General features: G+C 37.7%; 3 protein-coding genes across 3 annotated transcripts; 1 reads left to right on the forward strand and 2 right to left on the reverse strand.

The window, feature by feature from the left end:
- Nucleotides 1-3,580: 3,580 nt before the first annotated feature.
- Nucleotides 3,581-3,988, reverse strand: LOC115961201 (uncharacterized mitochondrial protein AtMg00860-like). The gene has a single exon (XM_031080224.1). It carries the CDS (start codon nucleotides 3,986-3,988, stop codon nucleotides 3,581-3,583), a length of 408 nt encoding a protein of 135 aa, XP_030936084.1.
- Nucleotides 3,989-5,749: 1,761 nt separating this feature from the next.
- LOC115961211 lies at nucleotides 5,750-6,319 on the reverse strand. Its single transcript, XM_031080231.1, has one exon. The coding sequence runs from the start codon at nucleotides 6,317-6,319 to the stop codon at nucleotides 5,750-5,752; it is 570 nt and encodes a 189-aa protein (XP_030936091.1).
- Nucleotides 6,320-18,298: 11,979 nt separating this feature from the next.
- LOC115974967 (L-type lectin-domain containing receptor kinase IX.1-like) lies at nucleotides 18,299-39,135 on the forward strand. The gene is given in 5 exon segments (XM_031095564.1): nucleotides 18,299-19,021; nucleotides 19,109-19,220; nucleotides 36,838-37,560; nucleotides 37,872-38,005; nucleotides 38,007-39,135. Coding segments are annotated over 5 exon segments (2,193 nt in total). The 5' UTR covers nucleotides 18,299-18,811; the 3' UTR covers nucleotides 39,021-39,135.
- Nucleotides 39,136-54,812: the final 15,677 nt, after the last annotated feature.

Genomic DNA, 54,812 nt, shown 5'->3' on the forward strand with positions numbered 1-54,812 from the left:
TTGGACTTGTTCTGTAGTGATAGTTCCCCTTTCAAATACACGACTCCCAAGTACATGACTAACCAATTGCGCGGATCCCAGTACGCGACTTCAATCACCAATTAAGAAGGTTGTTGGTTGCAAAGTTCTTCAGTTCATCCACACGATGAAGATCAAGAAGATGCTTGGTCACAAAACCCTACGGTGCACATACATAGCAACTTCTTCAAGAGAAAGAGATGAACTAGGGCAAGAACTTCGTCTCCGGTCACAATTTGCTTGAACAGAGTTTGCCCAAAGCTTGTGCAACTTGTGAACTGTTTGACGGCCCTTAAACTGATCCTTTTATATGTCTAGGGTTAGGAGAAAAGAAAGCCCAAAGACAAATTCACGGATCCCAAGAAAATCATATTGAAATTCTGAGAATCCTAAACCTCGACAGATAGAAGGTGTCGAGCAGCTGTCGAGCAAGTGTCGAGCACATCGAATGTAGAACAGCTTCCTTAAGCTCGATAGATGCAGCTGTTAAACTTTAATGATTTTGTACTATGAACTTGTTTTCTTGGACCGACTTGAAGGCTTCAACACTTGATCTTGAAACATGGTTTCTTGAAGTATTTAAACACATCCTAAATCTACCCAAATACAAGTAAAGTGCATTTTGTCAAAGAATAAGCCAATTACATAAAAGAATGACATATGTTCCTAATAAGTGAAACACATATGTCCTAACATGACGATTGCTTGAAATAAGTTGGAGCCGTCTATCCTAATTTGGACTTGTCTCAGATCGTCATAGATGACACTATCCCACTGACCCCTGGGGGGAGATGATGCCGTTAGCAATGAGACTGTCAATTTTGTTCTTACGTTTGAGCAGGAGGTGAAGGACACTGACAGCATGGTCGTCGCTCAGCTTGCCCTTGAAGGCCATGACGTTGCTGTGGTCTTGTTAGCTGTGGACTTGACGACCGTGGATGGCCTGTCCATTGTGAATCCGACCATTCCTAATGCTCATTCGTCTTGATATCCATCCTTCTCTTTTTAAATTTAAATTTTTGTAGGATTATCTGTAAGACAATGATTAATGCCCCTTTCTTTTGGGCTTTTATGTAAAAATATTTACCCTTTTGTGTTACATCTACTGCTTTTATCTGTTGCATATACTTGTTTCATTTTTGTCTTTATTATAACTGTGTGTATGCCCCCATCGTATTGGTGCCGTTGCTATTCTATTTTATTCGTCCACCCCATAGGCAGGACTTAACAAAATTTTGGGACTGGGTACCTGTCGGTATCCTTGGTCATCCGTCCACCTCGTAGGTAGGACTTAACATAATTTGTGACCAAGTACCCGTCGGTATCCTTGGTCATCCGTCCATGCCGTAGATAGGACTTAATGTGTTTTAGATGGTTTGTTGAAGAGTAGAGAGCTAAACAACGTTTTTTATTATCCATCCAAGTCTCATTAATAATAGAAAAAGCTAAAAAGAAACTTAACATCCTTAGAGTCTTAACAAAAAATGAAAAAATAGAAAGAAAGGAATAAAATAGGCTGCATTTGACTACTATTGATAGTATTTCCTCAAGTGCTCAGTATTCTATGGGTGATGGAGCCTCTGTCTGTCGAGGATTTCCAGGTAGTAGGTCCATTTTCTATGGCAGTCGATGATCTTGTAAAGTCCCTCCTAATTGGGGCTCAACTTACCCTATAAGGGATCTCTGGTAACCATTTTTACTTTCCTTAGGACCAAGTCCTCGACTTGAAAGTGACAAGACTTGACCTTGGTGTTATAGTGTTTTGCTATCAGATCTTGATAACAAGCCATCCTCTATTCTGCCATTGCTCTGACTTCGTTAAGAAGATCTAACTGTAGGCGTACCCTTTCTTCATTCTTTTCTTCATTATGGTGGGATACTCAATAGCTAGTTAGTCCAACTTTTGCTCGGATATCGGCTTCGTACCTGTACGCGAGGTGGAAAGGTGCTTCCCATGTAGGTGTGCGAGCCATCGTCCTGTATGCCCATAGGATGCTGGGTAGCTCTTCTGGCCATATACCATTTTTTCCCTTGAGCTGAGTCTTAATCATCTTGAGTAGGGATCGGTTTGTGACTTCAACTTGTCCATTTGCCTATGGGTGAGTGGGAGAGTAGTAGTGGTTCTTGATTCCTAACTGTCAGCAAAAATCCTTGAATGCGTCATTGTCAAATTGCTTGTTGTTGTCAAAGACGAAGACCTTCGGGATCCCGAAGCGGCAAATGATGCTTTTCTAGATGAAGCTCTGGATATTTTTTTTCGTGATAGTGGCCAATGGTTCTGTTTCGACCCATTTGGTAAAGTAGTGGATCCCCACGATGAGGAACTTGAGCTGCCGTATGGCAATGGGGAAGGGTCCTACTATGTCCAATCCCCATTGGGCTAACGGCCAGGGGATGCTCATAGGAGTAAGCTCCTTTGATGGCTATCGCACGATGTTATTGAAGCATTGCACTTGTCACATGCCTTTACTTAGGACTAGGCATCCTTCTGCATAGTAGGCTAGTAGTATCTAGCCTGTATCAGCTTGTGAACTAGTGAGCGTGCCCTTGAGTAGTTCCTACATACCCTTTCGTGCACTTCTCTCATGACATAGTCTGCTTCGCCGGGGGTCAGACAACTTAGATACGGACAAGAGAAACCCCTTTTGTAAAAGACATCCCCAATCATTAGGAAATGCAACAACTGTACCTTCAGTCTATGGGAAGTGTTGCGGTCTTCTGGCAATGTCCCATTTCTAAGGTAGGATACGATTGGCGTTGTCCAGTCGATTCCCAAGGGGATAACCTATACTTCTATTTTGTCAATGGCAGGGGAATATTAGACAAAGGATAGCACCTGATTAGTGATGTTCATATACTTTGTGGATGCAGCTTTGGCCAAATGGTTCGCCTTCTCGTTTTCTTCCCTTGGGATCTGCACAAACTTAGCTGGGAATCCCTCGCTTATCTTGTTTTTGACCATGCTCAAGTATTCTTTCATTTGTACCCCTTTTTCCTCATAGTCACCATTGATGTGCCTGACAACAACTTGCAAATCACAGTGTATGATTGCCGACACGGCCCCTGTTGCTTTAGCTAAGTCGAGGCCTGAGAGGACCACTTCATATTATGCCTCATTGTTGGTTGTTTAAAATTGGAGGTGGACTGCACACTTTACTGTATCTCCTTCTGGTAATCATAGTAGGACCCTAACTTCTCCAGCCCGTTGATTAGACGAACCATCCATCCATATCATCCACACAGTTGGTTCCACTTCTTTGTCTTCTTTTGTTCTGAACTCGGCAATGAAGTCAGCTAAAGCTTGTGCCTTGATCGCAGTCCTAGGCCGATATTGGACGTTGAACTCAGCGAGTTCTATTGCCCATAGAACTAATCCTCCTGCAGCCTTTGGGTTGTTTATCGCCTTCCGTAGTGGTTTGTCTGTTTGGACCATTATGGTGTGTGCTTGAAAGTACAACCTAAGTTTTCGGCTAGTGGTGATTAATGCGAAGGTCAGCTTCTCCATTGGGGGATATCTTCCTTCAGTTCCCTGGAGTGCTCGATTGGTGTAGTAAACGGGTAACTACACCCGGTCTTCTTTTCGTATGAGAGTAGAGTTAATGGTCGTTGAAGACACAGCTAAGTAGAGGGAGAGCTCTTCACCAGGTTTGGATGGATTGAATAACGGTAGGGATACAAGGTAGGTCTTTAGTTCTTCAAATGCCCTCTGGCACTCGTCGGTCCACTCGAAAGCCGTCTTTAGCACCTTGAAGAAGGGCAGACACTTATCCGTTGCTCTAGAAACAAACTTGTTAAAGGCTGCAACCCTATCGTTCTGGCTTTGCATCTCCTTGGTGTTCTTTGGAGGAGCCATCTCCATTATAGCTTGAACCTCATCGGGATTAGCTTCCACCCCGAGTTGTGACACTATAAAGCCTAAAAACTTCCCTAACGTAATGCTAAACACACATTTACTGGGGTTGAGCTTCATATTGAAGAGGCAAAGGGTTTTAAGTGTTTCCTAAAGGTTGTCAAGGTGGCTAGCCTCCCTTGCGCCTTTTATGAGCATGTCGTTTACGTACACTTCTATGTTTCGCCTAATTTGCTGGGCAAACATCTTTGTTCACAAGCCTTTGGTATGTCGCCCCTGCGTTCTTTAGTCCAAATGGCATGACTTTGTAGCAGAAGAGTCCTTGGCTTGTGACAAACGAGGTCTTATCTTAGTCAGCTTCATCTAATCTGATCTGATTGTACCTGAAGAAGGTGTCCATGAAACTTAACAGCTGATGGCCAGCCGTAGAGTCCACGAGGAGGTCGATGTGTGGGAGTGGATAGCTATCCTTTGGGCATGCCTTGTTCAGGTCGGTGAAGTCTATGCATATTCTCCACTTGCTGTTTGCTTTTTTGACCATGACTACGTTGGCTAACCATTCGAGGTAGTAGACTTCCTTGATGAAATCTGCCTCCAGCAGCTTGCGTACCTCTTCAACTATGGCTTTGTCCCTTTCTTGGGCCAAGACCCTTTTCTTCTGTTGAATCGAGGGGAAGGACTAGCATACGTTGAGCTTATGTAACATGGTACTGGGATTAATCCCTGGCATGTCCTTATGGCTCCAAGCAAAGACGTCTTAGTTGTTCTTTAGGAAGAAGGCAAGCTCTTTGCGAACCGAAGGGTTGGCTCATGTACCGACACGAGTGGTTCAACCAAGGGTATCATCATCCAAGGGGACTTCTTCTGGATCCTCTGTTGGTTCTATAATAACCTTTCTTTCCTTGATGTTCAAGGCTTGTAAATGATCATCCATCTCTAGCATGGCTATGTGGCACTTGTGGGTGGCCATCTGGTCTCCTCATGCTTCTTCTATCCCGTACTCCGTTGGAAACTTTACTAGCAAGTGATATGTGGACGTGGCTACCCACTATGCGTTAAGCATGGGATGACCAATGATGGCGTTATAGGTAGAAGAGCAATCAACGACAAGGAAATTGACCTCCTTAGTGAGCTACTGGGGGTACATCCTGATGGTTACTAGCAAAGTAATAGTTCCACTGAGAAAGACTTTGGTGCCACCGAATCCTACCAATGGTGTGTTTGAGGGTAGGAGACGCTCTCGGTTAACCTTCATCTACTGGAATGCAGGGTAGTAGAGGATATCTGCTGAGCTTCCATTGTCTACTAGTACCCGTCAGGTATTAAAGCCTGCGATGGACAAGTTAATGACCAGGGCATCGTCATAAGGGTGGTGTAGTCATTTAGCATCTTCTTCTGTGAAGCTGATGGTAGGGTTATCAACCTTAGTAGCTTTAGGGGGTCGTTCGAAAATTTGTATGCTCTTCACCATACGTAAGTACGTCTTCCTAGCCTTCTTGGATGATCCTGCCATAGTGTTTCCTCCTACAATTACCCTTATTTCGTTGAGTGGGGCTCTAAGTCTTTCTTCACCGGTTGGTTGGGCTCGAGGTCCCTTGGCGAGTTTTCACTACCCCTGACGAACTGCTGTAACTTCTCCTACTTGATGAGGGCTTCAATTTGCTACTTGAGGTCGTAGCACTTAGAGGTGTCATGCCCGTGGTCTCGGTGGAAGTGACAGTATTTGTTCCGGGGCCTTTTGCTTGGATTGCCCTTCAGCTTGTTTGGCTAAGTCAGTGTCATGTCATCCCTTATCTACATGAGGACTTGATCCAGCGAGGTATTCAAGGGGGTGAAATTTATTGTCCTCCCCAATGGGGGTTTTGATCTCTTATCGTCCTTTCAGTCATTCGTTTGAGCTGACTTTCTTCCTCCGTTTGGGCGAGGGTCGTCCTGCCTTTCCCTTTTTCTCGGTGTGTCCCCCTGAGCGATCATCGCATGTTTAACATTCATGTATTTTGTGGCCTTGTATAGTGTTTCGGCCATCATCTTTAGGTCATTCTTATAGATGGAGAAGAAAAACTCCCCTTGCTTCAATCCACTGGTAAAGGCAGTGACGAGGACTTTGTCGTCGGCTTCATCAATCAAGAGAGTCTCTTTGTTGAAACGGGTTACGTATGACCTTAGACTTTCATCTTTCTGCTGCTTAATGTTTAGTATGGCCACAGAGGATTTCCTGTGTCTCTGCCCTCTAATGAAGTGTGTGACAAAGTGTCCACTCAACTCTTTGAAGGTGGAGACCGTGTTTGGGGTAAGCTTGCTAAACCATACCCTTGCTGGCCCCTTTAGTGTGGTAGGGAAGGCTCTGCACATGATTTCGTCTGGAACTCCTTGTAAGTGCATGAGGGTTTTGAATGACTCTAGATGGTCGAGCGGGTCCCTTGATTTGTCATACACTTCTACTTGTGGCATCTGAAACTTCGCTAGGAGAGGGAAGGAAGTCACCTCGGTAGTGAATGGGGAGTCAGTCCAATGGACCAACTAGTCCAAATTGGTAGATACCCGTCCCCTCATGGCATTCATCATCATGTTTATCTTCTCCTTCATCATCTAAATATCTTAGGCCATGCGCATCGCATTGACTTCCATTTTAGAGGGACGTCTAATATCCTCCAGACTGTCCCTTCTACTGGGGATGTTGCTTTCTTCCTAGTCTTCCCTCTCTTGTCTGCCCCCTGTGGGTAGGTGACTACCATTCTGCTCGTCGACATCCCGCTCGTCATGTGGACCTTCCTGGCGTCGCTCATTCCTCTGGTTTAGTTGTTGCTCCAACTCTTGGTTGCATTGGGTGAGTCGCTTTATTACTATAGCCAGAGTTTGCACCTATCTTTCCAAGGCGTTGGACGGATTCACTGTTTCCTAGGTGATGGTAGCCATTGAACGCGTTTGGACCATACAACTCTTTTGTCTTAGAAATGGTGATATGCTAATCATAACTTCCCATAGATGGCGCCAACTGATGATGTGCTGAAATCGTCAGTGAGTTGTGGGCCCTAAGTCACGCCAATGAGTACCTGTGGAATAAGAACACAAGGACTAAGCAAAAGACATCGGTATGGTATCAACTAAGAATCCTTCGGAGGTCAAGTTAGCGAATGAGAAATCTCTAAGAACTCTATAGTGAGAGAGTTAGAGATTTTTTGCGTACCTGAGAAATGAGGAGGTCTAGTGCTTATATAGTGGTGAGTAGTGAATCAAGATCCCTTAGGAGTAGGGATTTTCCCTTATGGGGAAAATATGCTATTAGGGTTTTCGAGATTGTAGGGCTTTCGTGCATGGTGCACAAGATGTTTCCTTGTATGAATACTCGTGGGGGCCAAGGAAGACCAAGCCGGCCCAGTTGACTTTTTCATTCACCCCATTGGCCTTTTACTCACCCTGTCTGCCTTCCATTGCGTCAGGCATTAACGTGGCCTCATTGCTTTTCATATCAATCTGCTCTTGTGGGATTAACGGACCCGTGGATGCCATTAGTTTCCTTGTGTTACTAAGATTTGTTGAACCTTTGTCAAAATTACCCCTATCACTTTAAAAGACCAGTTAAGAAGTCTTCTGAAATATGAAAGAAGTTTGAAGCAAGACCAATCTACTAGCATTAAATTGATTCTGTGGTAAATTTGGAAAAACAAAAAAAAAAAAAAAAGGAGAGGAGGAAAGACGTATGGGAGCGTGTGAAAAGTTGTTTTGGGTTTTTTTTTTTGATGAACAAATATTACATCGGGAATATAAAAGACAGACTCCTATTATATAAGTACTACTACATCCAAATAATTTCTAGTGAAAAAAAAAAAAAAAGAAAGCCCTACTTGCCCTTTGCCTTGGGGATAGGGGGAGGACCTTAGCAAGTTCAATGCTTGGGGTCAATAGCTAATATTAAATTGGGATTCGTATATGAATTTATGAATTTATGGACAATTGATTTGATGGATGAGCAAGTGGATTCTAAGTCTTTCAATTCTTAGTCAATAAGAGAGTATTAAATATAGATTGGGGTCCATATAATTGATGGCAAGTCAAAAATAATTGGATGCTAAAATTCCCTTGTGAGAGGTGACCTACCCACGTTTAGAAGAAATATTGGACTAGTTGAATACAACTTTACCACGAAGTCAAAATAATGCTACAATGTCTATATGACCCTCCCCCCACGTGAATGAAGTTATTAGTCTGAAAATTCAATGGATATTAGATTACTATTAGAGAATAAAGTGACGTAACAAATTACAGATTTTACACTTGCTACGAGACCTTGGGCTTCATGTAGAAGCTTAAAAGCTGAAATTTTAAATTATATTATTTATTGAATTATTGGAGTATTCAAGTCTTGTGCAAAATGGTATTGTCTATTTTAGTATAAAAATGTATTATTTTTATTTTATACAATTATCTTTTAAAATATCTTATATCAAATTATTTATTTAGATAAATTCTATTAATATATCCTAAAATTTGAGTTAATGTCAATCAAGTCTACTACTTTTCAAAACTAATCATTTTGGTTCCTAAAGTCAACTTAGTTCCTAAAATGGTTGGAAAAAATAACTACTTGTTGAGGGATTAAGTTGGCTTTAGGGTCCAAATTGGCTAGTTTTGAAAAGTCTTGAACCTGACTAGTATTGGCCCAAACCTCAAGGTATATTAGTGAAATTTACCTTATTTATTTTATATTACATCTCATTAAAATAATATTTCTTTATTAATTTTTCATTATTCTCCCAATTCATTTATCTTTTTCTCTTATTTATTATTATTTCTTTATCAATTTACATAGCAATAGTAACAATGTAGCTCTTTTATTTTTTATTTTTTATTTTTTTTTATTTTACACAAGTTTGACTAATCTGATGCAAGTGAATTTTGGGATTATATAAATGTAAAAAATAACCTTTTATTCTATTTTACATTATCCTTTGTGAGTGTTGATGATGCTTGGATCGTCAGCCAAAATGATCGTCCAGAGTAGAATCGTCCATAGCCAACCTGATCCTAAGGAAGTAAATGGTGAAAGGAAGAAATGTGGGTCGCCGGTGTGGTGCCTACCACAAAACCTCTGATGCTAAAGTTAGAATGGATAGAATGAGAGGAGTTTCAAAATATCGATGTGTATGAGATAGGTTTTTCTGTTCATACCTTTGCAGGTGTTTGGTATTTGTATATATACTTGCTCCTTTCTCCTAGCCGTTGGGGAGGGCTGTTAATGGAGGCTTGAATGGAACATTTGTAATGTTTTCCTGAGATGTATAATGAGAGGGTTGTTGGTGCTCCAACGGTAAAGAGATTTATGGCGACCTTGTAACGTAGGCCTGTTATGTATGAACTAGCAGGCCCTTTCTTCGTCCAGTGGGTTCAAATGATGACGTAGTGGAATGGTCTCCTTGCCTATTAGCCCTAAGTCTGGACGAGGAGGTTGCCTGAGGAGATTATGGTCGTCCATCAAGTGTTATTTTTATTTTTACCATTAATTTATTGTCTAATTGTCTCTTGAGTGGGGCATGTGCAGTAGTGGGGTAGTAATTATTAAAGACAAAAATTAGACTATTGAAGTAATTGGGGGTGAGGTAGTGTATTTACAACTTTTACGCATTAAATTGTTAATAGAGTAACACTATTTACACAAACCAATAATGATATGCATACAACAAAAATAATGCAATAACAAAAATTAAAGTTGAGTTGAATTTTCATCTTAATTGAGGAATGCTACAAACATAATAGTAGATAAATGATTGCTTAGTTAAGTATATTGAAGAGATGTAATTTATAACATTGGTAATGAAGCTATCATGTAACGAATTTAAAATATGAAAACACGTGGAATGAAATTATAAAATTTTATGTATTTACATGCATATTTTGTGATGTTGATATATTCAAGTTTTTTTCAATTAAATTTTGTATAATTTAAGTTCCTTAGGGATCACCTATAAAATATTTCCTGGAGCTGCAGCTGATTCTTGTTCCACTATCTTCTTTCTAGGAAATACAAGATAAATTTCCGAAAAATACCAAAAAAATTCCGAGTCATATGCCCCAAATGCAAGATGTTACTGTTCAAGCAATCTCTCTACCATGGCGCACAAACTTCTTTTATTCTTCAAAAGACCTGTTAACAAGTCTTCTAAAGTATGAAAGAAATTTGAAGCAAGAACAATCTATTGGCATTAGATTGACTTCGTGGTAAATTTGAAAAAAAAAGAGGAGGAAAGATGTGTGGGAGCGTGTGAAAAGTCGTTTTGGGCTTCTTTTTTTTTTTTTTTTTTGGTTGACTATGTAGAACAAAAATTACCATTTGATTGCATGTTCTAACCATTCTATGTGCCTGTTTGTTTCAGCTTTTACAATCTGAAACGCGCTTTTTTAAGCCAAAAAAATAAAAGTGCGTTTGGTAAGTTTTTAGAAGGCTACATTTTCATAAAAGTTGCATTTTTGGTTGTGATGGAAAAGCCCAAATTGCAAAAGCCGGACCTTGCTCCTTTGCAAAAAAGCGCTGAAGCGCATTTCAATATTACCGTTGGAAGTTGCACAAATTTCCCAAATTGCCCACTAGTTTTCTTAAAAACTCAATTTTATCCATTTGTTTATAACACAATTTTACAAAGGAACCCAATAATGAAATTAGAACCAAAAAAAAAAAAAAAAAAAGGGATCTGACCCATTTCTACCGCATGTCATTGGCAGTGGGGAAGAGATCAAGCAACGGTGGGGAAGAAGACAGGCGGCAGTGAAGGCAGAGCAAATCAGCAGATGATGGAGGCGAAACACGGAGAGGACAGAGGCGAAAGACAGAGACGACCGATCAGCAGACCCATCTCTCTATCTTCGTTTGATGAGAATCAAATGGTGTGATTGTGTGTGACCTTTAAGTTTGTGTGTTTTGATGGGATAGAGGGAAAGAAACTTGCAAACGAAGTGGCAAGAGAAAAGGGAGAAAGGAAGAAAGAAAATAGAAAAAGAAAGAGGAAGAAAGTGCTCAGTTCTGTGTGGAACGTTTTGGAGTGTGAAGTGGTAGGGAAAAAGACGAAAGAAGGAAATAAAGAAAAAAAAGGTAAGAGTACATGTGTGAAGGAGAAAAAAAGAGGGGGAAAAAAAGGAAGGAAAATGAAGAAGGAAATATGGATAAAAAAATAAAATAAAATAAGATAAGATAAGGGAAGCATAAAATAAAGAATAAGAAATTAAAACTGAGAAATACTGTCACAATATTTTCACAATAAATATTAAGTTGTAGGTTATTATTAGTTAATATTGGTGAGAAAAAAATAGTTTGTTTAGAAAGAGAAAAAAATAATTGTAATAGTACGTTCAAATTAAAATCAGTATAAATTATCACAATATTTTCACAATACTTTTACAATAAATCTTAAGTGGTAGGTTATTATTAGCTAATATTGGTGAGAAAAAAATAATTTCACAATATTGATTTAATATGAAATAAACTCCTTTATATATACATTGTTCTTTTTGGTAATTTACCACTCAAACCACCACTTTTATATGTGCTAGCCAAATATTCAACTTTTTCAAAGGTACTTTTTAATAGATTTTATCAAACACTCAGTTTTTACAAAAAACCCAATTTTATACTGCACTTTTTAAAAACCCCACTTTTTCAAAAAGTCCAGTTTCAAAAAGTTGAATCAAACTCACCCTATATAGAACAAAGATTAACTCGTGAATACAACTTTACCACAAAGTCAATGGCCAAAATGGTCAAATATGATTATTTGGCAAAATATTTACCAATTTATTACTGTTTTAGACTTTAAGCTAAATAGACCTATGAGTATTTCAATTCAATAACTCAATTTTATGTAAGCTAAAAGACCCATGAGTATTTCAATTCAAGGGCTGTTTGGTTTATGTATTTAAATACATATTTTTAGTTTTTAAACAACATTACACTTATTTTTACATATTTTTTCATTCACAAAAAATACAAACAACATTACTAAAATAGCATTATCAATCTGTCTCTCAATAACTCTACTTTATGTAAAGCTATGGAACCTACGAAAATTAATACTCAGCCAATTTGCACAGAACGGCAACTGTACGTACCCGCGTAGTACACTCTCCACTTCAATGTTCCTTCTCAGCTCCAAACTACCACTATCGATATCCTCTATATTATTCCAACTGATGCTAAAGAAAATAAAGACAAAACAAAATGAGAAAGCTTGGATGATGTTTCCAATTATAGATACAGCCCATATAGAGGTATGTACACAACAAGATATATACAAATCAAATAGAAATTAAAAACTATAAAATATACAAGATTCTGACGTATCATTTTGTTGTGCCTTTATTTACATATCAAATATATAAGATATATACAAATCAAATAGCTATCAAATGATAAGATAAATACAAATACAAACTACTGTTACGAAGGGATAAGCCCTGCTTTGGTACGTGCTCTATTAGATGCACCAACAATGTTCTCCAACAATAGAAATTAAAAATTATAACTAAGACGCGAGACTGAGAGGTTGAGGATGACCATGGCATGTGAGTAACTTGCAGTAGAGAGACCCACAGCTTCACAACAGAAACGAAAACCCAAGCGCTTTCACCGAAGAAAATGGGTAGCAAGGCCTGGATCTATAGAAGAAGAAGAGGGAGAGCAGCTTTCACTACACCGAATCATGGAGATTTCAGAGCATCAGCCCACCTTTTCGGAAACAGAGAACAATGGAGGCTGGATGTTAACGTATATTATGTTATGGGCTTTAGGCCCAACTAGGTTACTTGTATAGCACACTTGTACTTGTACTACACTTTACTTGTACCGCACACATAGGTCTCCTATATTAAGGCACTGATGTATATTCTTTAATTTATGAAATACAATACAATCATTCAGTATTTCTAACATGGTATCAGAGCCATTGCTCTAACCTTCTTGTGTCTTGCAGTCCTGTCTTTGTTGGTGTTTTCCGCTGCCTCGACTTCTTCGGTCAGTAAACCTTTTTTTTTTGTGCCCTCAGAGGTGCCAAGGTTGAATCTTCACCGTCAGAAGCTCGATCACCGCCACCAAGATCACTGCCTCCGTCAGGTCTTCCACATCAGACCTCCGATTAAGACATAAGAAATATCAACGTGTAGATTTTCAACCGATCTACACACAGCCGCCGGAATCATCATCATCTGACCTCTCACGCGTCGCCACACGCCGGTCAAAGATTCGGCCGCTTTTCCACGCGCCATCTGTGTTGCTCCGATCATCTCACTGCCGCATTAATCGGATTCGTCTTGCTCCGATCTACATCACCAGCGAAGAATCAGCATCATCAGGCGTGCCACGCGCCCTCACGCGCCGACAGAAGTTTCGACGAAGATTGGACCACGCGCTCACGCGCCTCACGCGCCGCTGGGTCATCTGCTGACGTCATCGCTGACGTCATCTCTGCCACGTCATCATCTACGTCAGCCCTAGCTGACGTCATCCGATAACGTCATCTTGCTGACGTCATCACTGGAGTTGACCTTTGACCGTTGACCATTGACTTGTCTGCAGAGTTGACTTTTTGCAGTCCAGGTGCTCCTTACCCAGTTTTTCGCGTAGATTTCGTTTTTGCAGTCTATTTTTGCATATTTTGCTTCAAAATGAAGAATAAGGACAAGTCTTCTTCCTTTTGCAACAATCGTCGCCGACAATCCAACAAACGTTTTTGCAATTTTTGCAAACGTTTTGGCCATAATATTGAGACGTGCTATCAACGCAACAAATCAGTTGTTTCCATTTCTGCTGCTACTATTGCTAACAGTGAGAGTGTCCAACCTATGGCTCCCGTCACTGCAAAGTCTCAGTCTTCTGGATCCATTTTCACCATTTCCAGAGATGACCTTATAAATATCATCGCCAATGTCATTCGTATGGTTGGTAATGCATCTTATTCCTCTTTTCTCTCAGCTTTATCTGGTATGTCTCCTACCTCTTGGCTTATGGATTCTGCTTGTTGCAATCACAGGACACCTCACTCGTCCTTATTTTCTGACCTTAAACCTACACCGCACCCTCTTAATATTCGCACAGCAAATGGTTCAACAATGTCTGGTCATAATATAGGTTCCGTTGCGACCTCCAATCTCTCGGTTCCTGGAGTCTTTAATGTTCCTGACCTTTCTTATAATTTGTTTTCTGTTGGACAATTAGCTGAGTTGGGTTATCGCATTATCTTTGATTATTCTGGGTGTATTGTGCAGGATCCGAGGACGGGACGGGAGCTTGGGACTGGTCCCAGAGTTGGGCGTATGTTTCCCGTGGACAACCTTCGTCTTCCACTTGTTGCTCCTGTTTCTGTTGCTGCAGCTGCTACAGCTTCTTCAATTCCTTCCCTTGCACTTTGGTATGCTCGACTTGGTCATGCATCTTCCTCTCGGGTACAACAATTAGCTTCTAGAGGTTTGTTAGGTTCAGTGTCTACAAAAAATTTTGATTGTGTTTCGTGCCAATTAGGAAAACAACCAGCTTTGCCTTTCAATACTAGTGAATCAATATCCACTGATATCTTTGACCTTATTCATTCTGATGTTTGGGGCCCTTCCTCTGTCTCTAGTATTGGTGAGTCTCGATATTTTGTTGTCTTTGTTGATGATTACTCTCGCTATAGCTGGATTTTTAATATGAAATATCGTTCTGAATTATTGCAAGTATATTCTAATTTTGCAAAAATGGTTGAAACTCAGTTTTCCAAACGCATCAAAATTTTTCGATCTGATAATGGTTTAGAATATACTCAATATGCTTTCCAAGCTGTTTTGCATTCCTAAGGCACTGTTCATCAACTAACTTGTCCAGGTACCTCTCAGCAAAATGGTAGAGCCGAACAGAAACTTCGTCATATTCTTGACACTGTTCGTGCTCTCCTTCTCTTTGCCAAAGTTCCTGCTCCTTTTTGGGGCGAAGCTGCTCTTCATGCTGTTCATGCTATTAATCGCATTCCGAGTCCGGTTATCCAAAATCAAACTCCATATGAGCGCCTTTTTGGGTCATCTCCAGACTATCACCACCTTCGCTCCTTTGGTTTTGCTTGTTTCGTTCTTCTTCAGCCACATTAGCATAACAAACTTGAGCCTCGGTTAAGGCTTTGTTGTTTTCTTGGCTATGGCGAAACTCAAAAGGGGTATCGGTGTTATGACCCTGTCTCTCATCGTCTTCGTGTTTCCCGCAATGTTGTCTTTTGGGAACATCGCCTCTTTGTCGAGCTCTCTCACTTTCGTGCCTCCCTATCTTCCTCCTCTGTTTTAGATTTTTTTCCAGATGAGGCACATATTCCTTCTGTAGCTGCTCCTGATCCTTCTGTAGTTGCTCCTGATTCTCTTGTAGACTTCTCTGTCCAACCACCAAATATCACTGATCCCTTTCCTAGTTCACCCTTTAATGAACAGGTGGAAGATGAATAGGTTGAAGACGAGCTACCCAACCCCAACCCTGAGCTTGGGTCCCCTGCTCCTGCTCCGCCTGAAGATCTTGCACAAGACATTCCACCTCGTCACTCAACTCGAGTAAGATCTATTCCTGCACATTTACTTGACTATCTTTGTTACACTGCTCTTGCTACACTACATGAGCCTCACGCCTATCGTGAGGCTTCCACTGACCCTTTATGGTAGATTGCAATGAAAGAGGAACTTGATGCATTATCTAAAAATCATACTTGGGATTTGGTGACATTCTCTCCCGGGAAATCTGTGGTTGGTTGTAAGTGGATCTACAAGATTAAGACTCGCTCTGATGGGTCCATTGAGCACTACAAAGCTCGTCTTGTTGCAAAAGGTTTTACACAGGAGTATGGGATTGATTATGAAGAGACCTTTGCTCCGGTTGCTCGTATCTCATCTGTCCATGCCCTCTTAGCTGTTGCTGCTGCCCGTAAATGGGATCTTTTTCAGATGGATGTCAAAAATGCATTCCTTAATGGGGATTTAAATGAAGAAGTTTATATGCAACCTCCTCCTGGTCTCTCTGTTGACTCAAACAAGGTTTGTTACCTTCGACGTGCACTTTATGGCCTTAAACAAGCTCCACGAGCTTGGTTTGCCAAATTCAGCTCTACCATCTCTCATTTGGGTTATATGGACAGTCATTATGATTCTGCCTTATTTCTTCGTCACACTGACAAAGGCACTATTTTACTTCTCCTGTATGTGGATGATATGATCATAACTGGTGATGACCTCAGTGGCATTCAAGAACTCAAGGGTTTTCTCAGTCAGCAATTTGAGATGAAAGATCTTGGACATCTCAACTACTTCTTGGGTCTTGAAATCACTCATTCTACAGATGGACTTTCTCTTACTCAAGCTAAGTATGCTTCTGAACTCTTGTCTCGAGCTGGACTCACTGATAGCAAGACTGTTGACACTCCAGTTGAGCTTAATGCGCATCTGACTCCCTCAGGGGGGAAACCATTGTCTAATCCCTCTCTTTACAGACGATTGGTTGGCAGCCTAGTTTATCTCACAGTTACTCGACCAGACATCTCCTATGCTGTTCATCAGGTGAGCCAGTATCTGTCTGCTCCACGATCAACTCACTATGTTGCTGTTCTGCGCATTCTTCGATACCTGAAGGGTACCCTCTTCCATGGCCTTTTCTACTCAGCTCAGTCTCCTCTTGTACTCCGTGCATTCTCTGATGCTGATTGGGCAGGAGATCCCACTGATCGCAGGTCCACTACAGGTTATTGCTTTCTCCTTGGTTCTTCTTTGATTTCTTGGCGAAGTAAGAAACAAACCTTTGTGGCCCGCTCTAGTACTGAAGCAGAATATCGTGCCTTTGCTGATACCACATCTGAGCTCCTTTGGCTACGATGGCTTCTTAAGGATTTAGGTGTGTCCACATCCTCTGCTACTCCCCTTTATTGTGACAACCAGAGTGCCATTCATATTACTCACAATGATGTCTTCCATGAACGGACTAAACACATCGAGATTGATTGTCATTTTATTCGTTATCATCTTGTCCATGGTGCTCTAAAGCTTTTCTCCGTCTCCTCCAAAGATCAACTTGCAGATATCTTCACCAAGTCACTTCCTAAGGGACGCACTCGTGATTTGGTTGACAACCTCAAGCTGGTCTCACATCCACCTTGAGTTTGAGGGGGTCTGTTAACGTATATTATGTTATGGGCTTTAGGCCTAACTAGGTTACTTGTATAGCACACTTATACTTGTACTACACTTTACTTGTACCGCACACATAGGTCTCTTATATTAAGGCACTGATGTATATTCTTTAATTTATGAAATACAATACAATCATTCAGTATTTCTAACACTGGAAAAATTGGTAAGGGAAAGTGAAAGTTAGGGAGAAATGAGGAAAAAAAAAAGAAAAAAGCTGGTAAGTGAACAGTATTATAGCTGTTGGTGAGCTGCCATCGATGGTGACTTTACATGTGGGTGGTGACTTTGCTGGTCTGTTTGAATTGAGTTTATTTTTGCTGAAATTGAAAACTGAAACTGAAAACACTGTAGTAAAATATTTTTAAAATGTGTGAATAGTACCGTGAGACCTATTTTTAATAAAAAAGTTGCTAAAAAGTGGAATTTGTGGGTCCGTAAACAGTGCACGGATCACTATTCACAGTAAAAAGTCAACATTTGTTGTTACTGTTTATGCACTGTTGCATGAACAGTAACCGCATCACTCTGAAATGCGTGAAAAAAAAAAAAGGAAGAAGGACATGTTTACTGTAGCATGGGTCCCATGCCCAAAACGTAAACTCTGAACGCAGGAAAACGTCCAAACCAAACGGGCACTACATGTAGGTAGAATCCACTAGTTGACCCAACGAAAATGTGTTCTCGGTTATCATTCCACAAAGTCAATTATTTGAATTTTGAGCGATAAGAACAACCAGTAAGGATAGAGCTAAGATTCCATGTTAAGGGTGTTCCCAGTTTTCATCCCTCAAAGTCAATTATTTGAATTTTGGGCGATAAGAACAAATTAAGTAAGGACAGAGCTAAGATTCCAAGTTAGGGGCTGTAGTCTAAAAAAATAAAAAATTATCTTGAAACTCTAATTCGTATTAACAAATCAAGGAAGATATATATATATATATATATATGTTAAGCTCATATATAGTAAAAAATATATTATACTAGAATTATATTATCCTTTTAGTAATTATGGACCAAATTACATTATTTGTTTTTCCACTTGTATCTCTGCCATAATTGTAATCCAAATTAGGTCATTGGCTTTAGTTTTCCCACCCACCTACATGCCACCATTTTTATTTTTGTTTTCTTCTGTTTTATTCTCCTCCACCTATTTCTTATCTTCTAGACCTTTTTTTTTCTTTTTTTTTTTTCTTCACCTTTTTTACATCCACACAATTAATCATTTTTATATTTCTCCCTTCTCCTTCGTCACTTGTTTTGTTTCATCTTCTTCCTTTTACTTTATTTCGTCCATCGTAAACTCTCTCTCTCTTTTCAATTCAGCATCTCTCACTCTATCTCAGTTGTGTTTTTTTTTTTTTTGGGGGGGGGGGGGATTTAAGGACTGGACTTTTTTTATTTTGGTAAAATTGGTAAATTGGACTAGTTTTTGTAACTTTCCTATTGGTGATTTTGTTATTAGGCTTTTTCTTTTTTTTTTGGGAGTATGTTATTTTTAATGGTGGCTAAGTGTAACTATTAAACCATATTGCTAAATTAGTACTTATATGTATATAGTAATAACTTTTTATTTTTATTTTAGGGGGACAAAGCCAAAGAGTGGCTCCGTATTTTGGATTATGGGTGATGAAATATAACTTGGTTTTCACCCAATCTAAACACCCTCTCATCTTTTAGGAATAATGAACTACATTCCAATCTAAACTCAGTTCTTATATGCTCATAAGAAACTGTCTTTGGTTTATGCTGTGTCCCTAATCTACAACCATGCTTTTGCTTTTGTTCTTCTCTACCTTTCTTATTCAACCTTCTTTGAGCTCCGTGATGGACCCTATCACCTTCTCTTTCCCCACATTCAATCCTGAAAGTTGCAGCAATGGAGAGCTTATTTGCATGGGTTCAGCGACTGCAGTCGATGGATATTTGAGCATTACACCGGAGCCACAACACGGCAATTTCACTCAGCTAAAAACCAAGGTTGGCCGGGTTCTGTATTCCCACCCTATGCTTGCATGGCCAGCCAATATCTCAACCATCTTCACTGTTAGAATTTCTCCCTTCCAGGATTCAACTGATTCAGGAGATGGAATGGCGTTTATTATTGCACCAAATCATGATCCGTCGCCACCAGATAGCCATGGCTTCTTTCTCGGAATCCTTGATCGGTCAACTGAAGGTAAGTATATATATATATATATATATATATATATATTCATTTATTTATATTAATATTTTAATGTTTCTGTTTGGATTTTAGACTTTCCTGGAAATATAAATTGCATTAATTTGGGATAGAAAAATACATCAAACACGCCTTGAATTGATAGAAAGACTCTATTACCACACACTATGATAATCACTTCACAATTATAATTTTTTGTGGGGTTGGTGGAGAGGGGGAGAAGATTGGGGTTCAAGTTTTTATAAGAGAGTTTTACACACTTAGGGTTTGTTTGGATACCACTTATTTCTAAAAATTAAAAACATTGTAGTAAAATAATTTTTAAATGTATGAAAAGTGCTGTGTGACTTAATTTTAAAGAAAAAATTGCTGAATAAAGGTACTTGTAGATCTTGTGAACAGTGCACGGATCCAGAAAAAAATGCTTTCACTGGAAAACGTGTGAAACACGTTTCCCAAATGGAGGCTTAGACTAAGTTAGAGTAGAACTCTATATCAAGGTAAAGCAAAAAATAAAAAGAAGAAGAAGATAGAAAGACTCTTTAAATTGACTAAAAGAACATGACGACTAAATAAATAGGCTATAGAAAAGGAAAAATTACTATTACACATTAATTCCATGTTTGGTTGGATTGATTTTGGGGAAGATGGAAAAAAAAAAGTGAGAAATATGGGAGAAAATGGGTGGGAAGGGTGTTTGGTTGGAAGAGAGAAGGGGGGGAGAGAATTGGTGAGACTTAGAACAACTTTGCACCCACCGAAACTTCATCTCCCCAAATAGAGAAAAAAAATGAGGGTGGAAATAAAGAGCAAAAGCTCATTGGCATTTTGGACAAAATTACCCCTCCATTTTGAAAAAATTGAACTAGCTACTCCACATTCACAAGCTCATGCGCTCTTCACCCAGCCATGTTCAAAAAATTGAACATTTTGTCTTTTTTCCCTTGGCTCTTCATCGAGTCCTGTTCACAAAGTTCTTTTTTGGTTTCTTTTCACGTTATTTATCTTTTTAATTTTTATTTTTAAAGAAAATAGTTTATATTCATGAACTTCTTATGATTTTTTTTAAAACATTTTTTTATTTTTTATGAAGTATTCATTGATACATAAATTTTTAATAAAAATATAATGAATTACTTTTCTTTTATCTAATAGAGACATAATAGTAATTTTTTATCAATTTTATTTTTTATTCTCTCATTTTTCTTCTCAACAAAACAAAAAAGTTTTCCATCTTTCCATCCTCTCAACCAAATACATACAAGAGAAAACTAAATCTCTTCATTTCTTTCACTTTTCTATCCCTCCAACATTTTCAATTCTCTCACTTTTCTACCCTTCCAGCCAAATGGACCCTAACTACACACTCGTGCACATAATGTTTATAATTTCACATGTGTTGTCTGCAGTTTTTAAACATATTCACATTTAACATACAAAATGAATGATGTGTACAAACGATATATACAAATAAATGTGCAATAATCAATACAACCTAACATTTGCATACTAATTAGTTGTGATATATATATATATATATATATTAGGTTTTTCATTAAATTCAAATACATAATTGTATTGAATTTTGATAATTCACGAAAATTAGTAGGCTAAATGCTCTGGACTTTACCACGGTTAGGTGACCCTAAAGAGGAAGAAAATAATTATCGGAGGTGATTGGGGTGAACTAGCCAAGGATCTTCTGACAGTTAAGTCAGTTCTCTCTCTAGATCATAAGAGTAGTGAGTGGATGAATAGTGAATACGTACCTTAGCTGGATGAGGCTTGGTCCTTTTATAGAGAGTTTGAAGTGGGTCTACTTGTTGGACGCCACTATCATCAAGGGGGATATGTGGACTTAGTGGGGAATGTGGAATGAATTTTGGGAATTCACCACATGTTTCGAGATGTGAGTTAGTGGGCTAACCATTTGAGATTGTAGAAAACACTCGAAAATTTACTAAGTGTTAATTAGTCGTCCATACTTGAATATTGTATGGACGACAATACTTTCCTTGGATGACTAGATCCTTGCTGGACGACCAGTGACCTGCTTGCAAGTCTTTATTTTACGTTTGTGATGTGTACTTCTTCTTTCTCCTTTTTGAAGGTTGTTTTGGACATTGCTGATCTTGGACACTATGGATGAAGAATACTTGTTGTTGATCACCATCAGTTACCCCTTTGTCCATAGGTTGTCTATGCCTTCATCGTGCTTGTTTCCTTTTTCTTTTTCTTTTTCTTTTTCTTTTCTTCTTTTCTTTTCTTCTCTTTTTTATTTTTACTTTTTATTTTTACATTGCACTTTCTGATTAGTTGATGGGTCATACACGTGGCGTCAAATGACTTGGTGAAATCAACCGATATAGATGCTGCCATGTGGCTTGATCAGAGTGGTTAGGAGGTCGCGTCACTTCCTTCCTTGAAAAAATGGCCACATGGCGTCTTCTGTTGGTTCGTGTTGTTTCAATGAGCCACCTGATCCCCTATAAATAGCTCAATCTCTCTCTTACCCTCTCATTTTCTCATATTTTCTTCTCTAATATCGTTCGTCCTTCGCGCCTCGTCTAGGAGTCCTCCTTCATCCTTAGTCCTCTTCATCTAGAATCAGGTATCATCTCCTTCCTTATCTAAGGTTTTCTTCTTTAGAGCTTTCTTTATGGTTGAAATCATAGTTTCCTTGTCTAGTGATAAGGATGACAGAGAGATAGATGAATATCATGATGAGAGTAATTATAGTAATAGTAGTAGTGATAGTAGTGGGGACAGTAGTGGTAAGAGTACTTCCTCGGACAAATGGTATTTGTTTGGTACTCTTGGAATTCCTTTAAAGGTTTTCTAGGAAGAAATGAGGAAGAAGGTATCATTTGAATTGTTTGCTGGTCCGTATAGTTCTCCTACGTCGTTCATCACACCTTCTTCTGATCAAGCGGACGATGTGTTGGAATGTTCTGCCATGAACATACTATCCAAAATTAAGGCAGATAGGCTTCATACACTTAGGAATATGTACCAGATTCCTAAGGACGTTCACACTCGTCTTCCTACTCCTAGTAAATGGTGTTGTACTCCAAATTCCCCTAGAGTTGGTATATACAAATCCTACCTTTTAGGTGGTTTGAGGTTGCCTTTAAACACTTTTGCTAGGGAACTCCTCCATTGTCTAGGTATTGGACTCAACCAACTTAACTCCAATGGTTGGAGGATAATTGTGGCAATGCAAGTTCTGTGGAGAGAAGCATTTGAAGGTAATCATCCTCTCATGGTGGACGGGTCCCTTTACTGTTACAAACCTGCTGAAATCTACAAATCTCTTGGATTTTACCAATTTTCAGCTAGAGACTCTGGCTATAGGATGATTGAGTCTCTTCCTACATCTGATTGACTTTGGAAGGCAAAGTTTCTTTATTCCTGGGTTTTGGGCTAGTGACCCAATTGAAGTAGGAAGGGGTGCCTTCCCTCCTTACACTGGTGCTATGGGTCGTCTACGTTCTGAGGGTATGTTATCTTTGATTTAGCTCGTCTTGAACTTTTATATTCTCGTCTAACACTTCTCCTCTTTTTTCAGCTGTAGCTCGTCCATCTTTAAGTAATTTTTACCTTGAGCACATTCAGAGAGCTCATTCTTTTGCTGACAAGAGCTTTCATTCGCTTGTAACTCTCCATCATCTAGCATCTTAAGGACTTGGACCCATCCTTTCTCCTAAAGCTTTAGCACACGAGGCCACTACTTGTCAAAGTAAGTTAAGTTTTTATTTTTTTTATTTTAAATTTTTGTTTATTTATTGATGTTATCTCCTCTAACCTTCGACGATCCTTTTCAAGACTAGCAACTATGAAGGAAAACAAGGAGAAAGAGCTTGCCAGCGACGATGAGGTCGTCCAAATTGAGGATGTTGCCCCCATCTAGACTCGTCCAAACATCTCAAAGACATTAAAGTTAGTGCCCCTTGGCTCTTCGAGAAAGAGGAAGGCCGTATGTAGGATGGTTGATGTAGGGAATCTCCCCAGTCATTGAGGCTCAAAAAGGCCTATGGTGGATTCGTCCAGCCATGGCAAAGCTCCTGTCATCGAGCTTGATCCTTCTCCAGTTGAAAATCTTGTTGTAGTCCTTCCTTCTGAAGTTCCTTTTTCCGAGGCTCTCTCTCGTCCTGATCTAGGGTTTTCCACAGTCCTTCCTGCCAAAAAGCCTACCATTACTTCTCACACTCTTCTAAGAAGTGAGGCCTTGGCCTGGAATAGGTTCAAGACGGTGTTGAAGGAAGACGATGCCATGGCTTTCTATGACATGTCTGTTAAAGAGTTTGAGCGCTCCACTGTCCATGATTTGTTTAAGGAATTTTTCGTCATCCATAACAACTTACCAATTTTATTGCCAAGTGTTTTAATGTTTTGTTTTGCAAGTCATGTCCAAATTTATGGTGGCCTCTAGGCAAGCCATAAACTTAGACAAAGAGAAGATAAGGCTGGACATGAAGGTTCTTGCTATTGAGAGGGAGTTAAGCAAGCGAGCTGGAGAGAGGTTGAAGCTGGAGGACCAAGTGAAACATTTGGAGTTCGAGGTGAAGGAGTTAAGAAACTTGGCTGAAGAACTCCGAATTAACATCGCCGACAAGGAGTCTCGTTTGGATCACCTTCAAAAGAAGAGTGACAAATTTTCCTCGTTTATGAAGAAGGCCAAGGACGAGGCAATCAAAGAGTTCAAAAGCTTCTGATGCCTATACAAAACTCCTAGATGAGAACTATGCTATTGGGTTTAAGAACTTCCGTTAGGACGCACGTGAAGCTTTTCCCAGGGTAGATTTTGATTCTATAAGGCTTTGCATGGCAGTTGAAAGTTCTTTACTTCCTAGTAGCTTCGAGGATGTTAATGTTGAGGATGATGCCACCACCTCTAATCTCCCCAAGAACGATGGTCATCCTAAGGATGATGCCCAAGTTTAAGGACGAAGCCCTGACCAGTTTATCAAAGTAGCTTTTCCTTTTTTTATTTTATTTTATTTATTTAATTGTTTTTGCAAACAATTTATTTGAATGAGGTCTGTTGTTTTGGACCATTTTAATTTTCTCTTAAGTACAATTACTCCATCTATGGTTTTGAATGTGAGTTTCATACATTCGCCTTTTTAGGCTTAACTATCAAGGGTTTTTGGATGTTGGTCGTCTACTCTTATCATGGACAAGTTAACTTATTCATATATCTATGCTCGTCCAAAGTTGGATGTTTATTTCCATTTTTTTGTTGTTGTTCTTATATGTTCGTCCATGATTTGGATTTCTCCTTTTCCTGTTCATACATATTTTTCCACGGTTTGGACATTGTATATTTAGGGATTTTGGACTTTGGTTGCCTATAATTGTTTATTTTATTGCATGCTTTTGCTCGTCTTTCATTTATTTAGCACCAACGACTATATGTGGGAGGTGTTCATTCCTTCCCTTATTTTTTTACCTTAAGGTTTTCATCCCACTTTAGCATCAACGAGCATGCTTTTGGTGTTTTGCCTTTCCCTCGTCTAAAGTAGGCTTAAGACGATACGTCCCCGCTTCCAGGGATTTTACTCATCCATGGCTTTTAGCTTTTCTAGTGGACTTTGATTTTGTAAAGGAATAAAAACACTTAAGTAGAAAATCTAAACTGCTTCATTTACAAACTAGGAACTTTGTACATAACATAAACTCGTCCACAAACATTGCACATGCCAGTAGCTATTACTTTTTAGGGAATTCAAATGGTAGAAAACATATAATGCTGCTAAAAAACATAAGTGCTAAAAAATAACATAGACAGACTACTAGTGGTAACCAATAGTCTATAGGGATTAAGTTCGTCCATGCTGACCTTTTTGATGAGTCTTCATTGATAGTACTTCCGCAGGTGCTCCACATTCCATGGATGCTCCAGCCTTTGTCCATTCAAGACTTCTAGGTAGTACGATCCTCATCTTTTAGAGTTGATGACTCTGTATGGTCCTTCCCAATTGGGTCCTAACTTTTCATGAGCAAGATCCTTAGTAGCCAAGGACACCCTTTTTAGGACGAGGTTTCCAATGTTGAATTGCTTGGGTTTGACCATCGCATCGTGGTGCTTGGTCATCAAGTTCTTGTAGCGTGCTACCTTCTGTTTTGCATCCATCCTCACCTCGTCTAAGAGATTAAGGCTCAAATGAAGCTACTTCTCATTCTCTTCGTCTTGGTAGTGGGCCACCTTAAAGCTTGTTAGTCCAACCTCTGCGGGTATCATTGCATCATTTTCATATGCTAACCTGAAAGGAGTTTCTCTTGTGGGAGTCCTTACTGTCATCCTCACTAGGAGCTCGTCAAGCTATATCCCCTTTACCTCCTTAAGTTAAGCCTTGCTTTTTTTAAGTAAGGATTAGTTTGCAACTTCTGCCTATTCGTTTTCCTGGGGATGGGAAGGTGAGGAGTAGAGATTCTTAATTCCAAGCTGTTCACAAAGTTCTTCGAAAGGTGTGCTGTCGAATAGTCGTTCATTGTCTGAGACGAGCACCCTAGGAATTCCAAAGCGGCAGATGATGTTCTTTTAGATGAAATTTCTAACGTTTCGTTTAGTGATCTTTGCTAAGAGCTTTGCCTCCACCCATTTAGTGAAATAATTAATTCCCATATTAAGAACTTTATTTGCCTAGTTCTCACTAGGAAAGGACCAAGGATGTTAAGTCCCTATTAGGCAAAGGGCCAAAGGGCTATCATCGGGGTAAGATACTCTGATGGTCGTCTAGGTATGTTACTAAAGTGCTAACATTTTTCACAAGCCTTGACATAAGCCTTGGCATTTGCTTGCATTAATGGCTAATAGTAACCTGCACGAACTATCTTGTGGACGAGGGACCTCTCTCCTGAATGATTTCTACATGCTCCTTCATGTATGTCTCTCATGACATAGTGAGACTCGTTTGGAGTCAAGCATCTTAAGTAGGGCTAAGAAAAACCCCTTTTATACAATACCTTGTCCGTAAGGATGAATTTTTCTGCTCTGACCATTTGATTCCTTGCTTCTTCTCTATCCTTAGGGAGGAGTCCATCCTTGAGATAAGACATAATTAGAGTAGTCCAGTTGGCTTCTCCGTCCATTTGATGCACCTTGGGAACATCTATACTCGAGATATACTGGACTTTAATCTGATCATCCACCAACTCATCTACAAATGTTGTTTTAGCCAGGTTGTCAGCTTCCGTGTTTTCTTCCCTTGGGATTTGATGGAACATGGTCGTTGTGAAGCCTTTGATGCAATGCTTGACTTTGCTCAAATATCTTTTCATTCGTTCTTCCTTGGCTTCCCATGTCTCGTTTACCTAACCTATGATCAGCTGTAAATCTCCCTGGATGATTATTGACTCGGCTTCTAGTGATTTAGCCAATTCCAAGCCCTAAAGGAGTGCTTCATATTTGATTTCATTGTTGGTTGTCTGAAATTGTAAATGTATTGCATACTCTAGACAATCTCTTTCTGGTGATTATAAGATTAGTCCAACTCCTCCAGCATATTGTATAGACGAGCCATCCACATGAACGACCCACAACCTTGCCCCATTTTCTTCATTCTACTAGTCATGGGCAGGAGTGAATTCTGCAATGAAGTTCACCAGTGCTTAGGCCTTTATTGCTTTTCTTGGCTGATACCCTATATCAAACTTATTGAGTTCAACTACCCATTGAATTAGTCATCCAGCTGCTTCTAGCTTGTTCATGGCCTTCTTAAGTGGATGATCTATTAGGATGTTGATGACATAAGCTTGGAAATAAGACATGAGCTTCCTTACTGTTGTCACTAATGAAAAGGCTAAATTTTCTATTGACGGATATTGTCCTTTAGCTCCCCTTCTCACCTTGCTAGTGTAGTAAATGGGCTTTTGCACATTTCCTTCTTCCTTGATTAAAGCTGAGCTCACGCCATGAGGAGATACTGCTAGGTATAGGTACAATTCTTCACCCGGCTTAGATGGACTCAATAAGGGAGTTGTAGTGAGATACTCTTTAAGATCCTCGAACACTTGTTGACATTCGTCCATCTATTCAAATGATTTCCTTAACACCTTGAAAAATGGAAAACACTTGTCAGTAGTTTTTGAGACAAACTTGTTAAGTGTTGCTACTCGTCCAGTTAGGCTTTGCATTTCTTTGACATTCTTCGGTGGCTCCATGCCCAATATTGCTTGTATCTTGTCAAGGTTTGCTTCAATCCCCCTTTTTGAGACCATGAATCCAAGGAACTTTCCTAACGAAACTCCGAAGGCACACTTACTCGGGTTCAACTTCATGTTATATCGTCTAAGCGTGTCAAAGGTCTCCTGAAGGTCTTCCAAATGAAATGCTCCTTTGTGCTTTTGACCAACATGTCATCCATATATACCTTAACGTTTCACCCTATTTGTGGACGAAACAAATGATTGACCAACCTCTAGTAGGTCGCACCTGCATTTTTCAACTCAAAAGGCATCACTTTGTAGTAAAACAAACCTTGGTTGGTGATGAATGATGTTTTCTCTTGATTGCCTCGTCCATCTTGACCTGGTTGTACCTTGAAAATGCATCCATGAAGCTCAACAGTTGGTGCCCTGTTGAATCTACCAATTGGTCAATACGTGGTAGGGGATAGATGTCCTTAAGGCATGCTCTGTTCAAATATGTGAAGTCCACACACATCCTCCACTTGCCATTAGCCTTCTTGGCCATCACTACATTTGCCAGCCAATTAGGGTAGTAAACTTCCCAGATGAACTCTGCTGTCACTAGCTTTTGGACTTTTTCTTTGATAGCATTGTCTCACTCTGGAGTGAACACTTTTCTCTATTGACGGACGGGCTTGTAGGACGAGGATACATTTAGACAATGGGTAATAACACTTGGGTCAATCCCAGGCATATCTTCATGATTCCAAGCAAAAACATTCGTACTCTTCTTAAGAAATTAGACAAGATCCTGTTTCGTCTTCTCCCCCATGCTTGTTCCAATTCTATTAAACTTCTCTAGGTTGGATTCGTCCAAAGGAATATCTTCCAATACTTGAATTGGCTTGGAAACTTATTGACTTGGCAACTATTTTTCTGCTTTTAATATTCATTGTCTGCATCTGCTAATCCATTGCTAACATAGCCAAGTAACATGCTCTAGCTACCAATTAGTCTCCTTATACTTCTCCTATGCCATATTCCATTGGGAATTTAACGGACAAGTGATAAGTAGATGTTGTAGCTCTCCAACTATTCAAAGTTGGTCGTCCTATGATGGCATTGTATAAGGACAAGCATTCTACAATAAGGAAGTTCACTTGCTTATTGATCTATCATGGGTAAAAGCTGACCACACTGGTAGGGAAATGGTGTCCACTGGTAGAACTTTCATTCCTCCAAACCCAATCAGAGGCACATTCAATGGACAAAGTAATTCCTTACTAATCCTCATCTGCTAAAAGGTTGGATAGTAGAGGATATCTACAAAACTCCCATTATCTACTAACAATCTTCTTGTTGTGTAATTTGTGAACGTCAAAGTGATAATGATAGCACCATCATGAGGATGATGTAATCTCCTTACATCTTCATCTATGAAAGTAGTTGCTGGCTCGTCTGCCCTGGATGTCCTTGGCGGGTGGCAAGTGAGTTGAACATTTGAAACTACCTATAAGTAAGTCTTCTTGGCTTTGGACGAACTTCCAATTGATGTTCCTCCCACAATAACCCTTATTTTTCCAAGTGGTTGACGCACTAGTTCTTCTGCTTTGCCCTTTAATGGTAGCCTTTCGTCCTTGTGGTCTCCTCCAAGGAAATTCTTTAACTTTCCCTGCTTAATAAGAACTTCAATTTGCTTTTTTAAGTCGTAACACTCGTCCGTGTTCTGTCCATGATCTCGATGAAACTGGCAATACTTGCTCTTATTTCGCTTACCGGGATCCCCCTTCATCTTTTTTGGCCACTTCAAGGATGAGTCATCCTTGATTTGCATCAGCACTTGGTTGAATAGGGCGTTCAAAGGCATATAACTTGATTACTGTCCTAAGGATGATCCTGCTTTCTTACCATCTCTATCTCTCTTTTCTCCTATCTTGGCCTTCTTTGGACAAGGGCCCTACTTTGCATGACGTGGATACTCAAAATCTGCTCATTCAACCTTTTTATTCCGCTTAGCAATGATCGCATTTGCTGCATTCATGAAACTTTGGGCTGAATGAATCAGCTCAGCCATCGTTTATGGCTCTCAGTCATACAACTTGTGAATGAACAGATCTAAAGTGACTATGTTATGGAAGGCTGCCAACAAGATTTTGTCATCCATTTCATCTACCAACAAGGCTTTTCTGTTAAAACGGCTGATGAAAGATTGCAGTCTCTCATTCTCTCCTTGCTTTATGTTCAGCAAACTGGATGAAGAGCACTTGTGCCTTTGACCTCCGACAAAATTGTTGACAAACAACTTACTTAACTCCTAGAGGAAGTTATAGCATTTGGTGATATTTTGTCGAACCATACCCGAGCTGGGCCTTTAAGTGTGGTAGGAAAGGCTCTGCACATTATCTCCTCTAGAACTCCTTGGAGGTGCATAGCTGTTTTGAATGTGACAATGTGATCAATGGATCCCGCATTTCATCATATGAGTCCAAGGTAGGCATTTTGAACTTGGATGGCGAGGGGTGACGAGTGATGGATGTGGTAAAGGGATAGTCAATTCTGTGGACAAGATCATCCACATGGTTCATCCTTCTCATGGAGTCCCTCATCTCTTCCATGGCCTTCTTCATCTAATTCATCTCATTCTCCAAATGTGGCACCTTATGTGTGACGGTGCCCCTTGACTAATCTCCGCCTTCAGCATTATTTTTTGCGTCTTCAGCCTCTGAGCTCTTCCAAGGCCCTTCAATATGACGTTGACGACGTTGCTTGTGTTTGTTAACTTCTTGAGTTAACTCCTGATTTTGGTGCATTAAGTCTACCATGGTAGCCGCCATAGATTGCAACTATTACTGGACGGACACTAGTAGCGGAGTAGACGCTAGTGGTGGTGCACGGTTGGGATGACTGGAAGCATTTCCACTCTTTTGTGCTTTGGACTTGCGGCCATTGACCTAGTCCAAACCATGCAGCCTTTTGTCTTAGAAAGCAACGTGGTTAACACTTAGAAACTTTCCCATAGATAGTGCTAACTGATGATGCATGAAAATCAGTAAGTTGAATGCTCCAGACTTTCACCATGGTTGGGTGACCTGAGAAGGAAGAAAATAACTATCGAAGGTGATTGGGGTGAACTAGCAAAGGACCTTCGACAGTTAAGTCAATTCTCTCTCTAAATCACAAGAGTAGTGAGTGGATGAATAGTGAATACATACCTTAGTTGGATGAGGCTTGGTTCTTTTATTGAGAGTTTGGAATGGGTCTACTTGTTGGGCGCCACTAACATCATGGGAGATATGTGGACTTAGTGGGGAATGTGGAGCGAATTTTGGGGAATTTACCCCACGTTCCAAGATGTGAGTTAGTGGGCTAACCGTTTGAGATTGTAGAAAACACACAAAAATTTACTAGGTGTTTATTAGTTGTCTATACTTGAATATTGTATGGATGACCGTACTTTCCTTTGACGACCAGATCCTTGCTGGATCACCGTCAAATTTAATCCTCTTTTTATGTATATTTTTTAAGTGTAATACCTTAGGTTTTATGATTAAATGTAAACACATGGTTATATTGAAAAATGAAACACAAATAGTAGTAAGTAAAAATTTTTAACCAAACTAGTTTGAAGCTATTTTACTTCAACCTACTATGTGGGAATCGAAGAAACTATTCATATGTAGTTTTAATCACGTGATTTTTTTAATGAGTCATTTGACTTATTTAAATAATATACATAGATGATCTTATTAATTGTTACGTAATGAGTTGGAAAAGATAGCTCAAATCCAATTTTGAATTAAACTTTGTCCATAGTAGTAGTATATTTTCTAATGCTAATTAAATTCAATATAATTATGTGTTTGAATTAAGATATTATTTGTAAGACCAAGCACCAAATAGTTAGAGATAAACTTTCTCCAAATCTACTACTATGTGGCCCAAGTGGCACAAATCAATTGTAGGCTCATGTACTTGTAGAGCAAGCATATTAACATTTGGTTAGACTAGGTTTAGTCAAGGTATATAAACCTTACATTAGGTTCATTGTAACACAAAAGCTTAATATCATCAATATATCAATATAGAGCAGTAAAGGATTTTCTCACTATAGATATTTGTGTGTGCTCTCTTTTTCATTCTTTTACTCATTGCACAATAACTTTAATAAGAGCCAAAGTTCAATCTTGGCTCTCAATTTTTATTTTTCCAATAGAAAATCCACCCATTAGTTCCAAACAATAGTGAATCAATAATCACATAAGCTCCTAGAGTTGCAGTCAATGATTCGCACCAAGAAAACCCAATCAAGATTCAATCTGTGTTTTCCCTCTTTAGATATGTCACACTGGCACAACCCACTATAGAGGCTAATTTGCCACTATCCTTAAGTCTAATCATGCAGCTCTACAACCTTGTTCAATGCCCTCTCAGACATGGATGGTGGTAGCTACATCGATCCTCTTCAGCCATCGAACAAAGATTGGATCTTTCCCTTGTCACCAACACAGATCGACATCGTCCCTCTTAGAAGGTTCAGATAGTTCTCACTTTTCCTTAGGACATGCCTCCGCATATGTTTTGCAAAACAAACCAAGTGCATACAAAAGCAAAAGGAATGAACTCGTCTTTACAATCATGTATGCAATTGGATGTTCTGGTTCTATAATCTTATCAACAAGACACATGCTCGAGAATCTAAAAGTCAAATAGCCCAATTGGCTTTCCTTTAAGGTCTATTTGATTGGAGGAGTGGAAAAGTGGGAGGATACAAATGAGGAGGGGATAGAAAAGTGAGGGGATAGAAAATATTTAGTTTTCTCTCATTTGCATTTGGTTGGACGGATGTAAAAGTGAAGAGATAGAAAACTTATTTGTTTGGTTGAGAAGAAAAATGAGAGGATGGAAATGAAGTTGATATAAATTTACAATTATGTCCTCATTAAATAAAACAAAAAAATAACACATTTTTTTAGCAAAAATTTTGTGTATGTCCCAGTGGACCAAAAAAAAAAACTGATGTGGAATCAACCAATATGCAAGTGCACATGGGCATTTTTATCCATGTGGACTTGCACATTCCCTCCCCCCCCCCCCCCCCCCCAAGTTTTCTCTCCATTTTGGAGAGAAATTTTTGGTGGGCCCAGTGAGAAAACACTTGGGCTCCACCATCTCTTTTCCCTCTCCCCCTCCCAACCAAACACCCTCCAAAATGTTTTCCCTCCTCATTCTCTCTCTCTCTCTCTCTCACTCCTTCCTCCCTAAAGTCCACTCTACCAAATACACCCTTAAATTTTAAAATTTTACATATTATAGCTATTCTTAGTCCACACTAGGCTCATTGGCCCAAGTTTTTCCACTTGGTACAAACTTGCAAGATTTATGGCTACTCTTAAGCAACATAAGGTGGAGTCATGGCTACAGATTTAGGGAGTTCGCAATGTGTTCTTTAGTTGGCCTTCATAGTTCATACATGGGTGGGTTAAAAAAAACAAAAACACGAAAACAAACACAATGCTATTTGGTGTGTTACTGGGTTCCCACATATATTTTGTCTTTTTAGTAACATAATTCTATGCAAGGTATTGGCACAGGATCTTATCTGCCTCAACATTCTGCTATGCCAACTAAGGCACCATGCTAACCAGATGTCAGTTTCGTTATTAGTGTCATGTCAGCGATACAACATCTTGCTATGTCAATCAAGTAGCATAGGTGCCATACCAAGCTATACATTCAAGACCTTCTGTGTCGTTAGTGTCATGTTAGCGACACAAGATCTTGCCTTGTCAGTTGAGCAACAGAGGTGCCACACCAAGTTATACATTCAAGGCCTTCCAAACTCAAGTTTTTACCTTTAGTTTGAAGGGGTGTTAGACATATTATGGCCCAAGTAGCCCAAACCAATTGTAGGCCCATGTACTTGTAAAGTATAAGCCTATGTTAATTGGTGTGTTACAAGGTTCCTACATATAGCATAGGTGCCACACCAAGCTATACATTCAAAACCTTCTACGTCATCAGTGTCATGTTAGTGAAACAAGATTTTGCCATATGTTAGTCAAGTAGCAGAGGTGCCACACCAAGTTAAACATTCAAGGCCTTCCAAACTCAAGTTTTTACCTTTAGTTTGAGGGGGTGTAGACATATTATGGCCCAAGTAGCCTAAACCAACTGTATACCTATGTACTTGTAGAGCATGAGCCCATGTTATTTGGTGTGTTACTAGGTTCCCACGTATAAGTTGTCTTTTTAGTAACGTAACACAAGATCCTATTTGCTTCAACATTTTTACTGTGCCAACTAAGGCACCATGCCAACTAGATGTTAGTTTTGTTATTAGTGTCATGTCAATGATACAAGATCTTGCAATTTCAGTCAAGTAGCATAGATGCCACACCAAGCTATACATTCAAGACCTTTTATGTAGGCCTATACATGGTGCGGTGCGGTCGGTTATGGGAATTTTTGTAGCACACCTATGTCTACACTAGGTTCGGTTCACCATAGTAGTGTAGTGCGGTTAGTTCGATGCCAAAAAAAAAAAAAAAAAAAAAAAATCCAAATTACATCAGAATCATCAAACAGCCCACACAGAAATATAAAAAAAGAAACTCAAATATTAACAAACAAACATGTTCAAAATATTTCTCTAATACCCACACAAAATTTTCAAACAAATTTACAATTTTCTAGAAACCATAGCAAAAGGAGAAGATAAATAGCCTAGGTCTTGAGCATTATATAACTCCACATACCTGGTAGAAAGCATAGTAGCCAGGTATTGACAAGTGAGCTTCAAAACATTCTTTAAAATTTTCTAGATAATAACCATGATAGAGAACATAGAGGAGAGAGGGAAACTTGGAAAACAGTGGAATCAAGATGTAGACAACGGTGGCGGCGAGAGAGAGAGAGAGAGAGAGAGAGGGAGAGAGAGGCAAATGACAAAAAGAGAGAGAAATCAATTGATCTAAAAAATAAATTTTAGAATTTAACCTAGACTCTAACTAAAACGTCGTCATTTTGAAGTTGAAACTAAAATTAATATTATGTCCAAATCGACGTCGTTTTGTATCAAATTAAAAAAAAAAAAAAATATATATATATATATATTAATGAAACTATGTCATTTTATAACTCACTTAATTTAACTCTATTTTCTCCTCTTCTTCTTCCTTCACCTTTCATGCCTCTCTCACTCTCCCTTTCAGAGTTTCTATTTTCACGCCTTTCCTCTCAATCACATTGCATAGGTACTATTAAGATACTGTGTGTGCTGTGCTTAGTAGTGTGTGTGTGGTGCTTAGTAGTGTGATGAGGTGTGCCTATTGTGGTGATGAAGGGTGCATGTACTTGTGCTATACTGAAGCATATGCAGTTAAGTGATCAGATAGTGAGAGTTAGTTAGGAAGCTATTAGGGTAGTTACATTTGTTAGTTACTGAGATTGTAATTGTATATAACCCCAATGTTGGGATGATAATATATAGGCTTGGAATCAATTCAGTTACTTTCCTTATTCTATCTTTTCTTGTTCTTAACCTATTGGAGGTGGCTACCCTCAAAGTAACCAACATCTCATTCTTTCCATTCCCCAATTCTTGCCATTACTTTCTTCAATAGTCAAGCTCTTAGCAAGTACTCTCTCTCTCTCGAAATTTCTTAAAACTGAAACTGGATTATAAATCATATATGTATATGTTAAATTATATATATATATATATATATATGTGTGTGTGTGTGTGTGGTGGTCGGTTCAATTACTCATTAGAATGCAAAATCCACAACCGCTCGCCTCACCGACCATTGTCGGTACTTGGAAATTGCCTTTGACCACTATGCCATACACCTCTAGTGGAGCTTTGTAGGGTGTGGTTCGGATTGGTGCAAGCCAATTTTGTCGACTGTGGGCGAAATCTGAACAAGCTTACCTCTACATCATCAGTGTCATGTTAGATATATTATGGTCCAGACCAATTATAGGCCCATATACTTGTAGAGCATTAATCTTTGGTTGGTCCATGGTTAGCTTAGGTTTAGTCAATCATTCTTTAATATATAAACCCTACATTGACTTTATTGTAACACAAGTGCTTAATATCAATATGTATTTGTCAAAAGTCTTTTCATTGTGGATGTAGGCCATATAGTGGTGGCTCCACTTTTAATTTAGGGTGGTCTCCTAACTTGCAAAAAACTCTCTATGTGTGTGTTTTACGCATTATTTTAAACTTCAAAAACTTGAATTTAAACAATTGATTGATGAAATGACTATTAATCTTTAATCACCTTGAAATTTTGCAAACATGGAGAATATACCAAGATAATGTAATTTAACGGTGGATTTGTCAAAATTTTCATCCAATTAAAAAATATTGAGTGATATAATATTGTTTAAAGTCACACCATGTGTAATTTGAATCCAACTCATACACACACATACACACACACACACTAAACTAACCTATTTTGGCCATTCTAATAAAAATGTTGAATACTCTAACTTGAGAATTACAAAAATTTGAATTCAACAAAAATAAGAATAATGGTACATCCAAAACATTTTCAGTCCTTTTCACAATAATGTTACATCTAAAACACCTTGACATGTGGTAAGATGTTACTGATATAACTAGACCAAACAACAAGAGGTGAACAAATTATTCAACACTAAGCCTATTCAAAAACAAGAAAATAAAAATTTTGAATCTTTCAAATTTGTAACTCATTCAACCTATTACATAAAAATAATCCATAATTTCTTCTTTTTTTTCACCCTTAAAAAATGGTATTAAGAGAAATACTATGGTAGTGAGTTCTTCTTGGTGGTGCCGGTAGTTATACTCTTTTTGACTTTGCAATCGCAACAATTTTTCTCTCCTTAGTGACTCGGTTTGCAGTTGTAACAAAAATCATTCATTTCTCTCTCTCTCTCTCTACATTTTTTGCTTCTCTATAATCATTTTAGAATATCTATAACTATATTACACTCATCTCATCATTCTCAGTTTCCACTTTATCTCCTTTCAGACCCTTTTTTCTTTCTCTTTGTTAGTAGAAATAAATTGTAATACTTAATTTATTTTTTTTTTTTTTTTTTTTTTTTTTTTTGTGATGTCGATTTTATTTATTTATTAGATTTTGTATAATTTAAGTTTCTTAGTGATCACCTTAAAAAATATTCCTATAACCACCATTGAGGCCGAATCACGTAAACATTTGTGTGTGCTCTATTTTTTATGATTCTTCTCATCATTTAATTATCACATAAAATCACACAATTTTAACGCTATGGATGTAAAACACAAACCAATTCTTGTCTTCATTATAGACTCAGGAATATAAGCATATACTAGCTGCCTAGAGTCAACGAACTTGGAGGTTTGGATCACAGGGAACTGAGCCAATTGATCAGTTTAATTTGTTAGGAAAAAGCATTTGAAAATATATTTTAAGTGTCAAATAAAATGGAAATGTAGGTGTTGTTCGGCAGTTAGCTGTGGAGCTTGACACCTTCAAGAATGAATATGATTTAGACGGAAACCATATTGGCATTGACACAACAAGCATGACAAATCCGATTGCAGCAAAGAGTCTTGACTACACTGGCATTGAGCTCAAAAGTGGAAGAGATATCAAGGTCAAAATTGACTATGACGGTTGGAAAAAAATGCTTCAAATTTCAGTTGGATATTCTAGGAAACCATTAGTGACCGTTCTCGAACAATCAATAATCATGTCTGACACAGTTCCAAGCTCCGTTTTCGTGGGCTTTACGGGTTCTACGGGGCTCGTCTCAGAAAGTCATAGGGTCATTGATTGGGTTTTCACATCAGTGCCATTGCCATCCTCTTCCATCCACAATGGGCATGAAAAGGACAACAAAATCAAGAAGATCGTATTGGTTAGTGTTACAACATGTTTCATGGCTTTGTTGGTTATAGTGACTTGCGTGTTTCTTCCATCTGTTTTAAGAAAGCTAAGGAAGAAAAATCAGAGAGATCTAGATATAGAAACTCAATCTAGGAATGCAGCAAATGTCCCTAAGATGTTTACGTACAAGCAGCTTTCAAAAGCTACTCGCAACTTCAGCAAGGAAAACTTGTTGGGTAAGGGTGGATTTGGAAGTGTTTACAGAGGTATTATCTCGGTTCCTCCAAAAGTCGTAGCTGTCAAGAAGATTTCGGCAACCTCAAAACAAGGTTTGTTACTTTGTTCTAATTCTATTGCATTGTTTCTTGATAATATTCTTCACGGTTTAGATTGATCCATTTGAAATTGATATATTAAATATTACTAATTTGAAGTTATATATGAAATAAAATCTTTAACAATAAAATGGACTTTCTCCATTTGAGGATCTTAACAAAATAATAAACCGTGAGTACATCATATTTATTTTGAAACAACAAAATACTTATGTAGTTCCTATAATTATATCCGAATTAATTCCTTAATTTGTCAGGATTAGTTTTTGTGCTTACACTTGTTTATTTTACTCTTCAAACTAAAGGTGAAAGAGAGTATATGGCAGAAATATGCACCATAGGACGCATGCGGCACAAAAATATTGTGCAACTACAAGGTTGGTGCCATGAGGGAGAGAATCTACTCCTAGTGTATGAATTTATGTCAAATGGTAGCCTCATGATGTGTTGACCGTTTCATAGGAAAGGAGTTTCTTGACTGGGAAACTAGGTACAAAATATTGACAGGGTTGGCCTCGGCATTACTGTACCTGCACGAAGAATGTGGTAACCCTGTGGTTCATCGAGACATTAAGCCCAACAATGTAATGTTAGACTCTGATTTCAATGCTCATCTTGGTGATTTCGGTCTTGCAAGAATTCTCCAAAATGATGCCTCTGTTACAACTATGCTAGCTGGGACTCCAGGATATTTGGCACCAGAAATAGGCTTCATAGGAAAGGCTACCCCAGAATCTGATGTGTATAGCTTTGGCATGGTAGTACTTGAAGTTGTGTGTGGGAAAAGATCAAAGGATACCGTGGCTGAATATGGTCTAGTAGACTATGTATGGAATTTATACGGGGAAAATGGATTGGTCGAGTGTGTGGACCAAATGCTCCAAGGCAAATTTGACGAGGAGCAAGTGAAGAGGACATTGATTGTAGGGCTTGCTTGTTTGCATCCAGATTCAATGTTCCGGCCCAAGATGAGAAGAGTGGTGAATATTCTTATGGACCCAAACGAGCCCCTAATGAATTTGCCAGGAAATCGACCTAGTGGAGTATATGTTGTTTTCCCTACTAATTCTTCTACTTTCCCAACAGCCACTGATAGCTCTGCATTGCTTCAATCATCTACGGCATCGCTTATGAACTCAAATGAGCCCTTAATGAATTCGCCAGGAAATCGACCTAGTGGAGTATATGTATTTTTCTCTTCTAATTCTTCTACTTCCACAACAGCCACTGATGGCTCTGCATTACTTCAATCATCTATGGCATCGCTTATGAACCCAAACGAGCCCTTAATGAATTTGCCAGGAAATCGACCTAGTGGAGAACATGTATCGTTCTCTTCTACTTCTTCTACTTCCACAACAACCACGGATATCAATTTTGGCTCAAAAAGTGGCCCTGCATTGCTTCAATCATCTATGCCATCGCTAGATGAGATTGAGGTCCAATATGACTAGTAGTGACATAATGTTTTTGTCTTGATATGATTGATTCTCCCATGAAACTATTGAGCTGTACTTGGTAGAATTTGAAATTAAAATGAATGGCTAAGGATGGAGCTAGGATTCCAAATTAGGGGCTGTAGTATAAAAGAAAAATTATTATGAAACTCTAATTAGTATTAACAAATCAAGAGAGTCAAAATAGTACTTTATTTATATATATATATATATATATGAGAGATAGGTTCAAGTTACATCTAGTGTAACTTGACTAGAGTTACACCTATTTTAGACCGTTGATTCTCATTAAATCTAACGATCAGGAAAAGACTACCTCTCACATTATTAATATGTAATTATTACTCCCTCCGTCCCACTTTGTTTGTCCTCTATTCCATTTTGAGATGTTCCAAAATATTGTCCTGTTTCTAAAAATAAAAGTCATTAATTTACTAATGTTCCTATTATACCCCTATTAATTTACTAATTCAATTTTTTGATAAATTTATTTAAGGATAGTTTTGGAAACTTATACATTTTTAAAAGGTAGACAAGACAATAAATGATGTTCCCTTAAAAAGTTTGACTTTTCAAACAGGACAAACAAAGTGGGACGGAGGGAGTATTTATCATGGCTAACTCATTTAAATTAAATTCCCCACATTCATAGCCTTACTATTAATAATCATCTTCCTATCCATCAAGCAAATCACCTCGGCAAAGATTGAGGATTGGCAAGCAATATTGATATTAGATGCAGCTGGTAGTTTCAAGAGGTTAATTGAACAAGTAAATTCAGCAAAACACCTTGGCAATGATATTAAAATTATGTACATTCAAGCAATATAATCTGATTCTATCGACCAATAGTTCAATACTCTAATATACTAATGTGAATTCCTGCAATATATTCACCACCAATGGTCCAATATTACACCAAAGAAGGAGGAAGCAAAAAGAACTATTGAATATTGATGAGATGTTTACAAACATCTTCTATTAATTTCAAGGTCGGATTCTATTGACGTAATTGAACAGAATTAGAAGTGGGCGGGGAGAATAAGATTTTTTATTTTTTATTTTAAATAAGCGGAAGATGATTATTAAGGAGAGAGAGGTTGTGAATGGGGGGGGGGGGGGGGGGGGGGGGGCTTAATTAAAACGAGTTGACCTATCAAATAATAATTACATATTAATGATGTGAGAGGTCGTATTTTACTAACCGTTAGATTTAATGAGAATCAACGGTGTAAAATGGGTGTAACTCTAGTCAAGTTACACTAAGTGTAACTTAAACCTATCATATATATATATATATAAATAATCTCCACATTGTGTAATCCCAATATATAAAGCTAATATATAGTAAAATAAAAATATATTATGCTAGAATTATATTATCTTTTTAGTAATTATGGACCAAATTACTTCTTTTTTTTTCACGTTTATCTCTACCATAATGGGTTCCAGTTAGCTCAACTGGCAAAATCTCTGATGGTTGAATAAGAGATCTGAGGTTCAATTCTTGTCTACACCAAAAACCGATTGATGTCTTACTCTGATAATAAAGAACTATCATCAGGAACGGACGCTATAGGATGAAACTCTCTCTAAAAAAATATATATATCTACCATAAATATAATCCTAACTAGGCCCATGGTTTTAGTTTTCCCACCCACCTACATGCCACGGTTTTTATTTGTGTTTTCTTATGTTTTATTCCCCTCCACCCATTCCTAATTTTCTAGACCTTTCTTTTTCTTTTCTTTTTTTTTTCTCTCCACCTTTTTTGCATCCACACAATTAATCATTTTTATATCTCCCCTTTCCTTCTTCACTTGTTTCTCTTACTTCATTTCATCTTTTTCCTTTTTCTTTATTTCGTCCACTGTAAACTCTCTCTCTCTCTCTCTCTCTCTCTCTCGTGTCCTTCAAAACATCAATTCTGCATGTGTTTGTATACTCAAAGTCCGTTTGGGAATAGCTTATTTAGCTAAAACTAAAAACTATTTGCTGAAAGTATTGTAGATAAAGCTAAAAGTTGGTTGAAATAGTACAATGAGACCCATGAATTGTACCAAAAAGTGCAATGAGACTCATGAATAGTAGCAAAAATAAGCTGAATAGTAAAAAAAAGCTGTCTTTTTCAACCAATGTGAAATGTAACCTCAATCTGCTATCGTGTTGTGCTGCAGTGACACCATAGCAGATTTTCTTTCTGCTATAGTGTCAACAAAATTAATTGGGTTAATTTTTGTAACAAAATTCAGGATAAATTATAGTGTCAACAAAATTAACTCAGCTAACTTTCAGGTGTTATTAATTTTTGTAGCTTTCATGATTTTGTTATTGGGCTTATTTTTTTGGAGTATGCTATTTTTAATGGCTTATTTTTATTGAATCAAATTGCTAAATTAGTACTTATATGCATATACTAATAATTTTTTCCAACTTTTAAGGAGCTACTGGCTACTGCCCCCCAAAGCCAAAGAATAACTCCATCCTTGTGTATGACTACGTAGTGCAAAGGTTCTTTAACTTTTTAAAAGGATAAAAGCGTATTTTAATGTTGTCAATGCAGTAAACCTTGGATGATTGTGAGATACTGGGAAGCTGAAAGCCAAAAGAAATAAATTTGAAAACGAAATCAAATCACAACATGCGTTTGCCGGGAGACAAACCCGGGTCTATTGCTTGGAAGGCAATTATCCTAACTATTGGACCACTTTGGTGTTGTTGAAGGGTCTATTAGTGCCCTAAAAATATCCAACAAAATAATGAGCCTCATGATTCACATCCCAATTGGAGGTTTCTGTTTTAGGCGAATAGAGGAAGGTTATTACTCCGCAGTATTTTCCCCTAGAAAATAAAAATCAATGGGAAAGTGGTGCTTACCATGAACCCGATCCTTAAGTCTCTCTTCTAAACATATTTTACTTTCCATTTTGCCTTTTTGACCTCTCAACTTCATACACTTAGTTGACTGTCTTTCGGACCTTCATTTTTAGTGTTATTGGTATTGTTTCCAAATTTCCAATTATGCGAATTTTCTATTATTTTGGGGCTATGGTTGAAAACTTATTCCAAATGGAAGGTGGGTTTTTTGAATTGGAAATTTTCGGATATGTTTTCTTTCTACTTTGATTGTGGTCAAACTTAATTTGCAAAACTTAACAAAATTTGCCAATGTTTAGATAGTGTTTTATTTATTTATTAATGATTCTGCAATATCTCACTTATTTTGAGCTCGATCTGTGCTTGTAAGCAATCTTTTTAAAGAGAATTTCATCTTCTTCGCATGGATCTCGATTTACCCTAATTAGATAAGTCGAATTTTGTTTAAAAATTGGTTAATAATGGTTAAACCAAGTCAAAGTGGGGTGAACAAGGGTCTGAGATAGGTTTTGGCATTTTTAACCATAAATTTGGTCCTTCTAACTCCACTCTTCACCTCTCTCTTGCGCACGTATCTAGCCCAATATCTGAGACAATTCATGTTTGCCCATTAATCACCACAATTAAAAAGAATAAAATAGTCTCTCTCTTTTTCAATGTGGGATTAAACATTTTCATTAACTCCTCATCTTCCATATTCACTCCCACATCTTTACATTTATATTGTAACATTTATTCATTTTAATTATTTAATATTAAAATGCTCCAACAAGGATCATAAGCTTCAACATTGAAAAGGAAATAGTTTAGATCATTATCTAAGGCCCTTAAATGACCGCTTAGTGATAAAGGAGGTAGTGGTGCGAAGACAGCCATGAGATTGCTTGAAATGTGCCACCCTTGAAAGAAAGTGTTTTGAATCATGTTTCTACCTATAAAACATGTCCAAAGTGATGCTCACGGCTCACCTTCCTGGAAAGAAGCACACCCGTCCTAAGTAGCATCGTTAGGCATGTTCTTCGTGGGAGAGGATGAGATAAAAGATGCATGGTCTTGAAATAGTCATGTTTACTATCATTTCCCGAGAGTCTTATTGCTAGGCTCGTGAAAAGTTATTGTCTCTCTACTACTGAAATTTGTACTATTTTATTGATGTTTTGTCATTGGACTCACGATTATACTAACCATCGGATTTGAATTGTCCTATTTCTTTCTTTACTGTTGGATTTAAGTTAAAGTTACTTTATTGTCCATAACCCCCTTCTTAGAATTTGGACTGTCTCTTTTGAAAACTTAAAATGTTAGGCTTCGATCTTCCTGAATTTTTTTTCTAAATAACAATAAATATTAAAAAATTTAGTTAATTGTCACATTTCAAAACAATATTGAAAACTAGCATCTCGAGTGTCTAAAACTCGAGTTCCAAGATAAAAATCGAATTTTAAAGTCTCGATTTGTAAGTGGATTAGTTGAAAGTGGAAAAAAATTAAGCTGAAAATCGAGTTTTAAAGACTTGATTTCCATAAATTGAATAAAAACGCTGCTATAGGTCTATAAAACATCACTATAAAGCTTAAAAACGCCACTATAGGACTCCATAAATCTGTACTTAAGAAAAAAAATTTCCCAGGAAAACGCCGCTATAGGGCTTTAAAACGTCACTGAAAGGCTTAAAAACGCCACTATAGGTGAAATTTTTTTCACATGAAACTCGAGTCTAAAAGACTCGAGATCTATGTGGCATTTTTCTAATATGGATCTCAAGTTTCTAAAACTCGAGATGCTACTTTCCTTTATTGTTTCAAACGTTGCCTAACTAACTATATATAATTCTTTTGCATTGTTGTTTTGCACATTACCTCCGATCTTCCTCGAGGTGGAGTGAATTTCGAAATAGACTCTCAAAAAGGAACCTGAGTCCAATAAGGCCAACGATCTAACGATTGACATTTGTTCACCACAAGGACCCCAACAACTGGAAAATTATTATTTTTTATCTACTTTCATGAGCATGACAAATCTACCCTTATCCTCCACACCAAAAAATAAAGTCTTCCCTTAACACAATTTTTAATTTTCTTTTGATCCACATTCACTGTTTCTACTTTCTACTCATGTTGAAAGATTCTTGCGTTGGGCATTAACGTGGCCTCGTCGCCTTTCACGCCATCCCTCTGGATCATCTGTCTGCTCCTGTGAGATTGACAGACTTGTGGGCGCCATCAGTTTCCTTGCGTGGTGTTATTGAGATTTGTTGAGCCCTAGTCAAAATTACCCCTATCACTTTAGAAGACCGGTTAAGAAGTCTTCTAAAATATGAAAGAAGTTTGAAGCAAGACCAATCTACTAGCATTAATTTATTTTTGTTATTATTTATAGGCTCTACAATACTTTTTGGTATTATTTATAGGTTTTACTGCACTATTTCAGTTAACTTTTACATTTATCTATAGTACTTTCAGTAAAAAGTTTTCAGTTTCTTCAAAATTAACGAATCCAAAACAAACTCAAAGTGAACGTTTGGATAGAGCTAAAATGATTTTTTAGTTACGTCTAGCATTTTTTAGTGGGTCCCTTGCATTGTTTAAGAGACCTGCAAGTACTTTTTTTTTCAGTAAAAATAACTTTAAAATTGAGTTCCACGGTATTATTTACACATTTAAAAATTATTTTGCTACAGTGTTTTCAATTTTTAGTAATAAGTAGTATCTAAACAGACTTAAAATGTAAAGAGAAAAAAGTATAGGAAATTGGGCCAATTCGAATCGTGAGGAAAGTTTAGAGTGTGAGGGTAAAATGGAAGAAGTGTCTCAATACGTGGGTTTTTGGGTCCTTCTATCCAAAAACAAAAAGCTGGACTAGTTGAATACAGCTTTACCATGAAGTCAAAATAATGCTACTATAGGTGGGTTTGGTTCAGTTTTTTGAAATTGGACATTTTGAAAAAGTGGGGTTTTCAAAAAGTGCAATATGAAACTGGGTTTTTTGTAAAAGCGGAGTGTTTAGTAAAAACTGTTAAAAAGTGCTTTTTGAAAAAAAACTAAGTGTTTGACTAGCACTTATAAAAATGGTGGTTTGAGTGGTAAATTACCAAAAAAGACAATGTATATATAAAAGAGTTTATTTCATACTTAAATCAATATTGTGAAATTATTTTTTTCTCACTAATATTAGTTAATAATAACCTACCACTTAAGATTCATTGTAAAAGTATTGTGAAAATATTGTGATAAAAATTTATACTGATTTTAATTTGAACATACTATTAAAATTATTTTTTTCTCTTTCTAATTTTTTTTCTCACCAATAACTAATAATAACCTATCACTTAAAATTTATTGTGAAAGTATTGTAAAAATATTGTGATAACATTTCCTTCTTTTTTACTTTTTCTCCCCTTTTTTTCTCCTCCACACACGTACCGCATTTCCTTCTTTTTTTCTCCTCCACACATGTACCCTTACTCTTTTATTTTATTTTTCCTTCTTCCTCTTTTTTTCCCTACCACTTCCTCCAAACTCTAGAACGTTCCACAGAGCTCTCCTTCTTCCATTTTTTTTTTTTAGCACTTCGTCTGTAACACCCATGCACTTCTTCACCCTGATCTTCTTGATTCTTTTCTTTTTCTCTAAATTCAACCACTCACAAACGGGATGATTCAGATCAAGAAGATTGGTTCAGAGCAGAGCAAACAAAAGCATATGGTCAATAATAGTGTTACCCACTTCCTCCTTATGCCTTTGCTCATCAATAAGTGCTTGCAAGAACTCATCCGTCCTCTTGGAGAGACTTTTCAACTTCTTCTCCAAACCTCCATAATCCATCCACCGGAAGATGGGTACAAACTCCATTTGAAAGATTTTGCTATATTCTTATGTTTTTTTGTTTTGCATTTTGAGGAATCCTAATTTGCATGGGATTGATTTTTTTTTTTTTTTTTTCCCTTAGTTGATTTGGGAATTTGTTATAGATTTTTTTGTGTTTGGATTTGGAAATTTGTTATTGAGAGGGCAGAAGGCAGAGCAGAGAGATGAGAGGAATGAGGAATGACGTGAAACTTATCTTTTGATTAACCAAAGGGTAAAGTTAGATTTTCAATAACATATGAAGGACAATTTGGTAACTTCACCCAAAGTCCAACGGTAGGATTTTTCAACACACACGGGATTTTGGAAAAGGCTCCTCATAGCTCCATTAAGAGAACGCGCATTCTCTTCACATGAGCTAAACACAACTTTTTCTGAAAAGTTGCTTTTTAGCTTCCACCAAACGCATATATTACATTTATGGTTTCAAAAAGTGCTTTTTGGGTTGGGAAAGCTAAAATGAATAGGCACTATGTCTATATGACCCTCCCCCCACGTGAATGAAGTTATTAGAGTCTGAAATTTCAATGGATACTAGACTACTATTGGAGAATAAAGTGATGTACCAAATTATCGATTTTACACTTGCTACGAGACCTTGAGCTTTGTGTAGGAGCTTAAAAGTTGAAACTTTAAAATATATTACTTATTTCTCCCAAAAAAAAAAATTTACTCATTGAATTATTGTGGTATTCAAGTCTTGTGCAAAATGTTTTTGTCTATTTCAATATAAAAATGTATTATTTTTATTTTACATAATTATTTTTTAAAATATCTTATATCAAATTATTTATTTAAGTAAATTTCATTAACAGATCTTGAAATTTGAGCTAATCTCAATCAAGCTTATTACTTTTCAAAACTAATTATTTTGGTTCCTAAAGCCAACTTAGTCCCTAAAACGGTTGAAAAAAATAACTTATTTCAAGGTATTTTAGTGGAATTTACCTTATTTATTTTATACTACATCTCATTAAAATATTATTTCATTATTAATTTTTCATTATTCTCCCAATTCATTTATCTTTTTCTCTTATTTATTATTATTTCTTTATCGATTTACATAGCAATAGTAACAATGTAGCTCTTTTTTATTTTTATTTTTTATTTTACACAAGTTTGACTAATCTGATGCAAGTGAATTTTGGGATTATATAAATTTAAAAAATAAACCTTTTATACTATTTTAGATTATACTTTGTGAGTGCTATTTGTATTTTTACCATTGATTTATTGTCTAATTGTCTCTTGAGTGGGGCATGTGTAGTAGTGGGGTAGTAATTATTAAAGACAAAAATTAGACTATTGAAGTAATTAGGGGTGAGGTAGTGTATTCACAACTTTTATGTGTTGAATTGTTAATAGAGTAACACTATTTACACATACCAATAATGATATGCATACAACAAAAATAATGCAATAACAAAAATTAAAGTTGAGTTGAATTTTCATCTTAATTGAGTAATGCTACAAACACAATAGTGGATGAATGATTGCTTAGTTAAGTATATTAAAGAGATGTAGCTTATAACATTGGTAATAAAACTATCATGTAACGAATTTAAAATATGAAAACACGTAGAATGAAATTATAAAACTTTATGTATTTACATGCATATTTTGTGATGTTAATATATTCAAATTTTTTTTCAATTAAATTTTGTATGATTTAAATTTCTTAGGGATCACCTATAAAATATTTCCTAGAGCTGCAGCTAATTCTTGTTCCACTATCTTCTTTGTAGGAAATACAGGAGAAATTTCCAAAAAATACCAAAAATATTCCGAGTCAAATGCCCCAAATGCAAGATGTTACCGTTCAAGCAATCTCTCTACCATGGGGCATAAACTTCTTTTATTCTTCAAAAGACCTGTTAACAAGTCTTCTAAAGTATGAAAGAAATTTGAAGCAAGAACAATCTACTGGCATTAGATTGACTTCGTGGTAAATTTGAAAAAAAAAAAAAAAAAAAGGAGGAAAGACGTGTGGGAGCGTATGAAAAGTCATTTTGGGCTTTTTTTTTTTGGTTGACTATGCAGAACAAAGATTACCATTTGATTGCATGTTCTAACCATTGATCTAACTATGTAGAACAAAGATTAACAATGAAGAGTAATGCTACAGATACAAACTATTTTACAACATTTTTACAAACTGCTGATGTGGCTTTAGTATTTTCCAAATAGCTATTGCAAGTAAAAATGTGATGTTAGTTAAGGGCCCATATTAGAACTAGTAAGAATTTACTACATCAACAGTTTGTAAAAATGTTGTAAAATAGTTTGTGTCTGTAGCATTACTCTAGCAGTGAATACAACTTTACCACAAAGTCAATGGCCAAAATTGTCAAATATCATTATTTGGCAAAATATTTACCACTTTACCACTTAACTTTTTTTTTTTTTTGAGAGTTTCAACCTATGGCGTCCGCTCTTGATGATAGCTCTTTATTATCAGACTAAGACACCAATTAGTTTTTGGTGTAGGAAGGGATTGAACCCCAGATTTCTTATACGACCATCAGAAACTTTACCAATTGAGTTAACTGGAACCTACACCACTATTTTAGACTTTATGTAAGCTAAATATACCCATAAATATTTCAATTCAATAACACAACTTTATGTAAGCTAAATAGACGCATGAGAGTATTTCAATTCAATAACTCAACTTTATGTAAGTAAAGTTGTGGAACGGCAACTATACGTACCCGCGTAGGACACTCTCCGCTTCAATGTTCCTTCTCAGCTCCAAACTACCACTATCGATATCCTTTATATTATTCCAACTGATGCTAGAGAAAATAAAGACACAACAAAATGAGAAAGCTTGGATGATGTTTCCAATTATAGATACATCCTATATAGAGGTATGTACACAACAAGATATATATAAATCAAATAGAAATTAAAAACTATAAAATATATAAGATTTTGACATATCATTTTGTTGTGCCTTTATTTACATATCAAATATATAAGATACATACAAATCAAATAGCTATCAAATGATAAGATATTTACAAATACAAACTAATATAATGAAGCGTTTGCTTCTCAAAGTGTCAAATTAATATCAACACTAAACATGCTAAGATGTTTATGTTAATTAATGTAAATAAGCATAAAATTAATATCAACATCTAACACCCTACTATTGCATGAATTATGATTAAAATTGACCTAATATTTTTACTTTAACCCCAAATTCACAAATTAAAACCACCAAAATTTATAAATAAATAAAAAATTTTAAATCAAAACTCACAATAACACACATAAATATATAGATACAAAGAAGCTCTAAATTCAATAATTACAAAAAATATTAATTTCTAAACATTAAAAAAAAATCTGGAATTAGAATTAAAGTAAAGATACTCACATGAAAATTGAATTCACTTTGACAGTAAGGGGGAGGCAATGAAGTCATGGAGATTTCACATCACCTTAAATATTCATTGTTTTTACATCACCCTTTTTATATTTAATTAATTTTTGTCTCCATTCTTCGTGGAGTGATGTTCATTATCATGGTTTTGATTGCTCAAATCTTGGTCTCATGGCTACTTGTGGGATCTACACATATTGGAAAACAGATCTTTCAAAAAGTGAATAAAATTTTTGTTAAAATTAATCTGTTAGTTTTCATGAAAGATATACAACTGATTCTAAAGACCATAAAAGCATATAAATTAGATCAAAGTTAACAAACATAACTTAAACAAAAGGCAACCCGCACACAAAACATATTCAATTTGATGAAAAAAGAAAAAGAAAAAGGCAAAATACATACATGCAAGTTTCATAGGTAAGGTAAGTATGAGAAGGAAAGTGTGGGGCCCAATAATTTGTGGCCCTGGACTGTTTATTCGTTGGGGCCCAAGGCCCGAGCCGAGGAAGGTTATAGACCAGGCTTGGTAATACGAGTACAAAATAGCCTTGGGATACAGCCGAGGACGATTCAGTCCTCAGCATATCTGAGATCTCATCGGAAGGAAGGGCAAAAACGGTATAGGACCAGCTTGGAAGAAAATCTAAAATATCTAGGTCAATAGAGAAGGATACGCTGGAAAATATAACGACCAGGGAAAGTTACCCTTACTGCCATTCAATACTCTGCATCTGACAGAGCCATACTCTTCAGCTTTTACAGCCACCCCCAACCACTCTGGGTATGGGCTGATGGGACAAGTATCAGTCTGGGAAAAGTCGATCCTACACGTGGACGAAGGATAAGGAACACATGCGAGTATAAAAGGAAAAGAAGCAATCCAGAAAGGGGGCTGGAAAAAATGGCCAAAAACCAGAGCCTCCCAGCCTGCCTCCAAGAGACTGACTCCTAGGGTGAAAACGACTTAATCATGTATGAACACCACGAAAAACCCACCGTTTGGTGACCAAGGCCTAGCCTTTCAAACCCACGCTCTATAAGTGATATTGTTTGGGCCTTTTTACGTACGAACCCAACATTGTTATGGTTCGTTACGAATCGAGTCCTTACAATTGGCGCCGTCTGTGGGAAAGGCTTGTGTGTTGGCACAGACGGTAGGTCGAAAGAATCCCTTTATCATTTTCAACGACCGATTGTAGTGTTCTAGCGTAAAGTTCCATTAGGGGCTATGTTTCTTTACTAGGGGCTACGCTTTGTAGCGTCAGCCGAACAGATGGTCCTAGGGGCTTGGTCGGGGAGCTAATTCCCCCAAAACCAAGGACTCATGCCATAGCCGAGGGGTCAATTCCCCCAACTACTTATTAGTATTTATCAAGTTTTGGACAGAACCAAGGTATTGTATGGTCCTCGGACTCAAACCTATGGGGAAACCAACTACTCGGAAGAAAAATCAAGTTTTTGACAGAACCAAGGTATTGCATGGTCCTCGAACTCAAACCTATGGGGAAACCAACTACTTAGATGAGAAAACTGAGTTTTGGACAGAACCAAGGTATTGCATGGTTCTCGGACTCAAACCTATGGGAAAACCAACTACTCGGAAGAAAAATCAAGTTTTGGACAGAACCAAGGTATTGCATGGTCCTCGGACTCAAACCTATGGGGAAACCAACTACTTAGATGAGAGAACTGAGTTTTGGACAGAACCAAGGTAATGCATGGTCCTCGGACTCAAACCTATGGGGAAACCAACTACTCGGAAGAAAAATCAAGTTTTGGACAGAACCAAGGTATTGCATGGTCCTCGGACTCAAACTTATGGGGAAACCAACTACTTAGATGAGAAAACTGAGTTTTGGACAGAACCAAGGTATTGCATGGTCCTCGGACTCAAACCTATGGGGAAACCAACTACTCGGAAGAAAAATCAAGTTTTGGACAGAACCAAGGTATTGCATGGTCCTCGGACTCAAACCTATGGGGAAACCAACTACTTAGATGAGAAAACTGAGTTTTGGACAGAACCAAGGTATTGCATGGTCCTCGGACTCAAACCTATGGGGAAACCAACTACTCGGAAGAAAATTCAAGTTTTGGACAGAACCGAGGTATTGCATGGTCCTTGGACTCAAACCTATGGGGAAACCAACTACTTAGATAAGAAAACTAAGTTTTGGACAGAACCAAGGTATTGCATGGTCCTCGGACTCAAACCTATGGGGAAACCAATTACTTAGATGAGAAAACTGAGTTTTGGACAGAACCAAGGTATTGCATGGTCCTCGGACTCAAACCTATGGGGAAACCAACTACTCGGAAGAAAATTCAAGTTTTGGACAGAACCGAGGTATTGCATGGTCCTCGGACTCAAACCTATGGGGAAACCAACTACTTAGATAAGAAAACTGAGTTTTGGACAGAACCAAGGTATTGCATGGTCCTCGGACTTAAACCTATGAGGAAACCAACTACTCAGAAAAAAAATCAAGTTTTGGACAGAACCGAGGTATTGCATGGTCCTCGGACTCAAACCTATGGGGAAACCAACTACTTAGATGAGAAAACTGAGTTTTGGATAGAATCAAGGTATTGCATGGTCCTCGGACTCAAACCTATGGGGAAACCAACTACTCGGAAGAAAAATCAAGTTTTGGACAGAACCAAGGTATTGCATGGTCCTCGGACTCAAACCTATGGGGAAACCAACTACTCGGAAGAAGAATCAAGTTTTGGACAGAATCAAGGTATTGCATGGGCCTCGGACTCAGAACTACGGAAAGGTCGGCTACTTAATAAAAATTTTAAGTTGCTCAATCCTCGGCTCAAATACCAGAAAAGGGTTAAGGCTATGAAAATTGTTAGGAAGATGGTGAAACACCCTATTACTCAGCAACCTGGAGGGGCTGTTCATTTTTGGGTTATATGTCTTCGGATGATTACCTCCTACACCGAACCGAGCATTCAGTTGTCATCTCGGCTATTTTTGGGTAAGTGTTGTTTTCTCAGGTCGGCATTATTGTGCCAGACAACTCTATTAAATTTATGATAATATCTTTTCCTTAGCAAGATTTTTGACCCTAAGTATCATTTGTTCAAGTCAGTATTATTGTGCTGAACAGCACCCGTAAGTTCATAATAGTGCCTTTTTCCTTGATAAGGGATTTCGGTCTTAAGTATTGCACTCTTAGGCCGGCGGTATTGTGCCAGACCGCCCCAATAAGCTCATCATAATATCCTGTCTTTTTCTTCTTAATATGGGTTTCAGCCCTAAGTATCATTTGTTCGATTAAGTATTATTAAGTCGGATAGTTTCAATAAACACAAAGTAAGACCTTTTTATTAACTGGGATTTCGGTCCTAGACGTCGGTCAAAGTGTAAAAATAAAAAGAATTCACAAGATAGTATGTCTATTCACGGCGTAACCATTTCAGAAATAAAGAGATAAAACATGTGAAATAAAGCAATAACGACTTTTATTAATATAAAGAGATATTACAACGTACAAAGAAGGGCTTAAACAAGCTTATACAGAAGGTGGATTACAAAAACAATAAAAAAAAAAAACAACAACAACAATATGGCAAATAAACAGTCAGATGTCTTTTTAAACTCGTCTCCGAAGTCCTTCCAAACTCTGCTCCAGTAGCGCCCATATTGAGAGAAGGACCTTCTTCAGAAGAAGAAGGAGGAGATGAAGTGAAAGAAGGAGGAGAAGAAGAGGAAGAAGGAAGAGCGCCAGGATGGATCTGATGGTGGAAAGAAGAAGAAAGAGAGGCAAAAGGAGGTACCAGTGAAGGAAGAAAGGAAGAAGCAGGGATACTTTGCCCCTGCGTCAGTCCTGACTCCTAACACGCTAGTGCCATGTTAGATATGCTCGTAAGAGAGCGGCTGGTACTGATAATGGGTGATCTCAGCTCAGTCGCGCCAGAAGTTTGACGCGACGAGCCCCTGCTTCGAATTTTGACTGAAAGGAGGGTGAGAAGTATCTTGAGTCTCTCCCATCCCTGCCCTGATCGAGCCATCTTTAACTTTGCAAGAACGTAGCATTTCTGGGTAAGGCATGATCTCTTCATTCCTAGTCTTATCTTGGACTTGTTACGATTTAAGATGTAAACAGGCGGATAAGGGAAACTCTGGGGGAGGCTAAGGATTCTCAGATTTTAGAAGGATTGAAAGGGTCTCTGTACAGGAGAAATAACCTCTTACTTTTTCTTCTTATATGAAGGGCGAAACGGAAGGTATTTAATTTGCTCAGATTTCCAAGAAAATCTATAAATAAGGATATACCCGTTCCGCTTCCCCATACTGTCAATAACCGTCGAATTTAAAAAGGTCTCGTAAAGGGAAATCATTAAAGGCGCGTTTTGGATAACGAAACGGCAGGAACGCATTGTGAATGAATTCAGAGGAATGTCTCGTAGACCGGTACATTTCCTGGGCAGATGAAGAAATGCCAACATTAATGAAAGGCGGAGTCAAACGAGCCGTAATGAAGGCTTGGTATTACCAAAACCCTCCCCTCCAACCAAGAGGACGAATAGCAGGGTTTTGAGGGGTTATTGTGGGGCCCAATAATTTGTGGCCCTGGACCGTTTATTCGTTGGGGCCCAAGGCCCGAGCCGAGGAAGGTTATAGACCAGGCTTGGTAATATGAGTACAAAATAGCCTTGGGATACAGCCGAGGACGATTCAGTCCTCGGCATATCCGAGATCTCACCAGAAGGAAGGGCAAAAACGGTATAGGACCAGCTTGGAAGAAAATCTAAAATATCTAGGTCAATAGAGAAGGATACGCTGGAAAGTATAACGACCAGGGAAAGTTACCCTTACTGCCATTCAATACTTTGCATCTGACAGAGCCATACTTTTCAGCTTTTACAACCACCCCCAACCACTCTAGGTATGGGCTGATGGGACAAGTATCAGTCTGGGAAAAGTCAATCCTACACGTGGACGAAGGATAAGGAACACATGCGAGTATAAAAGGAAAAGAAGCAATCCAGAAAGGGGGCTGGAAAAAATGGCAAAAAACTAGAGCCTCCCAGCCCGCCTCCAGGAGACTGACTCCTAGGGTGAAAACGACTTAATCATGTATGAACACCACGAAAAACCTACCGTTTGGTGACCAATGCCTAGTTTTTCAAACCCACGCTCTATAAGTGATATTGTTTGGGCATTTTTACGTACGAACCCAACACTGTTACGGTTCGTTACGAATCGAGTCCTTACAGAAAGAATACATCAAGAAACTGTATGGTAGAAAAAAGGGAAAAATATACCAAACCGTATATATACCCCCACTTTTATATTAAAAAATTTTAAATTATGAAGAAGTTGATAACTTCATATGAATAGAAAGAAAAAACAAGTTTATGTAATTAAGAAGTTTATGTTAATTACATATTAATTTTTTTTTTTTTTTTTTTTACTTTATCCCAAAAAAATAGCTAGTGTTATTAGATTTTTTTTTAAAAAAAAATTATCTTAAAATTAATAAATATTAGCTATTTTTTTGTTATTTATTCCAAAAGAAAAAATTTTGAGAAGAAAAAATAATACTTTTAAATTTGTTATTTTATTATTAGAAAATAAATAATGTAGGATAAATGTTTATCCCCAAAAGAATACAATAAAATACTACCGTAAGCTA

This window comes from Quercus lobata, chromosome 2 (genome assembly GCF_001633185.2).
Source record: "Quercus lobata isolate SW786 chromosome 2, ValleyOak3.0 Primary Assembly, whole genome shotgun sequence".
Lineage (NCBI taxonomy): Eukaryota > Viridiplantae > Streptophyta > Magnoliopsida > Fagales > Fagaceae > Quercus > Quercus lobata.

Coding starts and splice junctions, on each gene's coding strand:
- LOC115961211 (XM_031080231.1), bottom strand. CDS start 6,319: ATGCCACAAGTAGAAGTGTATGACAAATCAAGGGACCCGCTCGACCAT.
- LOC115961201 (XM_031080224.1), bottom strand. CDS start 3,988: ATGAAGCTCAACCCCAGTAAATGTGTGTTTAGCATTACGTTAGGGAAG.